This window comes from Echiichthys vipera (assembly GCF_963691815.1).
Source record: "Echiichthys vipera genome assembly, chromosome: 5".
Lineage (NCBI taxonomy): Eukaryota > Metazoa > Chordata > Actinopteri > Perciformes > Trachinidae > Echiichthys > Echiichthys vipera.
In genome coordinates, this window is record NC_139830.1 from 29261313 (window position 1) to 29333401 (window position 72089).

The 72089-nt window shown below is 40.7% G+C and overlaps 2 protein-coding genes and 1 long non-coding RNA gene across 5 annotated transcripts in view; 2 read left to right on the forward strand and 1 right to left on the reverse strand.

Moving 5' to 3' along the window:
• Nucleotides 1–1373: 1373 nt before the first annotated feature.
• LOC310946824 (ATP-binding cassette sub-family G member 4-like) lies at nucleotides 1374–33900 on the forward strand (the record flags this gene model as incomplete). Its single annotated transcript, XM_083913382.1, has 14 exons — nucleotides 1374–1611; nucleotides 20596–20713; nucleotides 22298–22430; nucleotides 23162–23212; nucleotides 23895–24040; nucleotides 26068–26191; nucleotides 26361–26475; nucleotides 26583–26725; nucleotides 28009–28107; nucleotides 28232–28400; nucleotides 28548–28648; nucleotides 31061–31219; nucleotides 31301–31419; nucleotides 33675–33900. 14 exons carry the CDS (start codon nucleotides 1374–1376, stop codon nucleotides 33898–33900), a joined length of 1941 nt encoding a protein of 646 aa, XP_083769508.1.
• A 13008-nt stretch (nucleotides 33901–46908) lies between these two features.
• nf1a (neurofibromin 1a) overlaps nucleotides 46909–72089 on the reverse strand; it is a 117228-nt gene continuing 92047 nt past the window's right edge. For all 3 annotated transcript variants that reach the window (XM_083914444.1, XM_083914443.1, XM_083914442.1), the window contains exons 38-56: nucleotides 70284–70477; nucleotides 70064–70204; nucleotides 65257–65536; nucleotides 64906–65120; nucleotides 61570–61631; nucleotides 61340–61481; nucleotides 60279–60380; nucleotides 59748–59888; nucleotides 57127–57253; nucleotides 56677–56808; nucleotides 56311–56446; nucleotides 55716–55876; nucleotides 55485–55607; nucleotides 55277–55395; nucleotides 55061–55161; nucleotides 53920–54062; nucleotides 50349–50395; nucleotides 49112–49328; nucleotides 46909–47155 (exon numbers count right to left, since the gene is read on the reverse strand). In XM_083914444.1, the coding sequence (XP_083770570.1) occupies nucleotides 47013–47155; nucleotides 49112–49328; nucleotides 50349–50395; nucleotides 53920–54062; nucleotides 55061–55161; nucleotides 55277–55395; nucleotides 55485–55607; nucleotides 55716–55876; nucleotides 56311–56446; nucleotides 56677–56808; nucleotides 57127–57253; nucleotides 59748–59888; nucleotides 60279–60380; nucleotides 61340–61481; nucleotides 61570–61631; nucleotides 64906–65120; nucleotides 65257–65536; nucleotides 70064–70204; nucleotides 70284–70477 (2726 nt within the window). In that variant the 3' untranslated portion in view covers nucleotides 46909–47012. The remainder of the gene's footprint in view (nucleotides 47156–49111; nucleotides 49329–50348; nucleotides 50396–53919; nucleotides 54063–55060; nucleotides 55162–55276; nucleotides 55396–55484; nucleotides 55608–55715; nucleotides 55877–56310; nucleotides 56447–56676; nucleotides 56809–57126; nucleotides 57254–59747; nucleotides 59889–60278; nucleotides 60381–61339; nucleotides 61482–61569; nucleotides 61632–64905; nucleotides 65121–65256; nucleotides 65537–70063; nucleotides 70205–70283; nucleotides 70478–72089) is intronic.
• Nucleotides 68293–72089, forward strand: part of LOC310947595 — a 7546-nt gene continuing 3749 nt past the window's right edge. Inside the window, exon 1 of the long non-coding RNA XR_014593218.1 lies at nucleotides 68293–68391. This is a non-coding gene — a long non-coding RNA (uncharacterized lncRNA). The remainder of the gene's footprint in view (nucleotides 68392–72089) is intronic.

Consider the following 72089-nt stretch of genomic DNA (forward strand, 5'->3'; position numbering starts at 1 on the left):
TCACCACCACTAAAGCAGTGACATATGAAAAACCACCATTTTCTCTTTGTTTTGGCCTCAGTGTTCCATGCCAAAATGGAGTAAGAATACCAGCCTTTCACTGTAGTGTTGATAGGGCAGCTGAGCTTTATGAAAAAAGGTCAACATTATTGAGAATACAAACATAAAGGTCTTAGATGTAGCTATGATTGCTTTGGCATCTCTCCCAGTGGATATTCTTTGGAGACCTTGTATTTGTGTATTGCCTTCAAAAGCAGTTCCACTTCAAGCATCTGTCACACACACTCGGGATCTGTAGACCTACACATGCTGGGTTAGAAACAATGTTTGAAAAGGGTAAAATTGGCAGGAAATCATTTTTCTTCTCTTCTTTTTTAGTTTTTATGCCCTGCACCAACCACAACCGATGCCCAGGGGCATTAAGTTTTCAGGTTTCCTTACTAAAAGGAAAGCACACTACAAAATAATTTTATTAAACTTAAGTTCAAGTTAGTAATTTAGTAGTATGTATACTAATAAGAATGTACCAGTATACTTATACTGTAAGTATACTATTTCAATACCGCTTGGGGCTAAATTGGCCCACTTTTAGTTTCTAAAAGTATACATTTAAGTGAACTTTGAGTACACAGTAGTTTATGAAAATATACTTTGTAGTATACTACAAATTAACTTATAGGTATGCTGTTATATACTGGCTATGTTATACTCGTTATATACTTCCAGCCCACTTCTTAGTTTATGAAAGTATACTTTGGAGTATACTACAAGTTAACTTAGGTATACTTTTCCTAAGTAGCCTATATATACTGTATATATACTGTATATCTCAGGAACATGTGGAGGGAATGTCTTCAAATATGGTGCAAGGATAACCCGATTCGATTTTGAAAGGTCAAAGGTCACTGTGACCTAACAAACATGTCCATAACTCAATCATTCACATTTCACATAAATGTCTAATTGGATAAAATGATGAAGTGAAAGAGACATTTGGTCAGATACCGAATTGTTGACACTAATGTTGAAACTGTGGTGATTTTTCTCCTTTGCTACCAGGCAGATGTGTGTGAAGCATCCACATTTCACCAAGAAATACACTTAATAACATTTTTATTAATGTCTTCACTGCATATATTATGTAACTCTGAACATACATGGATATAAACTGCAACTTTACTTGACTTGGCAACTTGACTGTTAGCGGAGACTGAGAGACTTCATCAAGCCCAGACTTACAGGTGTAAAATCAGAAATGTCGACAGACAATGAAGCATAAATGAACCCTGTTCTTTTTCTGATTTTGCCCTTCTTACCTCTACTACCATTCATCCTTCTCTTGTATTTCCTTCTCTCACAGACCGTGAGCCGGTATGGACAATAAGGCATTGGAACTTGAGTGTGTGAGTATCCCCGTGGAGGAGGCCATCATGTGTAATGGAGGCAGCCAGCAGCAGCAGGACGCATCCATACTGACCCACCTGAAGAAGGTTGAGAACCAGATAACTGAAGCACAGCGTTTCTCCCACCTTCCCAAACGCTCAGCTGTGGACCTGGAGTTCAGTGACCTTTCCTACACCATCCAGGAGGGACCATGCTGGAGGAGGAGAGGTAAGACACACCTATCCATTCTTCAGTTTGTAAAAGAGTGATGAAATATAGGCTGTAGGAAGGCACCAGGTATCATTTATTTGTTACCAAGACAAGGAAGATGACAATGTAGGTACAAGATCGAGCATGCACCAAGCTTTCATGCAATTCTCCAAGTGTGTGGAACTCTACTGAAGGGATGAATGGCATTCTTCCAAAAGAAATGGCAGAATGTATATTTGCTGTTTCTCTACAACCTGTCTGTATGTCTGAGTATCAAATACTCACCAGGGGTAGGCTTGAAGAGCTGTGTCAGCCGGGATTTACGATGAATTCCAATAACAGCCCAGTAAAGCAATCCTAGCTTAAAGGCCACAATCTGTACTGCTGCTCACATGACCAGCAGTGGCTCAAAAAGACTTTTACCAATACACAATCATTGTGAATATGAATATGAATACTTTTTTTGTCTTTTGTCTTTGGTTTCACCTTGTCATGAAACACAATACACCACATAAAAACAATAGGCTCAATGGACACATTCATGAAAAATACAACACATCTTTAAAATAAACAAATATAAAATACATACTTTAAAACTGCAACAGTTCAAATTCATCATGCAGTGGGTGAGAGGGGTTAAAAGCCCTTAAAAGTTCATCATACAGAATGCTTAGTTGTTTTTGAGTTGTTGAGGCCATGTTTACAATTTTCTGCAGCTTTTTCCTCCACTCACAATTCAGGTTACTGTACCATATGGTCATATTAAAAGATAAAATACTGTAATTCCTAAATTTTGACCGGTTAATTTTTTTTATTAGGGCAGGCCTTTGTTTTAAATTCCCTCATTTTGAGAATTGGTCATGTTTTAGTATGAAGCCTCCTTTTGATCTGCTCCCGTTTGCCCTATTAAAGGTACTATATTATGCTGTTAATACAAACTCTTGTTGTATCTGTTTCAAATTTAAAAACACTTTGGAACACTTCAGAACAGCAAGGTGTTAAAAATGTCATGATTATATTCTTTCATTTATTTAATCAATGCAATTGGAATATATATCTTGTGCATAGTTTGCATGGGCATATTATGACAGCCAGCAGGAGTTTATTCACCCTTGTTTTTCCCCAGTCTTTATTTAAGAACATGCTTTATGGAAGTAAAGATGTGTCATCGGATTTTGATATTAAAAAGCCATTGAATTCCTAGCACTGAATATTTATGCATTGAAATTATATATATGAATGTTTTGACTCAGAATTTAACTCTTTACTTTTCAATGTTCACAAATTCAAGGTAAAGAATTCAATGTAAAAAAATCAACGTTAAAAATGTCACTGCACCAAATACAGATTCAAAATACAATGTATACAATTGAATGTTAAAAATCGTTAAAAAATTCAACAGGCCAATTAATCTGCAATGTATAACATCCGGGAACCCAAGGAAAAGCAATCGATCCTAGATTTTAGATCGTCCTTGTAATTAGATGCTATGTGAAACTGTGGGTGACAACTTCACATGATAGGGCTTCCATGAGTATCATGTCATAAAAACTTCACATTTCTGAGGAGTTTCTGGTTCAAAGTTAAGTTTTAAGGTCCAAATCATTCAGACTGAAACTCTGCCTCCAGCAGCAGGTGACTGTCAGCTCCCAATGGTGGGGCAGCTGGGAGCATCTATCGCTGCTGTCGGGTTCGGTGCTCTACACATAAGCAGGACAGGAGAAGCAAAGCAGTTAGCTGCGAAGGTCCAGCAGCCTCCTGGAGACGTGACGGCAGTTTAAGGTGGTGGTGTGTTTTCCTTCTCCACCGGCGAGAGACCCTCCTGTAGCATCTCGCTGCCCCTGTCCCACTGATGAGTAGGAGCCAACACTGACAGTCTGCTGCTTAGCCAACTAGCAGCCACTCTTGTCACAGCTCTCCTTGCTCAAACACACACACTGGATCTAGATCAAATGCTTTTCCTTGGTTCCCCTGATATCAACACTGAATTTTATACATTAAATTTGCAGCTGAATTTGACCTGTTGAATCTTTTAACATTGAATTTTTAACTTAGAATATTTTTAACATTGAATTGTATACATTGTATGTTTGCATCTGAGCTTGGTAAATTAAAATTTGTAATTTTGAAAATATAGAGTTAAATTCAGAGGCAAAACACTCAGATACATAATTTTACTGACTGATGCCTCCAGCAGTGAGGGCTGATCCGATACTTACAGTTACTGTGGCAAACTCATCTTTATTGATTTTTCCTGTCGAGATAATTTCCTTACATGGAGATGGAGCAAGACTGATTGTTCTTGACACACTGCCTTCCTCAGCATCCGCCAGTGTCCATGGAATTCACACAGAGGATCAATAGACACTGCACAGTGGAGCCATTGACAGTGTCAAATGCAGAAGCCACTCACAGGCTGCCATTGAGTGTGTTTATTATTTGTTTTAACTCTTATTTTTTTAACCCCTGTATCTTCTGTTCACTACTTGAAAAACAGAATAGCATGCGTACCGTCCAACTACATTCATAAAACCACTGACTCTTCAAACATTGCTTTTAGATCACACACACAGCCAGTCAGCATACAAACATTACTGTGCATTCAACACACTACATCAGAAAATGGAAAACAGTGTTGTATGCTGCTACAGAAACAAATTTCTATTGTGTTTGTTTAACATATAAAAAATGTACTTGGAACTTAGTACAGGACATATAAGCTCACTGCAGACCAGGGATTCATTCTGCCGCAGCATCACGTCTTTTTGCAGGCCAAGGGACTAAGGAGGAAGGAGGATTATCACCAGGTGCAGATTAACACCAATAACTGGGAGGGATCTGAAAGTGTTCTCTAATTCTGCTCACTGCTTTTTTCACAAAATAAAGGTTTTTGTTTAAGTGCCTTGGTTATTTAAAAAAATATGCTAGCACAGCAGTGGTATAGCTGCATTGCCATTCCATACACAAGAACATGTACCACTGTTGCTTGAATTTCTTCTAAAGTTGCTGTTCTTGTTCTTTCTCTCATCCAGCACCTCTTTCACTTATAGTTTTCCTCCTCTGCTTCTTAGACTCCCATCCATTGTAGGTTCTAAAGTAAAACTAAGTCTTACACATCTCTTAGAAAGCTATTCATCCAAAGCAAATAGTAACTGTTATGCCCCCAAAGCAATTTCAGTCAAAATCAACTGGACTTGGTTATTTGTCTAGGAAGACGTTTCTCCCCTATCCAAGAGGCTTCATCAGTTCATGTACGCATCTGACCAGGCTGGGACTGGTCCAACTATCTGGTGTGGAGATCCAGGTATTTAACCTCTCACAAGGCCGATGATGTCACCAGAACCCGTTTGTGCTAACAAAAGTGCCAACGACCGTCGTTAGAGTGGCAGTCGTTGGTGGGAAGTTGGTTTTGACTTCGTAAGTGCTATATCAAGTCTTAACGACAGTCGCTGGAGTCACAGCAGGACATTTGTGAACAGTTGTTCTTTGAGGTTAGATTGTTGAATCTCCTGGGAAGGGATGAAAGGGCAGCATTGTAAATTGGAGATAAGTGTTGTCTCAGACCTCCTCCTCTGTTTAGCGAGGGTTTATAGATATTTGCATTCCTCGTTGCATTGGATAGCATAAACCAGCTTGCTTTTGTGGTTGTCTGGTGTTCTGTACTTGGGATGAACTAGTCTCTGTGTGAGTGTGTTACTGGGTTTGAAATACACAGGGATGCAGTGTTTGTTGAAGATCCTCCTGAGTTTCTCTGATTATCCAGCCACATACGGAATGACTATGTTGTTTCTCTTGTTTTCTTTTTCTTTCTCAACCACTTTGGTGTTCTTTCTGGAGGCAGCTGTCGTCTTCACAAAGGTCAAGCTGGGGTAACCACAGGTTGTGAGGGCGCCTCTCAGGTGCTTGCGTTCTTCCCCTTGGGCCTGTGAGCTGGTGGGTACGTTATCAGCTCTATGTTGCAGTGTTCTGTTAACTCCAAGCTTGTGTTCCGGGGGGAGTCAAACAGTAGATATTGATCTGTGTGAATCTTCGGATTTAATCTTAACCCATATGTTGTCCACATATCTGAACCAATGGCTTGATGTTAATCCTTTGAAGGATTCAAAGCCTTGTCCTCTACCTCCTCCATGTATATATTTGCCACAATAGGGGATACTGGTGAACCCATGGCACAGCCGTGTTTTTGTCTGTAAAAAAAGTGCCATTAAACTGGAAATATGTGGTTTGAGATTTGTTCGGTTGTGTAAGGAGTTGTCCTGTGTGAGCCGTTCTCTTACTGTGGCCAAAGCCTCCATGGTTGGAATACCGCAGAACAAGGAAATCACGTCGTAGGATACCATGGTTTCATCTGGATCCATTTTTAAGTCTCGGACTTTGTTTCACAAAGTCTATGGAGTTTCTGATGTGGTGTGGGGTGTTGCCCACCAGTGGTGCCAGGATATTGGCTATGTGTTTATGCTGCTGACAATGGGCCTGAGTGGGGCCCCTTCTTTATGGATTCTTGGGAGTCCATATAAGCAGGAGGTTGAGGGGGGTAAAGCCTGTAATATTGTGATTTACTAATGACTCCATCTTTTGTAGTTGCTGTAGACACTCTATAACCTTCTTTTTGTAACCGCTGGTAGGGTCTCGTTTCAGAGTTTCGTAAGTGTTAGAATCACTGAGTAGTGCAGAGATCTTTGCCTGGTAATCAGTTGTATTTAGAACAACTGTGCATCTACCCTTGTCTGCTGGAAGGATTGTGATGCTGTGTTCTTTGCTCAGTGCTGTTACTGATTTTCTCTCCTCAATGGTGAGGTTGGATGGTGGGACCTTAGCTTGGGACAACGTTGCTGACCCTTTTGACCTTAGCTGCTCAGCCTCACTTCCAGTAAGGTTGTTTTTCTTTATAGCGGATTCTGTAGCTGTAATCAACTCCACTATGGGTAACTCTTTTGGTGTCATGTCAAAGTTCAGGCCCTTGGCTAAGACCTCCTTCTTTGTGTGGGTAAGATCTCTGTGCAACAAATTCTTTACCTATCTGTGTTTCTGTCTGTGCTGGAGAGTCAGTTTTTTTGCCTCCAAGTGAGTATTTCTGTGTTTTGTCAATATTCCGGGATTGTAAATTGTGAAATTTCTTTGTTTGTCTTTCTTTGCTCTTGTTGTGTTGAGATAGTTGGGCTTTCTGTTAAATACCTGGATCTCCACACTAGTTAGTTGGACCAGTCCCAGCCTGGTCAGATGCGTACATTAACTGATGAAACGTCTTCCTAGACAAATAACCAAGTCCAGTTGATTTTGACTGAAAATGCTTTTGGGATAACAATGACCTGGACTAATGAGAATATTCACAGGCTAACTCTTATGTCATAATATGTGAGCAGTGTAACGTTTACCACTTTTCCCTCATATATAATATACAATACATGTCATTGTATATTACCACTCTACTGAGTCTCCTTCCATTCACTATATAATAATGTAACTTATACTATACAGGTCTATCTTTTTTTCTCTTCTCCACTCATCTTTTTTAAACTTAAAAGGAGGAGAGGTCAAGCGAGGTAGGGTGGAAAGGACGAGAGGTAGAGTGGCAGGGAGTGGAGGCGAAGAGAGGTAGGGTGAAAAGTGTGTGCCAGCGTACATAAATCTTAATTCCTTTCGGCCTTTAAAACTGCAAGTAAACATGTACTGTAGATGAATAACAAATAGATTTCACTTTTGATTGATACGCTGTTCAATTTGAGTCTTTGTCTTCTTTCCATATGTTTGAACTTGTTTGAAGTGTATCTCTAACAGTCTCAGTTCTTTTAAAACCTCTTTGAACGTGTGTTTGCACAGCCACAGTGCAGAATGGCTCACAGCAGTGTGTAAATGAAGCACCCAATGAGGTTCTCAGTATTTTACAATGGTGCTCTGGCTGTGGTTTTGAAGGGTTCTGACTCCCATCATCAATCAATATATCCAATTTATGAAATAAATATATACCAGCAGCAGCTGAGAAAGTGAGTCAGATAATATGTTTCACCATTATGCTATATTATTTTCCATAAATATTATTTACAGTATGTGTTCATTCATGATACATGTTAATACCAGATGACATCTGTTGTAGTTTGTCCCACATAATAGCATTTCTGGTTAAACTAGACATATACGTTATTTAAGAAAATCATCAGAACATGCTCAGCAGCATTAACAGTGCTGTCATTTCTTGAAAAATTGACAAATATTATTAGTGTGAATTTTCTTTCTCACACAAATTACATCATACATAGAAATACAGTATGTGGTAACTCTAACAAGTCTATACAAATCAGTAGTTATGTATTTATTATCCAGCCAACTGTTAAGAGATGTGAGATGACAGCAGAAAGTGCATCTCTTGCAGCTAGAATTACTGTATATGACATGATGAGTGTATATGAGTATACATATAATTTTTATGTGCAAAAGCAGCTATGAAGTAAAATACATTTAAACCTGTTTTTAACTTTTATTCTATTCTATTGTAATATGGTGTGTGCTGCTGCTGGAAGTGCAGATTAATAAGATTCCTACCTTCAATGAGCTACAGTCAGGGTAGAGCCAATATTATGCTCAGTGCAGTGATGCTGAATTTGTAGGCATATATGATGAAAATTAGCCTGTATGGCTAAATCTGGCACATTTACATGTTACATATGTACATGGTCCCTCCTTAATATAAATATATATATATATCCCACCTTTTGCCACGGCCGCTCAGGGACTGTGGTCTGGATCAGTGGCTCTCTGTACTGTGTTCTGTGTCTTTGGCAGATTTAACATTTGTCCACCGTCTCTCTTATCTGGGCAGAGATACCCGGCCACCATATTGATTCTTGTGCTCTGGAGCGGCACTTGGAGAATCCCTGATGACCTTCATGTAGTTTATTGCCTCTCCCCTGTCATAAGAAATTCTCCTGCAAGATGCAGCTCTGTGCTGACCTGCCAGTAGGGTGCCATCTCTAGTCTCAGTCCACGTTTCTCTGGCCATTCTGTTAGACAGTAGTATGCCACTGCTTTGAATGTTTCATCCGTTGTTGCTTTTGTTTGTTTTCCTCCAACCGCATATCTGTAACAGGGAGTAAAGACACAACAGCATCCACAAATACCTGGAATTCTTTCTCCAGTAGTAGGTCGTCAGAGGACGTCATGTCTCTCAGTGGAGCTCTCGACAATGTGTCTACAGTGATGAGGCTTTTACCTGGGACATGGACAATGTCATAGAACCTTAGAACCCTTTGTGACAGATCATCCAAACCTCTGGTGCTCAACAGTGGAACCAGGGGTTTATGGTCTGTTAGCAGTGTGAAGTGCAGACCCTGTATATAAGAGGTTAGTTCTCTGTGTCTGTCAGCCCTCTTGAGATGTACGGAACAGGCTGCCAGGAGTTATCAGTCTGTTTTTGTCTGAGAACAGCCCCTATGCCGTAAGCTGATGCATCTACTGCTACCTTTGTTTCTGCTGTGTTTGAATATTGAGCAAGTGCTGTTTGTAAGGTCAGCTCTTCTTTCAGCTTTTTAAAAGCTCTCTGTTGAGGTTCACCCCAGACCCAATCATTTTTCTCTCTTAGTAGGTCTTTAAGGGCGCACTCACACTGTCCTTCCGTACCGGGCCAAAACAGGTTTTACGGGTAAAGCCTAGTTCGTTTGACCAGTGTGAGTGCAACCGCTCCGTGCCTAGCTGCGGCCAGCTGGCCGCCAACGGCCCCTTTGAGAGAGGTGGGCTTTTGTAAAGCGTGTTTGCACGAGGCCTCGGCGGCTCTGATGTCATTTTATGTGCGCCTGTTCGGTACATCTCAAGAGGGCTGACGGACACAGAGAACTAACCTCTTATATACAGATATATACTATAGATAGTTCAGACCATGCGCGGACATTTAACAACAACAACAATGGTGGCAAAAGGTTCACGTTGGTGTGATGCGGAGGTGGAGTGTTTACTGCAGATTTGGGCGGATGAAAATATTTAAAAACAGTTGGACAAGACGCACAAAAACTCTGGAAAGATTTGTAAACAAAGCAACGCATCGCGATGACGTCATTTTATGTGCGCCTGTTCAGACATAGAAAAAAGAAGGACAAACCATGCGCGGACATTTAAAACAATGGCGGCGAAGGTTCACGTTGGTGTGATGCGGAGGTGGAGTGTTTACTGCAGATTTGGTCGGATGACAATATTCAAAAACAGTCGGACAAGACGCACAAAAACTCCAAGGTCTATGGAAAGATTTGTAAACAAAGCGACGCATCGTGATGACGTCATTAATGCGTGTGACGTGTTACGGCGTGATGACGTATGGACAGGCAAGAAGCATTTGCGCGAGGCCCAGGCAGTGTGAGTAAAAACGGGCTGGCCAGCAGGGGGAGTGGGAGGGGGGGACACGTACCCTAAAGCCCGGTGCACGGTACGGGCGGACAGTGTGAGTGCGCCCTAAGTGGCATGGTGAAGGTGGCCAACTGTGGCACAAACTTGGCCTGATAGTTTGCAATGCCCATTAGGCGCTGCATATCATCCACACATGTTGGCTATGGCATCTGTAGAATTAACTTTGTTTGGATCAGGTTCAATGCCTTTTCCTTTTATTTTATGACCGACAAAAATGATGTGCTCTTTAGCGAACTCGCACTTCTCATTAAGAGTGAGGCCTTCATCCTGCATCTTCTGGAGCACACGATGTAGTCTTTTGTCATGTTCCTGTCTGTTCCATCTATATGCCAACACGTCCTCTGCATGACATACCACGCCCTCAAAACTCTCAAACATCTGCGACATCCGTCTTTGAAAATGTTCCGTAGCCGATGTGATGCCAGGTAATTCCTCACATACTTTTTCTCTCACGGAAGGGGAACCCATCTGGGTGTAGAGAGGTCATAGGGTGTAGCCCCCTGTTCCAGTTTAATGTGATATGGCTCGTTTAGCTTACCAAGCCCTTGAAACACAGCTGGATAAGCTGCCTTGAAGTCAGACTCAGTCTGTGTCACCGTCACTTCATCAACCTTGTGTATCAGTCCCATTGCCACTATTGCTGCCACAACATACACATCTAAAACCCGGGAAGCTTGTTACAATGCATCATGGGTACTGTAGTCTCTACCGTTAAAAAGATGGACTGGCAGACAGTTGATGTAAATTCCTTAAGTAATTTTAGGCTGATCAGTATTTTCCCAACAGCATCCAAAATTGCTTAAAAATGGGCAGCCGAGCAAGTTATTTTCCATCTTGATAACAGCTCCACCTCTCTCCTCATGCTACCCCATGCAGATTAGCTTTAGAGCCAAACATTCAACAGAGACAGCCACATGTCTTTTGTTTGAGAAAATAACATTTCTCTCTTGAGGTGGTGTTCTAGGTGCAGTATTTCTTGATCTAAGGAAGGCTTTTGATACTGTCAGTCATAAAGTGCTTCTTACTGAGATATCGAAATTGAATTTCTGCAATAGTGCAATGAAATGGGTGGAATCATATTTAACAATCTCATTCAGTTTCCATAAATAATAATAGATTAAAGTCACTGCAGTTGCCCAACAGTGTGCTGCAAGGATCCATTCTTGGTCCACTCTTGTTCAGTATTTATATTCATGACCTTGCATGACCTTGTGTGTCCTGAGGTTGAAACTGTTAGGTATGCAGATGATACTGTTTTATTTCTACACGACAGTTGTTGTAGATAGGCTTACTAGATCCATGGCTCAGGTTACAACGTGGCTGAGAGAGTGTTACCTGCAATGCATTGTCTGTCAGTCAGCATGTTCTTTTGTAAAAACACTAAACTCAATATTGACCTCCCACTACTGTAATTGTAGCAGGAGAAAAAATACAGTTTGTGATACCTGCAAAACTACCAAATCAATATCTCAAATTTTCTTCCATCGGAAATGACATGTCTACAGAGGCACCTCATATTTTTTTACACTTTACACACCAACTTGTGCACATTAAAAACAACTTGAATCGCAACACAAACAAGCAATACAAATTCTACATAAAAAAACAAAACTCTTCCATCACTGTTCGATTTTTAAAAAAGTACCAGTTTTTAAGCTGGGAGGACCTCAAAAAATATTTTTAGTGTATGCTTGGTTTTTAAGGTCACTCACAACCTAGCTCCACATCCACTTGCTGCTTACGTCAATAGAAGAACAGGTACTGATCATATCACAAGGGGATCATCTAGGGGGGAACTAAACACATACAAATTTTACTACTTTTACTAAGCAGTTAAGACAATGGATGATCCATACATATACATGTCAGCACTAAAATAACTTGTTGTGACTCTGGTCTATTGGTGAGCAGGCTCAACATACTATGTATTTATTTTATTTATTTTTTTCACTGGTGCTTTGTATTTTGTGCTCTGTTATTTTACCTAGCTGCCTGTTCTGTTTGTTGTGTGATGTGCTGTGGAGTTCCGTCCTGCTTATGCTCGTTATTTGTATTTTAGAAAGTCTTTTTTAATATCATGCCAGGGACTACAGATGAAAAATAGCCTTTTGGCTAATTCTGGCAAATTTTACCCATGTATTATAATGTGTTTCATTAATTTGCACTATCCCCCTTCTTTAATAAACTTAATGTTATTGACAAGTTATAGTCACTGTGTCTGTGTCTGTGTCTGTGGCACCTAACAAACCTGAAACCTCTGTATGTGACGAGTAGAGAGAACGCGTCGGTGTCAGCCGTCCGTCGGCAGCTCCTGGAAAACCTGCCTTCATCAGCTGACTGACTGACATTTACTAAACCAAAGTAGTTTTCAAAGGTTTTAAACCAGATTTGGGTAAGTGCTGACTTTGAAGAAAAACAATTGATTTGTATGGACAGCAATTTTCTGTGTAGTAAAATATTAGGAAGGTGGATAACCAAAGCCAAATGAGGTGTCCGGGGGGGCTCAGCTGTTTGTCTAGGAATCAGATTAATTCTGCAAGCTCATGTTTTTTTCGCTCTGGCAGAAGTGTCTGTTGCCCCTCTGCTTTGGACAGATTTCCAGGCCGATGGAATGTCAGGGCGTTGGCAACAGTTTATCTGATATGTTTGAGATGATGATTGTAGTGAGGAGTGCCGTTGAGGCATTTTTCAAAACAACCAAAATGGCTGTCACCTGATGTTGAAGTGTCTGTTCACAAAGGGAGGTAACTCAAACCAGAGACAGAGGGGTAACTCTAGCCTGTTTCACAAAGAGAGGTAACTTAACCTCTCGGTCAGTTACAATGGTAAAATGCTCTCTGAAACTACCCTGGTCGGGACCAGGTTTTTCTCAGAAAACCTTGAGTTTCTCTCTGTCTCCGCCCTCTTTCAGCCACACACGGTGTTTGATTTCCTCATTCATTCAGTCAGCACGCGAGTTTTGGCGTAGTATAGTTCCGTCTGTTTTTTCAGAAAATCATTGCAAAAATCAGTCATTAGAAGTTATATTAGGTGGCAACTATTTCACTACCATGGCATGTCCTTTTGATAACGATCCCATGGATGAAGGTGCAGAATTACTGCGCAGAGAATTAAATATTCGTCAGGAGATGATTATCAGACTATTGATTATAGATGTTCTTGCATTTCCAGGCAATTCTCTTTTTGAGCGGTACCGTTTCATATCACAGCAGATATTGTGTGTTGCGCTGCGTTTTTTTTGCAAAAGGGAGTTTTTTTATACAACGTATAAAAATCATTCAGTATGCCTATATAGAAGTTATATTAAGTGGTGACTATTTCCACTACCATGGCATGTCCTTTTGATAACGATCCCGTGGATGAAGGTGACGCATTACCGCAAAGACAATTAAATATTCGTCGGGAGATGATTATCAGTCCTTAATATACTGCAGCCATAATTACAAAATGAATGAAATGGATCTTTTGAGCAAGTTGAATGTATTTGACTTAGCGTTTCCTAAATATAATCCCAGCTTTTCTTGCAATTCATAGGTTCAAAAGTGTGTGCTTTTAATTGGGTTACCGGTATATTAACTACTCCTATAGGTGGAAACAACAGCCTTCTGATCCAGAATATCACCTATAATGCGAGGGGGTCCATTTCACGGCAGGGAAACACCGTTTCATGTCACAGTCCATCTCATCCCTCCTTCGTTTCCAACATTAACAACCAGTAATGCTCTTATATCACAGCAGATATTCTGTGTTGCGCTGCGTTTTTTTGCAAATGGGAGTTTTTTACACAACATATAGAACAGCCACTTATGGTAATATTTACTTTACCATGTAAAACATGCTCAAAATGAGGCGTCACCATCAGCGCCGTCGTATAGGGGGGAAAGGTGATGACAATTCTAAGGGCCCACAGCCAGCCAGGGCCCACACACTGCTCCAGTAGCCTCTGTGACAAAATGATTATGCACTGAACTAATATATATTCATACGAATGAATCCGAATTAAAACAAAGCCACAAGTTGTACAATACTCTATATATATGTTTATTCTATTCAATAACCCCCCTGGCCCCTTCTTAGAAAATGGTTTGGTCCACACCGCGGCTCTTTCTTCCCGGGGTTCTTCCTCATCGGAATTAAGTGCTAGCCGGTAGAGAAGCTAACTGCAGCAGAGTCAGTATGCCCCCCAAAAAACACAAGTCTGGACACCAGAAAAGAGTTGAGAAAGAGGTCAGGTGTAGGAACAGCAGAGCAGGGGCCCAAGACATCAAAACTTTTTTTTTTAAGAATGGTGAGAGTAAACTACCGAGGGCGGCTTAAACAATTAGCCTGCTTGTTCATTCATTTAATGTCTGTAATATTACCTTTGACGGGGCGCAGGCTGGAGCCTACGCTAGCAGTCATCGGGCCCCGCTCTGGACAGGTCGCCAGTTCATTAAAAAAAAATCGCCAGGTCATTGTAGAGCGACGGTTCCTAGAGTAGCTATAACTGAACGTTACTAATTTAGGGGCTACCACCGTGACTGTGTGTTTCGCACATAACACTGTCGGACAGTGCTCCAGTAAGCGCCCATTCAGAGGCTGCATTCAATTGTATTATGACCCATTCAATTTCTACTCAGTAATTATGAGCATCTGACGAAGGTCAGTTACGTTTTCATGATGTGTTCAATGTGGTCTTGTAAAATGTGACATTAGTGGGACATTTGAATAGTCTAAATACAAAAAAAGTTAATTGTTCAAAGATTTGTCGTTGTTGTTCTGTTTTTTTGACAACAACAAAGTAAAAAAAAGACTATTTAGAATTTTGGACAGTTTACACTGACTTTTGAATGGTTTAAAAATATTTTATCCATATCAGGACTTGAACCAGTCACCTTCTGGTTCCCAAGCCAAGTCCCAACGGACTGAGCTACTGACCCCCACCACTATTGTATACAATATATATAATTTAATTTATAATTTTGCTCCAGAATCAGCAGTGCCTGCTTCATCTGAGTTTGACCCCACAGCAGATGCTCACCCCCAGCAGTCCAATGATGCCTTTGATGGTGAGTGAGTAAACACCTTGGGGAGCTAGATGAGGAGCTCTGGGTCAGCATAAGATCCTTCCTTGGTGTACAAGAACACAGATACTTTTTTTTCTGTTTAATTTTTTCTGTGCAGTATGCAGAAGGTTACTTCATTATGAATGCCAAATTACTTATGTATGCACAGTGTGCATCTACCATAGTGTCAGTATGGCTGTTGTTTGGTTTTTGTTTGTTTTGTTTTGTTGGCTTGTCTTGTTTTTATCTGTGATGCTTTTGTTGTTGTCACGTGACTGTTATTGTTGATTGTGTGTCTATTGTTGTTCATCTTTATCATTTGTGAAAATAAAATAGAAATATGGGAAAAAAAAACACCTTGGCTATTTCAATTATATAATAGCAAAATATAGGCTACATTTTTTTATAACTCAATTTATGTCACTTTTGCTGTTGACAGAGCCAGGTCCAAGCTCCCAAAGCAAGGCTACTTCAGATAGTGAAGGGAATTGTGAAGCAAATCAAAGCTGTTGCAGTCATGAAACTGCTGAAGACAGTCAGAGCACAGGAAGTACAGAAAGACAGGAAAGAGAGAACAAGGAGGAAGAATATTTAAAATGTGACCCAGGATTATGGCCAGAGAAGCTCACAGACCACGATCGTGAGATAATAGTTAAAAAGCTAACCACAGCTACTCAAAGAGATCTGACCTTGATCATGCCAAAGGATTCAGATGGAAGGAAATTTCCAGAGTATTTAGAGTTTACAAAGTCAACAAATGGACGGGAAAAACAGAAGAGAGACTGGTTAATGTACAGTGAAAGTGCAAAGGCAATATACTGTGTACCATGCATGTTATTTTCCTCTGACGGCCTAAAAAAACCATCAGCCAGTGCACTTAACACCAAAGAAGGGTACAAAATATCAGATCTCAAATGGCGGAGAATGTACAACAAATTCCCTGACCATGAAGTCTGCAAGGCGCACAAAACCTGCTACCTCAAGTGGAAAAATCTGAGATATTCTTTGATAGAAGCAAAGGGGATAGACAGCCATCTGCAACAAGAGATCCAACTGGAAGTTGACAGAAACAAAGCTATTCTTGAGAGAATATTAGATGTTACTCTTTTTCTGGCCTCAAGAAATTTGCCATTCAGAGGGAGCACAGAAACGCTTGGTGATGTACGGAATGGTAACTTCCTTGGCACTGTAGAGCTTGTAGCCAAGTACGATCCTCTGTTGAATGATCATCTGAGAAAAGTTAAGGAGAAAAGACCAAGCACCAGAGTGACCCATTACCTTAGCCCAGAGTCTCAAAATGAGTTCATAGAACTCTGTGGAGATAGGGTTTTGAAAGAAATACTGAAGGAAAGGGAGTGTGCCATTTTTTACTCATTAATATGTGATGCAACTCCTGATGTCTCCCACAAGGAACAGAATGTAATTCTGTTGCGATATGTTGTTCAGAAGGAGAATGATCAGTGGGATGTAACTGAACGTTTCTTGCAGTTTGAAGAATTCAGTGGCAAGACTGGCCATGAAATATCAGAGATGTTACTGAAGACACTACAGGAGCACCACATTGACATTGCAGATTGCAGAGGCCAGGGCTTTGACAATGGCTCGAACATGTCAGGAAAAGTTAAAGGGGTCCAGGCTGAAATAAGGAAAATAAATCCACTTGCTACATATTCACCATGTGCCTCACATACTTTAAATCTTGTTGGAGTACATGCTGCAGAGTCATGTACCGACGTTTCAACATTTTTCGGGAGTTTGAATCGCTTGTACAATATCTTCAGTGCCAGCCCAGAGAGATGGGCCATTCTCAAAGAAAAGACTGGCTGCTCCCTTCACCGCATGTCTGATACCCGTTGGAGTGCCCGCATAGCGGCTGTTAAACCAGTTGCAAATAACTTACCATCACTCCTAGAGGCCCTGGATAGCATCCTTGCTAGATGCAGCTTGACTAATGAAGTCAAATCAGAGGTCACTGGTCTCAGGAGTTATTTTACATCTTTTAAAGCCATTGTTCTCCTGACTGTCTGGAAAAAAATACTGCAGTCCATTGAAGACAGAAACATAATTCTGCAGTCAGGAAAAATTACACTAGATGTAGAAGCAGCCAATATAGAGGCATTGAAGGAAGAAATGCAGGTCTTTCGTGACTCATGGGACAACTTCCTTGCAGAGGCTTCCCTCATCGCAGAAGCTATGGATGTTCCCATTGGATTTCCAGTCAGCCACAAGCGAAAGAGAAAGCGTTTTGCAGATGAGAGCCAGAGGTCAGAAGAAGAGGGAAACCAACAGGAGACAGAATCAAATCTGTTTCGCAACAGTGTTTTCTATGTGGCATTAGATAACATCCTCTGTGCCTTGGACACCCGCTTTCAATCCATTGCAAGTATTTGTGAGGAATTTGCTGCAATACTGAAAATCAAAGATTTAAAAGATGATCAGATTCACTCAGTTTGCCATTCATTAACAAGCAAATACAAACAGGATCTTAGTGCTAATTTTGAAACTGAAGTGCAACATTTGAGGTCTGTTTATAGTGCCACATTTTCAGACTGCCACTCTCCCCTTGAACTGCTGAATTCCATCCATAAACTTCAGCTACAGAGCATTTTTGGTGAAGTATGTGTTGCCATCCGAATCTTCTGTACATTACCTGTGACTGTTGCAGGTGGAGAGAGGGCGTTTAGCAAACTGAAAATAGTCAAGAACTATCTCAGATCCACAGCAAGCCAAGAGAGGCTAAATAGCCTTGCTAGACTTTCAATTGAAAGTCAGCTAAGCCGACAATTGGACTTTAAAGACCTCATCAGCGAATTTGCCAACAAAAAGGCCCGGCGTTGGGCTTTCTGATGAGACTTACAGCGAACAAACTATTATTTACTACAATTTAAACTTTCAGTGGGATTAGATGAGGATTGTTGTTGTTTTTGATATTTGTTTTACAACGTATTCTATGTTCTCGTTGTTTTACTTGCACATTTAAGTTAATTGTTACATATTTACCTGTGGACTACCTTGAGCCAGGACACTGTTTTTCCTTTTATATCAAATTATTTCATAAGCATATCAGTGCTTGATTGTTGAATACAATAAAATACCCACTACCTATTTGTTGAGTGGTTAATTGAAAATATATTTGCAATCAGAAGTGTAATAACATGTTTCAAATCAATAAAATGAGAATAAGACAACTAATAATACATAATTTACATAATAATACTCTGACTTGTTAAGTTGTTAATCTTAAAAAAGGAAACAAATTGGGTGTATTACACCAGGCACCGTCAAGAACACTGAAAAACAATACAATTGAAGGTGGCAAGGAATAGGGTAGAGGGGCCCACACCGATATTCTTTCAGGGGGCCCAGAATTCCTAGCAACTGCCCTGGTCACCATGAGATTGTGCCGATGTTTTACCTGTTTGAACAATGTTTTTATTTTTCATCTTAAGCTGCTGCAAAGTGCGCTTCTCCCCCGCGGGGTTGCACTTAAATGAAATAAACTAATAGGCTCCCACTCAAGCAGTTCCCGCCCTCTCTTTTGCTGCAGCAGCGGTGTAAACCTGCTCAAACTCACCGTATGAGCGCATTCATATTTCCAATTCCAGTTGTAGCTTAGCCCTTCGCTTCCCCTTGCCATGGTGACATGTCGAATCAGGGCTCCAGTGATGCTGTCTTTTTTTACTTGTGGTGCACGCGCTTAACTCCAGGTCAAACTACTCTGAGTGGATCAACCTAACGCAAATCTGCTGTTCTGGAGCCAAAAACTCAGAGTTTCCTATCTCAGAGTAGATCAACTCAGAGTTCAGGGTTAAACTCAGAGTTTTCTGAACCTGCTTTGTGAAACAGGCCCCTGGACTTCACGTTTCTACAACATAAAATCTAGTTTTTGTTTTCTTTGTGTTCTCTGTGGCATAGTACAGACACTACTGCTCTCAGAGGTTGTAAACAATATGTTGTTGAAAGCTGATTCAGGTGAGTGCTCAGTGTTAATGCTGTTAGACTTAAGTGCAATATTTGATACTGGACAGCATAGTATCCACACTCACAGACCAAAGCAGTGCACCAGGGGCTGATCCTTTTCCTGTTTGACTAGGAGGATGTTTTTTTACTATCTGTAGCTGGATTTTTCACACATTTCTGATATTGTTGTCCTTTGACGGCTATTTTCACAGAGATATAATAACAGGCACATATTGGGCCTTCAGGAGAGCAGCTATGATACACCATAACAGTATAAAGTTGATTTTTAAAGTTGAGATGTAAATTTGCACAAGTTAAGACTGAATTATAGGTACAGTTACTAAAGTCATATTAGGTGTTTTAGGGTGCCTGGATGATGCAGCAGAAATATGGCCTTATCATACAGAGTCAGTAGTGTTAGTGGATGTCTCCCAAAGTGCAGAAAGAATTGGGAAGTTGACCAGATTACCTTTTACAGCTGTTATATCAACGCGTTCTCACCCGAACTCATCAAATATGGCAGCCTGATCAGTGGCCTACAGCGTCAAATATGATGCTCCATGTAACCCTCTAGGGTCAGTTTTGTACATGCAGAGCTGCCTCTAGTGGTTGTAGTAATAATAAGGAGGATGTCAGGTGTGATAGTATAACCCTGACCCTAACTCAGGACATTGACCGTTCTCGTAGTCTGGCTAGATGTTCAGTGATGGAATAAAGCTTTACATGTACCCCCTATCAGAATGATAAGCCGCTGTAGACAGACCAGTACTTACAGAGCACCGTGGAGATAGGTCTGGCAATGCGGGACTACTTTAGGTGAAAACCAGAAGTCAACATTCCCCTGTTTTAACTAACATCCTCAATTTAAGTACCTTACTAAAGTTAAACCTGAACCAAAGTACGATGTTTTAATTCACAGCATTAGCCATGTGTTGAAGTGTATTTGAGTACCCTGCACGTTGAAAGTGTGGCTCTGTCTACATCCTGTTACTGTCCATTGAAGCTATAGTCTAAGCAAATAGTTATTATGTGCTTCAATAACAACTCCGTAATCCACCTTCTTCATTTTTTACCCTTTACTAAAGGTGTTCTCCTGATGTCAAACAAATTGGCAACAAAACATTTACATGGAAAAATGAATCAGCAGACGTTAAAAAAACGAGTGTGCTTTCCAGGCTCCATAGTTTCAACTAAAAACAATAGCATGTGCACAGGTAGCCTGATTCACTTAACCAATAGGAAGCCGGGCCTGGCTGCAGCCACATTTGGTTCTGATTAAGCACACTGTAGTTATACTAGTTATGTAGTTATACTACTATACTAGATGCTCATCTTTAGCAAATCAAGTACACAAAATGTTAATTCCACAGTTATCTCCAAATGGTTCTTACACTCATTAAAATGATTGATCATGAAACCCATTACAGGTTTATTTTAAAAAGCACTATACAAAACAAAGGTTTTTCTAATTGTTTTTATCCTTTTAAGATTTTTGAAATGTTGTGTGTTTGTTCATCATTCTGAATAATATAAGCAATATTTACTCTTTTAAACATGTATGTTTCCATCTGCAAATTTGTATATTAACACATCGTGTTGTTCCCAGGTTTCAAAGCCTTACTGAAGTGCCTGTCTGGAAGGTTCTGCAGTCGGGAGCTGATAGGAATCATGGGGCCCTCTGGGGCCGGGAAGTCCACCTTAATGAACATTCTGGCAGGATACAGGTGAGAGTGCAAAAAGAATTCCATTCCACTTTACAGTTGAGGTGAAAAGGATGTGATCTGGTCCCCAAATTTATGAGAAGTTTTTTTATATCTAGAAAAGCTGGTAAAAGCAGCACAATACTGCGAATTTAGCTTTCATGACTGCATAGGCGGGACATATGGGGAAGCTACTGGACAAAAAAAAGAAATCAACCTTTAACCTCAGGCAGATACATAGGTCTATATTATTGCTGATGTTCATCAAACTGAGATGTCGCGGCAGAAGAATTCCATTAATTCTCTACTCATTTTGCTGTTGTAGCCCAGAAGTAATTAATCAATTAATGATCTTACCTTAATGAAGCAACAGTCGCCGCAGGGCCTTTGTCTGGTATTTGTCAACAATTTGCTCAGGTTTAATTTTCTTAGTAATGTCACTCTCGATGTAGAGAAGCCAAAGAGAGGACAGTCTCTGCTGGGCCATAGCTGTCCTCATCCAGTTGTGGACCCAGCGCGTCACTGAGAATGAATCTCATACGTCGCATCCCAACTGGAAGACACAACGGCAATTTAAGCACTTGTGAGGTTTGGGTAATTCAGTCAAGGCAGTGGCTCTGAGATTTTCCACAGTGACATCACGCAAACTAATTTTCACCATGACCATTTCGGCGTTGGCAAGATCAGCATTGATGGAGAGAGTTGAAGCTTTATCAGTACGGCAGCTCCGTCAGCATCACATTTCAACACAGCATCTACACTTTTGGCTATTTTTTGCTTCCTCTAAGAAGCGTTTGTTACAGGCTCCAACAAGTGTGTCAAAGACAGGATATAAGAGATGTTTAGCCCATTTTTCCTTGGGGCTCTTTGATACGGAGGCCGGTGTCTCAAAGGAGGCACCTGTGGGTGTCTGGACCGAGGCCGGTGTCCGGGGAAAGGTGGCAGTTTTTCCATTGAAAAAATGTCTAATGTTGCTTTTCGCGGGCTGCCTTCTCCCCATTCTGTACGTGAATAGCTAGCTACTAGCGAGGCGAAACCGTTGACCGCTGTCTCTCTGTTAGCTTCTATGCTACGTAGGCTACGTACGGAATGACGCAGGTAGCCTGCGCCTACCAAATAACAACCTTCATATATTCATTTAAAAAGATAAATAAATAATACCTTGAAAGTCTGTGTGTTTATGTTTAGTCTCATCTTAAAATATAAAATGTGAAACGTAAAAAAAATCATGATTTTGTTTGGGGATTTATTTTCCAACAATTTTTGGACAATTTTGGGGAAGCTAAGCTCCCCTATCCTCTTAATAACACCGCCTATGCATGACAGGCATTGATCACATACATGCTTCAATACAGAAACTGGTGTAGAAACCAGAGTTTTTGTATCACGTACATTCAGTCTGTTCTTTCCACTGTAATCTGTCAATCTCATTCAACTGTCCAGTGTGTGTGTGTGTGTGTGTGTGTGTGTGTGTGTGTGTGTGTGTGTGTGTGTGTGTGTGTGTGTGTGTGTGTGTGTGTGTGTGTGTGTGTGTGTGTGTGTGTGTGTGTGTGTGTGTGTGTGTGTGTGTGTGTGTGTGTGTGTGTGTGTCTCCTTCCTGCCTCCCAGGGAAACAGGGATGAAGGGTCAGATCCTGGTAAATGGGAAACCCAGGGACCTGAGGAAATTCAGGAAAATGTCCTGCTACATCATGCAGGAAGACATGCTGCTGCCACACCTCACTGCACGAGAGGCCATGATGGTGAGCTGTTACTGACCTTACTCATAGCACAGCCAGGAACATCATCCTCAAAGTGTGTTTTTATTTTAGAAGCCTTGTGGTAATGATGCTATGATCGTTTGCCTCGTTACCATCCTGATCCTCGCCATCTCCATTGTATTTTACACGCAGATCAGTCTGGTAACGTGCGATGAATGGCGGGTTTAAGTGTGACCCAAAGAGAAGCGACTGTTCAGTGTAAACAACCTGGCGGCTTCCACGGATGAGATGAGCGCAGCTATGGAGCAAGTTTAATCAGAATTAGAGAGTATTCCTTCTCTGAAAGAAGAGCAAAAAACGGCAGTGGAGGCTTTTCTCTGAGGAAAAGATGCTAATTTCCTTTACCGACATGTTGTTTACTTTACTTTTTACGTCATATGCTTCGTTGATCTGATTGGTTGATTTGGCCCGTCTATCACCAAAATAGGTGGTGATAGACGGTGGTGGTTTATCCAATCAGCACCCAGTATTTTCACCCCTTCCCAAAAGATCTCCAAATGAGAGTTCCCAGACGGATATGCAGAGCAAATGCGAATCAATCCATCTGGCGGAGTCAGGTTAACTATCGTTTAAAAATGCTCTCTAAACCCATAATACAAAGGTTTGATTATTATTGTGCCAGCATCCAGCAGGGATGGGCTTCTGACCTGAGACTGCCGCAGTAGCTGTTGTCTTTACATGATTATGATACATGCTGTTCCTCTTTGCTGCAGGTTTCAGCCAACTTAAAGCTGGATGAAACTATGGATGTGAAGAAAAAACTGGTGAGCTAAACAAAAACTAGTTTAACATACACAGCAACAGGTCAAAATAAAGATTCCTCTTGAATACTCAAACCTGACCTTAAACATATTGAGAATTCATTTCTAAAGTTAACCAGACTTGAGGAATGCCCACGTTCAGGTGGCATGCTCAACCCTGTTGAAACACCTATTACCCAGTTAGGATATATAGAGAAAAAAACAAGTATTTTTTAAATTAAATCTGTAAATCAAGAGCTGATAGGACATGTTGACCTTAAATTCTGACATGCAAACGAAAGCTTTCACCAGTTAACACAAAATTACACAACTGACTTTATTAAGGACGTTTTTGTAGTGGATTTATCAGAGGGAAAAATGGCAAATATATAATAGTGTTGCTAGGAACCTCTTCCCTATAATGATTACCATTTAAACTTAATGACATTTACATTTAAAATAGATCAGTGTTGTGTTTCCACTCACCCCCACATGGCCAAAAAATCAACTAAAGCACCTATAAACTGTGCAGTTGGTAGTGAAGTTCTTGATGGAGATTTATGGTATTTATTTTTCTGATATGGCCAAATGGCCATAATATATTTGTGTTGATGTATTATGTTGTTCACTATCAATGACACTGTCAGTTCTAGCTTTCCATTTGCAGACTGACAGGCTGTGAATCTCTCTGACTTTCTCTGTCCAGGTGAATGAGATTCTGACTGCATTAGGGCTCCTTGACTGCGCTCACACTCGAACCAGTTTACTGTCTGGTGGTCAGTGTAAACGGCTGGCTATCGCCCTCGAACTGGTCAACAACCCTCCAGTCATGTTCTTTGATGAGCCCACCAGGTGAGACACACAAATGCTGATGAGCTTATGATGGTTATATGTAGAAAAAATATTTAGAGTGTATGACATTTTAAGTCAATAGGGACTGTGTACGGAAGAGTATTAGGGCAAGGCCTTAAAAAAAATTGAGCAGAAGTGGACATTTCGAGAATGAAGTCGAGAATAAAGAGGAAATGTCGAGAAAAAGTCCAACCTCTGGCTTTTACACATCTATAAAATGCCTGGTGTAAATTAATTGAATTATACTTCAAAATCGATTTTAATAACAGGGAAATGATTTACCTTTTAGCGCGTAAACACAGTGTGATAATAAGTACTAGGACTCTGAAGAGATTGTGCCGAAAATTGGATCGGAATACAATATAAAACGTGTGTGTGTGTGTGTGTGTTTGTGTGTGTGTGTGTGTGTGTGTGTGTGTGTGTGTGTGTGTGTGTGTGTGTGTGTGTGTGTGTGTGTGTGTGTGTGTGTGTGTGTGTGTGTGTATGCGCCCGTGTGTGTATGTGTGTGTGTGTGTGTGTTTGTGGTTGGGTTTTTTTTGTTGCTGTATGTATAGACAATATACTTTGCCAATTACCTGGTAAATGGGCAAATTGTCAATGTGAACATTGGCACTGGATATTTGTATATTTTTGTTCCAGAAAAGCCAAAATGTTGGCTCCCAAAGGCAGTTTCAGTTGATCCACAGCACATCTGGCTGCATATTTATAATGAGTCTTGTGACAGGGGCATATGGTGTGGGAATGACTTTTGAAACCCCAACAATTATACTCTTAATTACAGTGTTACCATCTGGGAAGTAGGAGTAGTTGGCCACTCTGGGACTTTAGCTTTCTTACAAATTAACTCTTGCAGAGAAGAATGAATAAGGCCATCCAAGTTTCTTCCTGACTTAAGTTGTCCTTGACAAGATGGTGCCCTCACTGGTTAGAGATAAAAGGATAATTAAAAATAAACTTGGCTCATATTTGCATTGAATAAGTCAACCTCACCAGCAGCCAGCAGATCAGACAGGGTTTTTTTTGTTTGTTTTTTTACAAATCCTGGTTAACCAAACTTATTTGAGAGAAAAAGCAAAGGTGAATAGCACAGCTATAACCCAAACTATCTGCTCAAACTTTTATCAAACCAACGTCCTTGTTCAGCTTTGACCTACCATACTACACATATGTATTTTGTCCACATTTACCAATGCTACTAGAGATTATTGTTAATGTTACAGTACACAAATGTATTTACTTGATCCAATTAAAATAATAATGTGGCTGAAACTTTGGCCTGTTTATAACCTGTGTTCATCTTAGCTTTGAACTTACAGGCTCACGTACAGGGTCTCAGCGGCTGTCAACACCTGGGAATGTGTTCCCAAAACATCTTAAGGCTAAAAGAAGCTCCGAACTGGCTGATTTAGGAGTGCCCATGTTTTTTTAAATTTCAGCCCTAGTTAGAGGATTATTACATTTTTTTTCTAAGAGTAGTTCACTAAGTGTTTAAGTGCTGAAGGCAGCTCCTAAATCTGTGAAAAGTTCGAAGTAGTCAAAAGGACTCTTAAGTCAAGCAAATCACAAAGAACCCTAAAATGGCTGCTGCAGCAATCTGCCTCATGACCGAGTCAGGATTTTAGAAACCTAATGATCGTGGGAAGGCCACATTTATTTGCAGGCATATGTTTTTCCACTCTTCCTTGTGTTTGTTTTCTGAAGTCCTGTCACTAAATTTTCTTCAATAATGTCAATGTCGTGCACAAGTTGGGCAACAAGTAAAAACTGTTGTTTGCATCATCATGGTTATCGAAGTTTGATCAATCCGAGGCTTCTTCCATGGATACCTGCTAATTGTTAACGAGCTGCCAGACATGGAAGAGGCTGACAGTTAGCTGCACATATACATACATATACTGTATATACCGTGTATATATATATATATATAATGAATCAATAAATAATAGTAGCTTGATCCTTACTCATTTACGTCCAAGATGACTTCCCAGCTGCTCATTAATGTCCGTCCTGTGTGTCTCTCTGTTCAGCGGCTTAGACAGTGTGTCATGCTACCAGGTGGTCTCACTAATGCGCTCTCTGGCGCTGGGAGGACGGACCATCATCTGCACCATTCACCAACCCAGTGCCAAACTGTTTGAGATGTTTGACAAGGTACAAGCCAGTCAATCCATGAGTAAATGGACATTCTAGTTTCAATTTATTTCATGAGAAACTGTGGTACATGCCAATACTGTAGCATTTTACACACATTTGACTCTGTCATTTAAAACTTTATGAATGCTCATTCACTTATAACCTTGAATAATTTTTTCCTCCACAGCTTTACATCCTCAGCCAGGGACAGTGTATCTACAAAGGCTCCGTCCCGTACCTCATCCCCTATCTGAAGACCCTGGGCCTTTATTGTCCTACCTACCACAACCCTGCAGACTTCAGTATGTGCACTTGGCAATTACTCATATATTTACTACACTTTGCTGAGAATGACCTGAAACATTTGGAATTCCTTCATTCTCTTTGTGTCTCTCTGCCTCTCGTTCAGTCATTGAAGTGGCATCAGGAGAATATGGAGACTTGAACCCAGTGCTGTTTGAGGCAGTCCAAGGTGGAATGTGTGCATTAGAGGAGAAGAAGAACCAGTGTGATAGCAATGGCCAATCAGTCTGTGCAACAAAGTGCCCAATGGTGTGTAGTGGATGATGTGCTGCTGTACTGCAGTCAAGGCTGGATTACCATCTGGGCAAAGCGGGCAGCTGTCCAGGGGCCTCAGGGCGTTGGTATAGAGCCCTTGCAGGTTCACTGTGTGGCAGTTATTTTGTGCTAAATTGATCATTGCAAACATGTTTGGTATTACTACTAGAACACTATATAAACTGAAAAGATTACTGCCTAAGGAGATGATGATTATTACGTTAATTTTGTCAAATGCAGTTTTTATCCTTTTTTCATTTTTAGCTGATATTATAAACAGAATACATGTTCATTAAAAAATAGTTTAACATTAGGAGGTATGCTCATTCACTTTCTTTCCGAACAGTTAGACTACCCCGCTCATGTCTGCATGCTATATATATATATATATATATATATATATATATATATATATATATATATATATATATATATATGAATCTAGAGCCAACTGCTGGTTAGCTTAGCTTCGTATAATGACTGAGGGAAACAGCTAGCCTGGCTCTGTATGAAGGTTCAACAATACCCACGTACCAGCACCTTTAAAGTGAACTAGTTAGTATGTATTATCTTGTTTGTTTAATGCGTACAAGAACTGAAGTATAAAAAAGGACTTCAGGTGTAGCGCTCTTGGTTAAATCATCAGTACAAAAGATGAATAACTTAATTAAAAAATATCTGGCTCTGTTATGGTGGTTGAAATCTAAAGATGACATTAAAGACAGTACAATCCTCAGCTGAAATGGATTCATCTTTGTAGCTGCTGCCACGTGATCACACTCAGATAAGCGGCTGAAGATGTCAATGTATTTTGTAAAGTCACATTGAGGTTATTGTTAAATATGATTTTTTTAATTGGGAGTACAGAATGGTGAAAACACACACTATGCCAGCGACTTGTCTCACTTCACAACTCTAAACAGGTGCTTGTTGGTGGATTATGTTACCTTTGGACAAAGCCAAGCACGTTTTTCCACCATTTATGGTCTTTGTGCTGAGCTAAGATAACTGTCTCCTGTAGCTTATCACAGTACACACATTAGAGTGCTATCTTGTTATCAGTCAAGAAGTAGTCAATAAGCGTTATTTCCCAAAATGTCAATTTATTTCTTTGAAATAAATGTATTTTTACAAATTATTAGCTGCTTTCTGGGGCAACATTTTGGCCCACCAGTCTGTTAATCCGGCCCTGACAGCAGAAAGTTGTGTTGTGCTGCACTTTTGTGATTACAGTCCTTTTTCAATGTTATGGGATCATCTGCTTCCATCTTCCCCAGGATGCTGGACACATAGAGAGCCATACATTTGCCACAAGCACACTCACACAGTTCTGTATCCTCTTCAAGAGAACCTTCATTACCATATGTCGAGACCAGGTGGGTGACAACATTTTTCAATATTATAGCTGTGCACTGGTTCTTAACACATAAAAAAGTCCTGCCCTATCTACTAGATTAAGTCCCTCAGACATTATTTTTTCTGCTTCTGTTCTGTTCTCAGGTTTTGACCCACCTCCGACTGATCTCCCACATTGCCATAGGTGTGTTAATAGGCTTGCTCTATCTGAACATCGGCAACGATGCCAGCAAGGTCTTTAACAACACCGGGTTCCTTTTCTTCTCTATGCTCTTCCTCATGTTTGGAGCGCTCATGCCAACCGTGTTAACCTGTGAGTGTGAGAGGGCAGGGAACTGCTTATATGTATACTCTATTTTATATTCATAATGGGCCATAAAGGTCCATTCTCAAAAATTCAAAAAAGTTGGGAATTGACATTGACGGATGAATGTGAATGTTTCCGTGCACCTCCTGTTAGTTCCCCTGGAGATGTCTGTGTTCCTAAGAGAGCATCTTAACTACTGGTACAGCCTGAAAGCCTACTACCTGGCCAAGACCGTGGCTGATATCCCATTCCAGGTGAGCTGACAGTACATAGCACACTGCTGCACTCTCGTGTTAGTTAAAAGTACAATGTGGTTGTAGTGAATTGCAATCTGCAAGCATTTGCAGGGTTTGACCGCTGTTGACTGACAGTTAATTGAGGAGTTCATGCTTAGTTTTTCTGTAAAAAGTGGGAAAGCTTTCTACATTGTTCAGAGGCTGGCTCCAGTAAGACTAAACACATTTTTACCACAAATATACTAATATAATATTGTGTTTCGTGTTCCCTCTGCTCAAGCAAATACGTTTGATTGTGTTTGTTCTATACTTCTTGAAAGGAGTATTTGACATTGATGGAAAATAAAATACATTTACTCATGTACTGTACTTATGTACAACTTTATGGTATTTTTACTTGAGGAATTCTAGTTTATACTACTTTACACTTCTACTCCACAACATTTCAGAATACATTTCATGTATTTGGTCACTTTAGTTACTAGTTACTAATTATAATCCAAGAATATAATATTCTGAAACAGGCTGTTCTGCATAATGAGTACTTTTTCTTTTAGTGCTTTCAATACATTTCGATGCTGAGTATTTTGGCCCTGAGTACTTCTTCCACCACTTTTCTTGTTGCTACACTTAAAGGAACAGTTAGTCCCAACATTATCTAACTCAACAATCATTACTATCAATATGAAGTATGAAAATCTAGATTATTTTACTAGCTCAGTGGCTTCCAAAGGGGGTGCCTCAGCACTCTGGAGTGATTTGAGGGCTGGCCAAGGGTGTTGCAAGATTCATCATGTCATTGTTGCACTTTTAGTTACTTATCACCACATTCACACTATCTGCATTTCATGTTATGTTTTCAAACATCAAAACCAAAGAAAAAAGAAAAAAAATGTCAAAATCACCATACTGTCATCTCACGGTTGTTATAGTTACAGAGCACGCTTTCTGGGTCAAAGGTTTTTCTGGAACTCAGCAGACAGAATAATAGTGACTGTCAGAGCAGCATTGGAAAGATTTGACACAGTAAACTGAGCTGCTGGTACATCGCACCCCTCAGCACAGTATGACCCTGCTGACCTTACACCACACAGGTTTTAGGAGCCTGTGGAAGACTGTGGAATCCATCATTGTGTGATAGTGCTTCCACTGTCGTATTGAGCATTAACAGGTCATTCTCATTCCTAGGGTGTCTAATAATGTGCCAGTAGCCCCAGGCTTTCAACTGTTAATCCGTCCGTGGTGAAATGAGATGTTCGGAAGCAAGGATGTCCAATGCTTCCTGTGCATCACAGTAGTTACTTTATAACTCACTTCTTGTAACCCAAACCCACGGTGATTTCCTAACCTTAACCAAGTGGTTTTGCTGTCTAATCCTAACTATGTAGCTTTATGTGAGTTCACAGCATAAACAACGTGTTCCCCGTGTTTGAAACGGCGACCAGGAGCCTGAGTAGGGCAATGCCAAGTGGTGCCAAAGGATCCTGCCAAAACGTCAGTATCTGACGAGTTGGGATGAGAACGGGTGGTGATCATGTGTGATCTGGCTCTCTCAATTCTGGTATACATGAAGAGGAGACATTTTTTTGGGTTTTAGTTTGTTTGTCATAAAGAAAGAGCCCTGTTGTGCACTGTTCTGCATTAGTGGTAGCCAATAAGAGGGCAGACTCTGTGCAAATTAAGAGAAAAAAGGGAAAAAATGTGTGACAGGGATGTAATAGACAGGTAGCTTGGTAGAGGATTGCCCAGACAATTTGTATTTCTGGTGAGTTTTTATATATTTTGATTTAGTAGTAGCATTGTTGTACCGTCGTAGCAATGACAACTAGCTAGTTGCTAGCAATACATATCTTATCCATGATGCACAATATGACATGTGCAAACACTGTATGCAACTAATGAACAGCTTTTTAAGTGGCACAGAGTGTGATTGGAGTGATTGGCCAGATAGAAAGTGATAGAAACGTATCAACACCACCAAATTCAATTTAGTTCAATTCAATTAAATTCAGTTTTATTTATAGTGCCAAATCATAACAGAAGTTATCTCAGGACACTTTACAGAGTAGGTATAGACCACACTCTATAACTTATTTATGATTTACATAGACCAATGAAAACCTTCCCTATAAGCGGTCAGAACGTCGGACAGAGCCAGTCCACAGGAAATTGTGAGCAGAAATTGTGAGCAAAACCTGTTCACCGTCAGCACCTTGTTGTGGTGACCAAATGCCGCATGGAACTACTGCACATCACAGATATAATGGAGTTGCAGCTGAAAAAGACTTTCTGTGAAAACCCAGCACAACTCTGTGTGTATGTTTGTGTTTGGTGTGTGGTTCAGTTTTCACACGGATATTAGATAAAAATGTTCATTTTTGGGTGAACTGTTCCCTCACTAAATAAAGGTTAATGAAGGTGTTATTTTAGGTGATCTGCCCCATCATGTACTGCAGCATAGTGTACTGGATGACAGAGCAGCCTCCTGAGGCCACCCGCTACCTACTCTTCATAGCCCTGTCCACCTGCACAGCCCTGGTAGCCCAGTCTCTCGGCCTTCTGGTTGGGGCGGCCTCCACCTCACTACAGGTACTGCATGTCTGCATTGTTAAAAGTAGGATTTCTTGGCTCATGCTATACATCTAATATGTCCTCTGCGTATTTATACAGGTAGCCACGTTTGTTGGACCTGTCACAGCTATCCCAGTGCTGCTCTTCTCTGGTTTCTTTGTGAACTTCGACACAATCCCCAAGTATCTGCAGTGGAGCTCCTATGTGTCTTATGTCAGGTGTGTACCAGAATCAGTATTTTTTTTGTTAGCAGTGGGGCATTAGGATGCCTATGTTGGTCGGTTGATCTGGCCAGAGCAGGATATCACATAGAATTCCTATTGATTACAACCTGCGTCTTATTTCCTGTGTACTTGGCCATTCTTTCCATTGTCAGTAATTATTCTACTGTAGATCTGGAAACGCAGCAACTTCACTAGCAATTACTTCTCTCTCAGGATAGCCTGACATATTCAGACTTTTTTCTGGGAAAATGAAGCTCAGTGGTAAAACTAATACTTAAACAGTCCATTGACCAAGTGTGACCTACCGTACCTACTGTAGCAATTTTCCTGTGCAACAAGGGACTACACTCTGAGGACTGGTAGTTCTCAGTTTTACAAACAGGTATACACTTGGAATTATCTTTGCAAATGGGGAAAATATCCAACATTGTTCAAGGGAAGGCTAGAGCAAACTAAATACACACTAGACCAAAATATACCACCAAAAGTTTCAAGTCAGATTCATCCAACCCTCTTAACTGCACAAACCTGTTGTCAATTGCTCGTTTCAGCCTGATGTATGCCACCTGTTTATGCAGAGGTGTGAATTCTTCTTTGCTCATTACTATAATCAGGGCCTCAACATTGCTATATGGCTGAGTTTAGATCTCTAAACTGATATTCAACACAGCACCATGCCCATAGATGGTAAAACACCGACCCTCACGGCCTGAATCCTCCCTGTGCTCCAGATTAGCATCTAGTGTATGTCTCATAGATAGTAGGCTGTACTGCAAGTCATGGTGCAAGTGCTGCTATTTAATTATTTGGTACAGTCGAAGAGCAAACGATCTTGATGGTAACACCACCACACGAAGACCGAGGTCGAGATGACAGAGTTAGCATGCTAATCTAGCCTCCGAGGAGAAGTGAGGTCCAGAGGCTAGCTGTCACTCAAGAGGCCGCGGCCCTAATTATTCATAAACTTTAACCTTTGATTAAATAAAAACTAGCCTGCTGCAAAAGAATTCACCCCCCTCAGTGTTGTCATGGAGATATGACTTACACATACAGACTAGAATGCTTTTTTGTACCTTAAATAGGTTTAATGATGCTGTGAAAACGGCCTGTTTAACATGGGTCTATGAGAAACTGCTCTATTGGGGAAACTGCTCCTAGTGGACACTCGGAGAACTGCATATTTTGGCACTTCCTGATTGGATCAACCAGGAAGTCGCTGTGGTGGGGGCCTTGCAGAAAGGCGGCCTCTGTGCCTCCTAATTAAAAACATAAGGAGTCTGTTGCATGGGAGGTTTATCTTTTTTTTTGAGGCACAGAGTTCTACAGCCTGTTCCACACATTCTGTGAATAAGTGTTGACAGGGAGTGTCAATGCGACACGACAGTCTGGCGCTCACGTAGTTTCACGGTAGACAGGATGGTTTCATTTTCATTTTCTGATGAGACATACTCGTCACTGACTGTAGCTCGCTATGATTGGTTGATCAGCATGTCATTAGCGTGATGCATGTGGCAGACTAGCCAATTGCATTACTTGGCTGAGGAAAAAAAACAACCCTGATGTGTCTGTGCAGAGCATAGAACAGCAGTGGATAGAATGTGCCCTACAGACGATACTACGATATCTCTGTTTTGGCAGATCATCAACACGTTCGGATCCTTCACCATCTAATATCCTCATATCGCCCACCCCTAAGCACAATGATTGGAGATAGAAACAATATCCAAAGATACTCAGATAAGTAGCTTGTAATACTCCTGATATTGTTCTTTTGTATGGATATCGATGATCATGATGACCACAGCAACGCTTGTTACCATGGACGTCACTTTGTTTTGAAAAGTGATGAGAACCCTTTTTCTACATAAAAAACATCACTTCCTGACAAGAAGTAACGTTAGCCTACCTTATGTGATGAGTAAATATTTCACCATGTTGCTGTCCTGTCTCCCTGTAACATTGTTGAATCAGTCATCCAACCATATAATCCATACTTATTTCCTGGTTGTGGGTTTTGTTCTCCAGATAAGTTACGCGATATGTTTTTCCGCACGCTTTGTCCTGTGTCTGGTTCCAAGTTATATTTTGGACCTCATTTCTGATCAGGCTCAAATGTTCATATTGTTGACTCCTTGAACATTGTAGCCTATACAGTAGGAGCTATTAGTCAAGATTAAGAATTGGTAGTTCAAGTTTTGAGCTATTTTGAGATGATATAGTATTTGCAATTATGAATTTGTCTCCCACAGGTATGGCTTTGAAGGAGTTATCCTGTCCATCTACGGGATGAACCGTTCAGAGCTGGAGTGTCCAGGGAAGGTGTGTAAGTTCCAAAAGCCTGAAGAGGTTTTGCAGTTATTGGATGTGGAAGATGCAAAGCTCTACATAGATTTCATTGTCCTGGGCATTTTCTTCATCATTCTACGACTGGCTACCTACTTTGTCCTCCGCTACAAGGTCAAGTCTGAGCGATAGGTTTCACTTGGCTCATCTTCCAAATCTCCCAGACCTGATCTCCTTTTCTGTGCACAGAACACAACCTCTCATCCGGGAATTTGTTGCATTTCATTGTACGCATTGCTGCTAAAAGGACAGAACATAAATTCTGATCTGTTCTACTGCTTACTGCACGGTTTTTGCGCAGTGACTGACGATGCAGAGCACTGAAGAGTCATCTTATAAATCACCATATGCCTGTTTTACCTCAGAGATCAGGACTTCATGCCTGTGCACAAAGCCAGATCAGCAGTGAGGAGGGCAAAGAGACTGAGCCACATTCAGCAGCACATTCTGTACGTGTCATAATTCTGCAAGACAGAAATGTTTTGAGAAAAAGGCGGATATGATCCAGGAGCACTTATTGGAGTGGGCGTGCATGTTTATTCCACACTATCTGCTGCCATTTTGTCAGAACTTTGGTTCACAAGACTACCCCCTTTAAAAAAAAGCAAATACAGAGTATTTACACTGCTTTATTAGTCAAACATTGATTGTGCCTGAAAGAACGAACACTGGAAGAAAGTTTGTTTGAGCTAGTTTTTGTTGTTTGTTTTTTTTGTTGTTGTCATATGACAGAACTTAGGTGGCAGTATGGAGTCCCAAAACATTTCATTCCTGTGTATTAAAATAAAATCGATGTTTGAGCTAGGTTGTTTTTTAACATGTTGATAGTTGTAAATTAAGCTTTATCATGATTGTCTATCGAAATTTGGTATTTTTTGTACTTCCATAATATAAATGAAATCTTTCTAATCTCAGTTAAAATAAGAAGTGTTCAGCCTTAATCATTTTATACTGTATCGTAGTATCTGTAGTATTATTATTATGCATATGCAATTATATAGACCTATTTTAAGTTGTACTCCGGAAGATTTCCATCCATTTAATTGTCTTTTAAGTTCCTATCTATCAAAGAGTGAGTTAAAACAATGGTGATTGATCACATGACCCACTAATGAAAGCACTTGTTGCCTCTTTGCTAAGTATTTCAATATCTGTGTCTGTGGAGACATTCCCTCTCTAGATGTAAATAAGCCGCCATGTTAGTGATGCTGCTGACAGAGAGTCTCTAACTCCTGAGTCAGGCTTGTAGTAAGGACAGAAGTGTAATAGGAACATGTGTGTGTATGAATTTAAGAGGGGAACATATAGGGGATGGACTAGATGTAGAGAGGTGAATGTGTTTCAATAAAGTTTACAAAAGAGCAATCAAAAAATGTCAACACATGACCGTGAACCTGACAAGATGGAGGGTCTGAAAGAACAGGCTCGCCTTCAGTTACATCTTACCACCAAAGAGGGCGCTAGAAACAAGGGATCTCAAATCTTACAGAGTACAACTTTATGCTAAATAGATGAATTACTGTATTCTTTTGTGTCCACGCTACATCCAGTAATGTCATAAGGACACAACATACACATGCAATCATGTCTGGTGCTATGTGAAGTTTTGTGTTTAGTTTGAATGACATGTAAATAAAATGATGCATCTAGACTGCACATTACAAAGATACAGAGCAATTGGAGAACAACCAAAGAAAACATAATGTGATTGGAAGTATGCTCACATTTTATTTACAATGTATTGACAATCTTTCTGTTCTCTTTTGAAACACATTATAGAGAACTTTTCAACTGTACAGCTATATGAAGTGTCTGATATTCCAATAAACAGTTATCTAACTAGTTGATTTAATATCTCAGCTTATTAATGTTCAGTGAATATGCTGTACGACCTGTGGTCAGGAGGTGATTTGTTCTTTTTTTCCCCAAAAATGTCTTATTTGGTTTTTGCAAACAGCTTAACCAATAAGCACAAGAAAAAGTACAATATTTGTACAGTGCATCTGCCTTAAGGTGAAAAAAAAAGACAGACAAGAACAGAAAAACCCAGACATGGATCCCACTATCCCACCCAACAACCCACGTCAGACACGGTCACAATAACCAACCAAGCAGATAGGTAAAGTAAAAAAAAAAAACTACAACTAATAGCAAAAAAATAAATAAGGCAATTTAAGATGGAGAAAACAACAAAAATAAATAAATAAAGAGTGGGTCCCAGGTTTTGTGGAATGCCTCCAAAGATCCCCTCTGTGAAAACCTTAACCTCTCCAACCGGAGACATTATAAAATTTGTCTCCGACAAATAGTTGTCGGTTTCTCAACCGACAACTATTAAGAGTCGGTTGAGAAACATGTTTCCATTTAAGGAGAATGTTACATCTGGCAAACAGGGTGGTAAAGGCCGCGACACGTTGTGTAGTAATTGGAGTAAATTGGAGTAAATATGAGATAACTTTATGTACAATTATTCTAACATGAGCTCTCCAGCTCGCAACTAACAGCTAAACTGAAACTTCCGGGGTATCCTCCCTTAACTAACAGTGTTCGACCTCTTAAGTCACCACAAGAAAGGAGAAAAAATAATGAACTAAAAAGATATACCATATATTCCAGAGCGAACTGTGTAAAGTAAATTAAATTAGCCAGCAGAGGGCGCCAACATGCCTAAATGCAGGCAGACCATGAGAAAGACATGAAAAAAAAAAGTGGGAATTCATTGGGTCAGCACCACACAAACCCACAGTTATCCAGACAACATGACAGTGGCTCTTCTGTGGTGAAATCAACAACCCTCCACAGTCATCAGGTCTCTTCTGTGCGGGAGGATGTTATGAAGGCTTTTGCCTCGGTGACCTTCCTGCCTCCGTCCTTCATCATGATAACCAGCCTGGCAGGGAACAGCAACGCAGGTCTGAAGCACAGGTTATAAAGTTCCTACATCACCTCCAGTTTATACCAGTTTATTACAGCTGATTTTATGGATGTTCTTGATCATTGTTAATCAATTCCATTGCAATTTAGCGGAAATAAGGTGAGAGAAACTGCTTTATGAATGGTTAGGGCAGTGTGCCCATTTAGTTTTCAAAGACAAAAACACCACGTTTTGGGGGTTTTTACGCTTCTGAACCAAAAATGTTCCCAGATTTTGTCTCAGAAATCTGGTCACCTTATCCAAGAAGCTCCAAGTCTCCAGGTGAGATCGGGTTTTTACTTGTATAGAGACTATCCTGCATTCCTGTAGTCACTCTGCATGGGGATGAGAGACGTTTTTGACACGCTTCACAACCAACTGTCCATGCGCCGGTCCATGTTTGGGTGACTTCCCCATTTAATAAACAAAAAGGTGACAACAAAAGCCATGACTTAATTAATGCAAAAAGAAACCACTAAAGTGATGCTACGGGAAAATAAACGAGTGCATGATCCTCCACCCAATGTGTCACCTGATTACGTACACTCGTGATAATAAAGAGAACGTTACACTGCCACCAGACAAAAACCCAGGAGACAGACAGATGAACAGATGTGGCTCCTACAGATATTTAAATGATAATCTATGATCCACCAAGCTTTTGTGCTACACTGGTTAGTTTCTGATTCCAAGTGAAGTTTAAAGTCAGAGTCAGTCAACCTGAACAATCAGGTCTCCATCGATTACACACCACCTTAAACATTTTTTTAAAGTAAAAAAAAACCTTATTGTTTTATTATTAGTTGTATATAACATAAGAAAATGGGAAAAAATGGGCATTTTGTCAAATTCCAAAAATATTTTCTGTCATATCTCATTTTCTTATGATAAGGGAGACATTGAAAATAACAATAGGAAATGAAGCAGGCATATTTTTAATAGAAATGCTTTTTTTTAACTTAAAAACATGAAATCAAACTTGGTCAATGTACGTTTTGACCGTTTGTTTTTTCATTTAAACCATGAACGCGAAAACAGAAATACCATGTTTTGTTTGTTATTTAGTTTTGAACAGTTTTGAACATTTTTTTTATACTGGGCTAGTTTTTATTTTATTGGAGGTTCAAGTTTATGAATAATTAGGGGCGGGCCTCTTGAGTGACAGCTAGTATCTGGGCCTCAATTCTCCTCGGAGGCTAGTTGTCAGGATTAGCATCATTAGCATGCTAACTCAGACATCTTGATCTGGACTGCGATCATTCGTGTGGTGGTGTTACTATAAGTGACAAGATGGTTTGCTCTTCGATCGACTGTACAAACAGATGGTTTAAGAACACAACTTAACTCTCTTGTTTTGTCACAAAAAAAAAAGTCTGACAAGATGGCCACTCCCGGAGGAGAGTACGATTGGATCAAGTGGAGAGAACGGACCTTGACAGAGAGGCTATGTCGGCGCCCATAGCTCAGTCCATAGGTGACTCGGCTGGGAACCGAAGGGTCGCCGGTTGAAGTCCCTGTGTGGACCATGAATGGAGTGTCGACTGGTGGCTGGATAGGTGTCAGTTCATATCTTGGGTACTGCCAAGGTGCTGTTGAGCAAGGCACCAAACCCCCAACTGCTCGGGGCGCTGATCCATTGGCAGCCCCCTCGCTCTGACATCTCTCCATTAATTGCATGTATATAGGTCCTGTTTGTGTGTATTCCGGGTCTGTGTCTGTGTAACATGTATAATAACAGAGTGAAAAAAAAATTGTTGAAAAAAAATTGAATTTCCCCTTGCGGGATTAATAAAGTAATTCTTCTTCTTCTTCTTCTTTTATACAGTCTATGCTTTTAACACTAAAATTGTCTTCAGGTGACAGGGCTTTATGCCTACATTTTATTTACTCCGTCTGATATTGAGCAATAGCATGCTTAAATCTGGGCACTGCAACTAAAAACAAGTTGGATCAGCTGTAGAGTGGGTGCCCCAAATACTGAGGCTAAAAGTCAAGACACCCACCTGCAGCCCTTTGCTGCATGTCATTCACGCACCATCTCTCTCTCCCCATTTCCTGTTGATCTTCAGCTGTACTAACTAATAAAGGTAAAAAGGCCCAAACAACAATCTTTGAAAAATAAATAAAAACCACAGAAGTTAAGAGCGTCGTCTAACTTAAAGCACGTCATTACATCAACAGCCGCACTATATTCACTACTGTTATACTGTATACTGTTATATATTTAAATGAAACATTGTTATATATGACTTAAACCGTAAATAAACAAGGCAACACATTTTAATGTATCACATCCATCCCCTTGAGCCAAAAACATCATAACATAAGGGACATAATTTAACCCGTAGTGTGTATTCAGCATATTTATCATTTCTTCTGACTGGCTGACTTCTGGCTAACATACAGTGAAGATCCAAATTAGAGAACAAAGTATTAAGTCTTGATTTGTTCTGAAATACTGTTTGAATGTCCTGAATGTGATAGAATATCAGCTGTGGCTATAGCCTACTACTACTGTCCTAGCATGTTTTTTAAATAACAAAAACCTTTATTTTGTGAACAAAATTAGAGAACACTTTCAGAGCCCTCCCAGTTATTGGTGTTAATCTGACACCTGGTGACAATTGACTTCATTGTTGGACACGCCCTATTTATCTGCAGCTCTCCTGGCTACTTTGTAAGATGGCAGCTGCTCTAAGGAGAACCCTGAGACAGCAGGTTGTCCGGATGAAGGCCAGAGGGATGACCCTCTCAGCCATCAGAGAGAGGTTGGGCGTTCAGTCTATGATTTCAAGAAGATTGAAACTTTACAAGGACACAGATTAATTTAAGTCCCTCAAAAAGGCCGGCCGTCCACGTAAAACACGTGCACAAGAGCACAGGATGATGAGAAGACTCTTAATGGGGAGTCAGTTCAACAATGCAGCTGGAGTTGGTCTCCAGTTCTTTGCTGAACAGGTCAAGGATCTGTCTCTGCACACTGTGACTCGTCATTTGAGACAATTTGGACTGAAAGCCCACTCTGCAGTGACCAAACCTCTCATCAGCAGAAAGAATAAAATGGCTAGACTTGCCTTTGCTGAGGAGCATGTTGTGTGGACAGAGGAGAACTGATCCAGAGTGACTTCAGTGATGAGAGTAAGTTCAGTTTATTTGTGTCAGATGGAAAATTTATGTTGGGTGTAGGACTGGGGAAAGACTGAACCCAAAGTGTCTAAAGGAGTCAGTTAAATTTGGAGGAGGAAGTGTCATGGTTTGGGGGATGATATTCAGGAGGCAGACACTGTCCCCATATTTAAGAGGTAACTTAAAACTTTCCTCTTTGATAAAGCTTACAGCTCGGGCTTACGAGCCCTTAGCAATGTTGTTATTGGCATTCAATTTCTCTTAGAGCCTGCATGTATGGGGCTGATTTTGTTCTGCTTAACTATGCTGCTATAGGCCTAGTCTGCCGGGGGATAATACTTTTACAGATTCTCTGAGCTCTGTCTGTATCATTCATGTCTCATCAATGCATGTTACTAATTCAACTTCTTCCCTGGAGTTGTTTGCGTTTTGTCGTCTCTCAGGTCTCTGCTGATCGTGGTGGTGCCTGTTGCTGTGGTCCTGCATGACGCTTCCTGCTGCTATTATTACTATTACTCATATATACTATCACTAGTCTTATAAATTATAATATTTGTAGCCATAAAACATAACATCATACTGGAGTCTTACTTCTCATTGCTCTTAGCTGTGCTTGTTTCTACTATTCTGCTATATTAACTGCCATAACATATAAGTCATATTCACATTACTATAGATATTATTATAGTTGCTGTTACTTTTGTGGTTGATTACATCTCTGGAAGTGTGTCTGTCTCTCTGTCTTCGTGTCTGTCCATGTCACTTTCTGTCTGTCTGTCTTTTCTCTCTTTCTCTCTCCTTTTCTTCCTCCCCAACCGGTGCAGACAGATGTCCGTCCTCCACAGGGCTGGGTCTTTTCCACGTTCCTGCCTGTTAAAGGGTTTTCAACGCCACTGTGTGCACAACGGGGGAATTGAATCATAAATAAGTCATAAATTGTGGTCTTTACCTACTCCATATATAAAGTGTCCTGAGATAACTTTTGTTATGATTTGGCACTGTAAATAAAATTGAATTGAACCGGATGTTTTCTGCAGCAGGATTTGGGCCTCTTGGACAGCTACATGGCAGGGTGAATGCAAATGTTTATGGTGTTTAGATCATAAATGATGGCTGCCTGCACTTTACTCCCCGAGCTGGTGTGTTTCCGCTAGAGACAGAGTGCCGTGTCAGTCTCTACCCTCTAAAAAATCCTGATCCCGTTCCAAAATTTAAAAAAACAACAACTCCCATTCCCTCTCGGTCCCGGAAAAAATCTCAACACTGACTCCCACTCCTCTTTATCAAGTAACTAGTTCTGTTAGCCTAGCTCCCGGGCAGTGGTGTTAATGTTGCTAATTCATTATACGTCAGCAAGATGGACGTATCTCCCTCCCCCCAATGTCAAATACATGTCCTTTTTTGGTAAGATAAAAGGAGGAGGAGTCAAAGTCTGAGAAGATGGCGGCTCCCAGAGGCGAATACGATAGAAGAGAGTAACCTTACGTTACATAAAAGGTCGCGCCCCCTCACCGGTGAAAACAAAGGAGAAGACCTCAGCGTTCTATAGGCGCTAATGGGAAAACAGGAGTGAGTTCTCAGTTTATAATAATACATTTGATCACATCTGAGGAAATACATTTCCATATTTATTGATAGAATGATGGCAGAAAAATGACAGTGAGTGAGTGTCAGAGAGAGACAGAACATTTTCACCCTCATTTAACCTCAGGTGGACAAAGCCTCGGCTGTTTGTTTGGTTTCACAGAGCTGAACTAAAACAGTATATTAACGACAGAGATAGGGATGGTTGTCATAGTTCTGCATTACCTGCTGATTCAGTGAGGTAGAATAAATGTGTGGATAGGTCACCTCCTTTACCCACTTCTCCTACAGTAAACTGGACAAACATTTACTAACTCTTTCATTTTAGAACGCCGACCATCACTCAGCAACAGCATAATATATCTGTCTGCCTGACTAATGTTAGCCATTGCAGGAGGTTTCCAGGCCGGTTAACGTAAAATAAGTGAAATCAGGACAGATTATGACAGGATTTGTATTTACCACCAGTCTAAGCCAGCAGTTTGTTTTCACCGTAATGGGGGCGTGACCTCATATGTGGCTCTCTTCCATGTGCAAACAAATACACCATCCGATGTTTCATTTTCATTGGTGGGTGGGTCTTCAGTGCATGCTTGCTTCTGATTGGCTGTACTTTTCAAATTATAGGTACTACTTTGCCTTCAGAATGCAGCGTCAACACATTATGATAAATAGATGGATGGATAGACAGACCACTGAGCATTCTTGTACAACTGTTAGCCATGATGATGTTTAGCATATTCAATAATAAACTATTATGCTCTTGTTCTTATGTCCCACATAACTATTGTATGACCTACAATGAAAATGTTTATCCCATCAGATGAATGCCCTGTCTTATCTCCTTCAAACAGCTTTTCACATTTTAGACAATAAATGGTTTATGGATAAGTAATGAACTGACTAAAGTTTGCACAGAATCGGTTTGAGTTTCAAATTGCACACTCTCCTCCTTCAGGAGAGGAATGTGAAAACACCTCTCCAGTGACAAGAGACCTGTTCGATGACAGAGACAGAGGGGACTTTAAATTTCATCACAAAAGGTCTTGCATCAGGTGAATGTTCATCTTTAAATTTTGATGCGGGGTACCCCGAAAGTTTATTTTTTCTCTGCTTGAAAGATTGGCTGATGCCAGGGGTTGACCAGATGCCGTCACCATCATGCTTCAGTGTGTGCTGACACAGGAAGTTACGCTTCTGTGACAGCTGCTGTTTTCCGCCATGGTCTTGAGCCAGCCACGACACTTGCATTAATAATATACTATTATTTTATGCAAGAAAAATGGAAAAGAATAAAGTAGGTGAATGTTAAATTGTGGAACAATACTTACTCTGATGAAACCTATCGTTCCAAAATCTCCTTACTATCAACACCTTAAAAATATTAAACATGTGAAGAGCAAAACATTTTATTACTAACACTGGAATAGTTCAATTTGTATATTATTATACAGAAACTAACTGCTTTACAAAAACAAATGATATATATCACATGTATGTACAGTGTAGTAAATATACCATTTCAAATTGTACACAAAGTATTTACAATTATAACACAATAAAACAAAACTCAGACTCTACTCTACAGACATTAGATTTTGCATAACATCAAATAAAACATGCCACATTTTGGGTTTTTCAACTTTACAAACCCATGACTGTTTTTAAATTAGTGCAAGTCAACCACTTGTTTAAGAGGTTATGGATACATAATCCTTAATATTTCCATTCACAAACAAGTTCAACTAAAACATGGGAACAACGGCAATCTGCAAGTCCAACTTACTGAAAGTGCAGATTCCCTTCATACGAGCCAATCTGTTAGTGAGGGTGTCAGTGGTGAGGGGCATCGAGAAAATGAGGTTCCTGGTGAAGCCATTCATCTGCTGAACTCTGCTTCCACAGCTGAAGAATCGAGTTCTTAATCATTACTTTCAGCCTCTAGTCTTAATGTTTATGTCATTCTTTGAGACTGAATTACAAAATAATGGTTCTAAGGGCCTTTTCATGGAATTTATCTAATGCTCGTGTGTTTACTGACTGAGCTGCATGGACAGAAGGAAATAACACATCCCCTCAGTCAAAAATCAACAGTGAGCTGATCCACAAATGTATCCATAAAGGGGCGTCCACACCGCTTCATCCTAGCACCTTGAAGCTCTGCTCGTGGCTTTTGTTTCTGTGACAAAGGCATTTAAGTTAGCTAGGTGGCTACAAAGCTAACAACAAGCTAACAACAAGCTAACAACAAGTTTACGATGTGTACGGTGATAAAAGTACAACAACCAGTGCCCGCTCGATCTGCTCCCACAAAAGGGCTTTTCTGTCTTTGTTGTGATAGTTAGATGACACCAGAGAAAAAAAATGTTCAACTAGAAGCCATCAGAGCGTACACACAAAAAGCCAGAAGACTCCGAAAAAAGATGCTTGGTCTAGAAAACCTCTATGGACACAGGCCTGAAGGTAACAAACACATGTCAGACTCGGAGCAGACGTGTGGTGACGCTGCCCGAAGAAAGTCAGAGGTTCACAGCAATATTCAACTCTCGCCGTGCATAGATGTTAAGCCAAGACAGAAACACTGTTGATTAACTGAAACTGTGTGGACAGAGGTTCTGTGTGGAGCATGGAGTAGTGGTGATGTCCAAATGAAGTTTAATGAACCTTTTTCACTATTTTCTGAGTCCCCTAGATGGAGCTCTCTGTTCTACAAAGGGTTGAAAACACTGAATCACCATTCATTAAGCCCTTTTCTTTTCACCAAGAGCTCCAGTTAGTGGACTCAACAAATACAAGTAATGCTTCATGAAGCTTCATTTGGACGTCACTAGAAGCCCAATTAGAATCTACACCTGCTTAACCAAACAATCCAAACTATCCCATGTGCACACCTCCTGTCACAGTAGGTTTTACAGACCCAGACCAGATGGTCTATATGTTTAAACCCATTTACTCTAAACCATGAGACCATTCTGTTTGATATGTGCCTTTCTACCCATCAGGCAGCTACTGGTTTCCATTTACAATGACCTTCACGACTGCTTTTATTGTCCAAGGGGCGATATTGTCACTTATACAGATTCACTTACCAATACATTGGATTTGCAAGACTAAGACCAATAGCAATGTTTGAGAGGTAAACACTGCACAGACATTATGATTCACTGTGATTGATTGGCTTCCCGAAGCTAGTTTCAGCTCTGAAAGTTAACTTTGTAAAACATTGTAAAACAAATGGAAACCAACAGTTGCCTGGATGGTTAGATACACACACTACAGCATGCTTTGGAAAACAGTCAGCAGGAATGTAGAGTCCATGCTTTTTGTAGCAAATTAGTTGAAGCGGAATCCTTGAAGAGCAGAAGAAAATATTTTTTAAGCGATGTCTCCTATAGTGAGGAGCAGGCATTTGGTGCAGATCTGCTGCTCCCAGATCTGCTCTGAGGGAACATACATGTAGGGTTAAAACCACAAAGGCCTCTGTATCGAGACCTGAATTATTAATACTAAAGCTCTTAAAAGGAAAGATCCATCATCTTACAGTGATGGATGGACGCGCTTCAGTCTAGGTCAGCTTGATCAGTGGTGTGTTAGCCTCTGTCCTGTGTGATGGTGCAACATAGGGGCTCTGGAATGAGTGTTTGAGTTTGGGGGACTTAGACCGAAGCACGATTTTAACTGTAAATGTTTAGTTCTGTGAAATGAAAATTGTCATTATTTCCCCACATTGTACAAATGCTGAAAACCCTTCAACCATACACTGTTGTTTTGGAACAGGAAAATGTGACAAACAATAGAGCAGAATATGGATCTAAATTATTTCTGAGTACCGCCTGAACTGGGTCTGTAGCTACAAGTACACAACACTGTTTCCAAAAGTTCAAGTCCAAATTTGTCAAATGCAAGAGAACATCTAACAGTTTATTAGGGCAACAGGTTAGTAACATGATTGGGTATAAAAAGAGTCTTTCTGAAGTAAAGATAAGGAGTAAACTGAATGACTGTGCTGGCAAATAGAGCTCCAATTTAAGCGTAATGTTTCTCAACGTACAATCGCAAAGAATTGGGGGATTTCATCGTCTTCAGTCCATAATATCATTAAAAGATTCAGATAATCTGAAGAAATCCAAAAAGCCAACATTGGATGGTCATGATCTCCCTCACAGAACACAGTGAACACAGTTTGTCGCTGCATCCACAAACACAAGCTTAAAAAACGATGTTAAAGAGAAGAGTGGTGAATATGACTGTCACCATTTCTCTGAATCCTGTTACTGGCATCAAATTCTAAATGAGGATATAAAATAAATATTCAGTTTTCTGTTTCACCATTTGCAAATCAATGCATTTTATTTTTATGTCTATTTTAGCGTGCAAACATTTTTGGAAACAGTGTTGTAGTAAAAGATCAAGTACTGACAGTTGGCAGAAGATGTTTCGTGAGGTCATTAGTCTGGTTAACTATTTTGATCATCAAAGGATGACTGTGCTCAGTCAAACAGCAATGTTTCCCTGTCCAGTGCATCTTTTGTATTCATTGGAGTTAGAGATAAATCTGTTAACACGAAATTCAGGAGTTGGCATCAGATTTCACCAAGCTGACATACTGATGTGTTCCGCTGTACAAATAAAATGTGTGGTTGACAAAGGAGTTTAAGATTTAAGGATTATTGCCTATTACACACTTTTCCTTGTCACGGCGTAAACAAATTAAAATGCTATGCTGCTAAAATTACAGATCATACTAAAAATAACATGACATAAAAGCAAAACGCACAAAAAAACAAACAAAAGAAAGACTTGAAGCTATTTACACTGTTACATTTTCCCTAGTGTTTTGCAATCTTCCTGTTGATACATTGAAAGTGTTTGTAAAGAAGATTTTTGGAAAGAGTGTGAAAAGAAAACATTTGTGTAGCACTATCTAGCTGTACAGGATAAATACTTTCAGGCAACAGGGTATATGGATGATTGTATATTTGACGATCACTAGAGGCCTGTCGTGTGAACTCGTGGTGATATGTACGGCTTGCCTCCATAATTAGTACCTGTTCTTTGTCCCCAGCAAGGTTTGACTTTTACTTTACAAATTGTACACATTGAAAAACCCTGACAAAGGCACACCATGGAGAAAATGTCAACATCTAAATTAGCACTAAGGACTAGTTATACATAATCTATGTAAAATATATACAGGACTAAGGGAGGTGAGCTGAGATGTCCAAGCAGGTCCAGAAGGAAGGACCTTGGTGTGTGGACTGGATTCCCTTCGGACTCAGAGGGAGAGTTTTTCCCCCAATAGTTTCTCACTTCAGTCACCGCAGGAGACTCAAACGGCTGCTGAACATCTGTGAAGAGCTTAAACATCCGCTCCAGGTGAGAACAGATGCTATTGAACAGAAACCGCTCCTCCACAGTGCATTTCAAATCAACATTTAAAAGCAGCACAAAATTCAAGTTTGCCCTTGCTAATGTTCCTTCCCAATGCGAAACAGAAAATCACTTGTTGGAGGAGGAGGAAATAAAAAAAGTAAAAAGTGTAGTGCAGCATGAGGCCTGGCAGGTTTGGGGAGGGGTGGAGAAGAGGGGGAGGATGGTGGTGGGAGTTTTCTCTGGGGGATCACACAATCTTCTTGATGCTGGGTCTCTTGAAGCTGCCGGCGCTGCGCTGCTTTTGGACCTGACTTGCTGAGCCGTGGCGAGTGCGACCCCCGCTGGATAGAGCCGAGCTGGGGGACAGCTGGACATTCTCCTTATCCACACCTGGAAGAGCACAGGGAGGAGAGTTTTAAACATCCAGTTTATGTGTATCATTTTCTCAAAGGAGAGTGAGGCCACTATCTACCATCTATACCACGGTCTGGGTAAATACTCAATTCTGATTGGCTGCAGGGTGTCCATTAAAACTTGATATAGGACATCTATTAGGTACTTCTGGAGAAACTGTCTGTACCCGGTTCGAAATGAATGCACTAAATTAAATGGGGAAACAAATCCAATTATGTTATTTACATCACTTAGTGTGGTCCTTTAGTAACCTGACTCCACCAGAGGGATTGATTCTCATTCGCTCAGCATATCCATCTGGGAACTCTCGGTTGGAGATCTTTTGGGAAGGGGTGAAAATACTAGTTGCTGATTGGATAAATCATACGTCTATCACTACCTATGTTGGTGAGAGACAGGCCAAATCAACCAATCAGATCAACGAAGCGTATGACGTACTAACATTTTGGTAAAGGATATTTGCCGTTTGTGTAACGTGAATTTAGGGATAAAAGGCACAATTTCAGGAGCCCGGTCCATATTCCAACAGGATCCAAGAGAAAAACGCATTAGTGAGCTGTTTGTTCTATAGCTGCTCATCTCATCCGTGGAAGCCTCCATGTTTACTCTGAACAGTCTCTTCTCGTTGCGTCACACTTAAATCCGCCTCAAAACCAACGCTGATTGGTTTGGACGCTTGGGCAAACTTCTCCAAATTTTCTCCACCGCACATTACCAGACTGATCTGAGAGTAAAATACACTGGAGCTCAGAGATCAGGATGGACTCATGAGGCTAGTCCTTTAGTGCCTCATCCTTTGAACACCGCAGCCAAGTCCTATCTAAGGTGCGTCCTATTTACTGGAGCAGTGAACAATAAGAACCTTATGGGATGGAGGCCAGAACCATTGGATGCACACTGAAATAATTTGATTGTTTACTGATGTGCAATAAGACAAAATATACTGTATAATTATATAATTGAAAAAGTTTTAAGTATAGCATCTGATATGAAATGTATCAAACAACAGGGGTCGCTGCAGCAGAAGCAGGTGCTTTACTTCCTGACTGACTGCAGTTCTGCAACTCAGATTACCCTTTAGATATTTGGAGTCACGCTCTGCTGGGGCTCAGAGAGAGAGAGAATAAAAGACAAAAGTATAAGTGAGAGAGAGAGAGCGAGAGAGAGAGGGGGGAGGGAGAGAAGGAGAGAGAGGGGGGAGAGAGAGAGAGGGAGAGAGAGAGAGAGAGGGAGAGAAGGAGAGAGAGGGGGGGGGGGGGAGCGCTGCTGTGGAGACAGAAAGACACTCCCTTATGCACTGTCTAACATTTTCTTCCCCCTATTGGGCAAAAAACATCCACATTTTTATAACTTATCTGAAAATGAAATTCTCAAAATAGTCATTGGAGAAAAAAAGGAAAGTTCGTCTTCACCTGCCACAACATAAGAGTAGTTACCGTTCTACACCAGGCCTCAACCTACACCTTTATTTATTTTTTACAACTTCTCTTAATCCATTTTATGTCCTATGATTTATTTATTGTCCGTGTTTAATTAAACGTCAACTTTTGTACTGTTATTTTTTGTTAATATCACCTTATTAAGTTATTTTACTTTATTTGCATTACATATTTGTATTTTATTGTATCAGCATTTGTACAATTTGTAATGTATGTATTTGTATTCTTGGACATTGTTCACACTCACATTCAATGAAATTATCAGAATTGTTTAATATAATTAATATTGAACTGAACGCTTTTGCAACACTTTTGCAATATGGTCATGCTAATGCAGCTAATCTGAACTGAATTGAGAGAGAGAGAGAGAGAGAAAAAGAGAGAGAGAGAGAGAGAGAGAGAGAGAGAGAGAGAGAGAGAGAGAGAGAGAGAGAGAGAGAGAGAGAGAGAGAGAGAGAGAGAGAGAGAGAGAGAGAGAGAGAGAGAGAGAGACCTGGTGAGTGCTGCGAGGTGGCCAGTGAGGTCATGGAATTGGACAGGTTGAGGTTGGCAGTAATGCTGAGCTGGCTCTGACTTGTGGGGGGATAGGGGGAGGTGGGCGTCCTCAGCTGCTCCTCTCCTCGCTCCTCGTCAGCTGCTGGCAGGTAGCTGTCAATCAACGCCTCCAGGAACTTGACGATCAGCTCGGCGTAGTCCGGTATCTGTGTTTGCTGTGGGGTTAGCAGGTGTGTGTGTGTTTGTGTGTGTGTGTGTGTGTGTGTGTGTGTGTGTGTGTGTGTGTGTGTGTGTGTGTGTGTGTGGCAGAGAGGAAGAACAATGTCAGACTGATGGGTGTTTAATAAAACGTGAGAACAAGGTGGATTGGGTGAACACTGCATGGCGGTGATCAAATGCAGGGCTCAAAATACTGTTTTCTGTGTGCATGCATTCGTTCACCAAAAAATGTTATCCGTACCAGAGGTTTTTACTTCTTTACTACTATGAATATTCATTATTTATTTATAGAAATAAAATAACTGAATATTGAAGTTGGTACATATCAATTTAACGTATCATTATTACAACAGCTTTCAATGCTGCTTGGGAATATATGAATGAAGTTATTGGAAAAATCACAATTCTTTCTTTATGATTATGGCGCGATTCCATTCGAGTCCATTATTGACCGAATTATAGTTTATCACACATATGCTAGGTTTTAAAAGTATCGGTAGTCACATACTGACACACAAAATAAATCATGTATAGAAACGAAAAATTTGGATGCATGAAGATGGACTGCTAATTGCTTTAACAACGCATCATAGCCCTCTGAATTGGACTAGAGATTCCCACCCAATCTGAGCAATGTGATGAAAAGTATGGCTTCAACTTATCATGCAATCAAATGTGCCACACATGTTTGCATATCTAGTACAATGGGCTTTAGATTTGTAAGTTTACATTCCAGTGAGAGGACTTTTCTCCCATATTGGCTCGCCTCCAATGGCTGCCTGTACATTTTAAGGATTTAGGGTTTAGGTAAGTTTTTATTGTTTACTTACAAATCCGCAATGGGCTAAATGGCAGTTTTGAAATCCCACCTTAAAACACTTATTCTTTGCCCTTTGACTCACTACGAGAGTTTCCCGTCTCAATTATTTTCTTTTTGTCTTCTAAAGTGTTTGTTGTACTGTAATTGCCAACTCAGAGACAATTCAAAAGTGTCGTGAGGAAAGACTCATTCATACCTTAGAAAAGGGTCCGGCAAACCTCCAAAGTCCATTAAAGCCAAAGCCTGTGAAATGACAGGGACAGAGAGAAGGGACAGAGAGAGTTGGCATGGAAGGCTGGTTGAACATGTAAACTTACAAAAGGCACACAGCTGTTATCCATTTCAATGAACTGTCACAGTTTTAGGAAACTTTCTATTTAGAATCCAAGATGGCGGTGTGCACAGATGCAGGTGCTGTCTGTCATACATACAGCGGTGCTATGGTCTTCCTCACTAAAAGACCACGACATTTTATACTGAGCAACCACAACCCTCACGCTGACCACAGGTGCACTCCAGGGCTACGTGCTCCGTAATCCAAATTTAGGTGCTGGTTGCTGGGTTTTTCTCCAGAGAAGTTACTTGATAAGTTTTTCTGAAGTAGCACGTCCTTCTATCCTTTTGTTTTTTTCCTCTACCATGTACAAGCTAACTTTAACATCTGTGTCCTTTCATACTGGCGCTATCCAATTCCCATAGTCATGTGACCATGAGAACATAAGTAATGCACATCACCTCTCATCAATAAATCATCAATTGTCATCATTGACACACACTATGTTTCAGAACATTTTTTATCAAATTATACAGTGCCTTGCGAAAGTATTCGGCCCCCTTGAACCTTTCAACATTTCGCCACATTTCAGGCTTCAAACATAAAGATATAAAAGTGTAATTTTTTGTCAAGAATCAACAACAAGTAGGACACAATCGTGAAGTGGAACGAAATTTATTGGATACTTTAAACTTTTTTAACAAATAAAAAACTGAAAAGTGGGGCGTGCAATATTATTCGGCCCCCTTGCGCTAATACTTTGTAGCGCCACCTTTTGCTGCAATTACAGCTGCAAGTCGCTTGGGGTATGTCTATCAGTTTTGCACATCGAGAGACTGGAATTCTTGCCCATTCTTCCTTGCAAAACAGCTCGAGCTCAGTGAGGTTGGATGGAGAGCGTTTGTGAACAGCAGTCTTCAGCTCTTTCCACAGATTCTCGATTGGATTCAGGTCTGGACTTTGACTTGGCCATTCTAACACCTGGATATGTCTATTTGTGAACCATTCCATTGTAGATTTGGCTTTATGTTTTGGATCATTGTCCTGTTGGAAGATAAATCTCCGTCCCAGTCTCAGGTCTTTTGCAGACTCCAACAGGTTTTCTTCCAGAATGGTCCTGTATTTGGCTCCATCCATCTTCCCATCAATTGTAGCCATCTTCCCTGTCTGTGCTGAAGAAAAGCAGGCCCAAACCATGATGCTGCCACCACCATGTTTGACAGTGGGGATGGTGTGTTCAGGGTGATGAGCTGTGTTGCTTTTACGCCAAACATATCGTTTTGCATTGTGGCAAAAAAGTTCGACTTTGGTTTCATCTGACCAGAGCACCTTCTTCCACATGTTTGGTGTGTGTCCCAGGTGGCTTGTGGCAAACTTTAAACGAGACTTTTTATGGATATCTTTGAGAAATGGCTTTCTTCTTGCCACTCTTCCATAAAGGACAGATTTGTGCAGTGCACGACTGATTGTTGTCCTATGGACAGACTCTCCCACCTCAGCTGTAGTTATCTGCAGTTCATCCAGAGTGATCATGGGCCTCTTGGCTGCATCTCTAATCAGTCTTCTCCTTGTTTGAGATGAAAGTTTGGAGGGACGGCCGGGTCTTGGTAGATTTGCAGTGGTCTGATACTCCTTCCATTTCAATATAATTGCTTGCACAGTGCTCCTAGAGATGTTTAAAGCTTGGGAAATCTTTTTGTATCCAAATCCGGTTTTAAACTTCTCCACAACAGTATCTCGGACCTGCCTGGTGTGTTCCTTTGTCTTCATGGTTCTCTCTGCGCTTTAAACAGAACCCTGAGACTATCAAAGAGCAGGTGCATTTATACGGAGACTTGATTACACACAGGTGCATTCTATTTATCATCATCAGTCATTTAGGACAACATTGGATCATTCAAAGATCCTCACTGAACTTCTGGAGTGAGTTTGCTGCACTGAAAGTAAAGGGGCCGAATAATATTGCACGCCCCACTTTTCAGTTTTTTATTTGTTAAAAAAGTATCCAATAAATTTCGTTCCACTTCACGATTGTGTCCTACTTGTTGTTGATTCTTGACAAAAAATTAAACTTTTATATCTTTATGTTTGAAGCCGGAAATGTGGCGAAATGTTGAAAGGTTCAAGGGGGCCGAATACTTTCGCAAGGCACTGTACTTTGAAGAAGTGGAGGGGCATGTCCGCAGCGTAAATGATGCCTATGCTGTACACCTCTAGACCTGGACAACACAAAAACGAAGGAGATCAGTCAGTGAGTTACATGCAGTTGAAAAACCAGATTATATTCGGATTAAGGCAGTACTCCATGTAAACACCATACTCGGGTTAAAATCAGAGTTTTCATACCCCGATTAACAGACCTAGATAACTCCTTCAGAAGGAGAACATATTTCTCCTGTATTAGCTTCTTTGCACTGGCTACCTGTAAAATCTAGAATAGAATTTAAAATCCTTCTTCTTACCTACAAAGCTCTTATTGGTCAGGCTCCGTCGTATCTTAAAGAGCTCATAGTACCGACTCCCAAGAGCTCACCCGGAGTAATATTGGGTCACGCGTTTACATGCTCCATGGGTTATAACTTCACCTCCCCACTCTGCAGTAGTGGCTTATGACCCAGAAATAGAATAACTCAGGAAGCAGTGGTGCCAAAACTTCACCACAACGTGGTAGAGTGTCAGTGACATCAAATCCCTGGGATTTACACATAACAAAAGATCTACCCTGGTACCTTGATACCTCCCACCTGGTGAAGAACGCTCAGAGGATTTTGCTCTTAAGAAAACTGAAACAGTCTATGGAGTTTCACCGTTAAAACTGTTAATGTAACCCCCCATCCCCCAGCTGCTGCTAATGCATTCCAACACTTAATTACACAGTTAAAGGTAATTAAAGGTAACTAAAAGGTATCTCAAATACAAGCAGCTTGGGGATGGAGGATAAAATTAACAGTGAAAATCCGTGGACTGTTGGGAGTCCAAAAGATTATAACTAATAAAAGATAACAAAACGGTATTGCACACAGCTTTTAGTTTCCTTTTATTAGTTATAATATTTTTATTTTTTACCTGGCTCTATATTATAGTTGCATTACACTCAAAGTTAAACCTGTGGTAGGCAGTTTATTTTTGGCGATGTTGGGCAAAAAATCCAGTGTTCTGAGAGAAAACTAGACTTCTGCACCTCCTCTGTTCCCCATGTATTTTTTTTTAGCTATTATGTGTTATTTTAGGCAACACATTGAGTTCAAAATGTACAACTCTTGAAGCAATAATCTTGGCCTCGGAGAGTCCTGGTCACAGGCCCATGCCACATTACTGCAGCATACCGGGTTCATTTACACCCCTGGGATCTTTGTTGCATGTCGTACCCCTTTCTAATTCCCCATTTCCTGTATGCCATCGCACAGTCAAATAAAGGAAAGAAATGCCAAATGACCAAATCTTTTTAACATGCTTGTCCTGTACAGAGTGTGAAAATGTCAGCATGTATTACTTTGTAAATAAGAGGGCTGGTACTGGGGGGGCGACTCCTCGTGGTACACCACACTCTGAACGATGCCGTGGACAGGATTCAGGAGGTTGATGTCCTGGCACATGGACAGCACAGTGTTGATCTTGGAGTCCAGCAGGTTGTGTCTGAGGATAAGACAAACACATATACACCTACTGTTAAGTCTACAAATGGTGCTATACTGTACATGTGCATGACAAAATTGGATTTCTACCCATTACGACAGCACAAGTATTTTTATATTTTGAAATTGCGGCCTCCTGATGAGAGGAGCAAGTCCATGTAAAACAAAACTCAACTTTTAAAATCACACAAAAGACATGATTCTGAGGGGCTCCCAGGACAATCAGCCATGAGGTGTGTTTTAGACTTTGACTATTAGTTATCAATACATACTTTATGGAGAGAACGTGTCTCATGATGATTTGTAAATGGATGTACCGTGTTCCACAAACATTCCAAGATTTACACGGTTTTCTTTTATCCACAAACTTGTAACTTGACATTTAATCAAAATCCCAGTGGTGGAAGCCAAGTTTCTGCAGACACTGGAGGATGCAATAGAGAAGGGACGGCTTCCAGGTGAAGCTGAGGCAGCTCTGGAAGCTAGGAGTCATCGGAAAACAGTGTAATCGCATCTCACAAATGTTGTCTTGGTGTATCCTTATGACTTCCCACATGGTTGAATATGTCAGATTTTACTGTGTTTGACCGGTCTCCCCCAATACTCCTGGGCAGATGATCGTTTCCCCCCCTGGTGAGCAAAGTTTACCTTGCGGAGTGACGCCCTGTCGCCTGCGTACTCATCCCTGCGGCTCCCCCACTGAAAGCAGGGACTCTACATCATTCAAAATGTCATTGGTAAATGCTTGTTCCATAGCCAATTCAATTTCTGTGCTAAATGAAAGATTTTGTGGTTGAGCGTTTTCGGGCCACTAACCAAATCTTGTTTAGGGCCACTAAAATCCTAGGGCCGGCCCTGCTTGTCACTGGATAGTCTGCGCCTAAAACATTAACGCTCCACTGCAGTTACTGTTCAAAACAAGGGGAAGACGTGGCTAATGTTGCAAAAGCAAACAGAACAGGTACAGGTCGTTTTACTGTGAAAATGTTGGCTACTTACACAACTGGAAAAACCTTTGGGAAGACAACACTTGCTTCGGCCAAGTACTCGTAGAGAATCCGTTGGTCAAAGTCATCAGTGGTGTATTTGACCTGGGTGGCCTGCAAAATCAGTGTGTTTAACAGAGTCAGTGACTAAGAAATGAAAAGTCCCAGCATTTGATTACTACTCATCACGTTCCACTAGTTTCAACTTTGCAAAAAACGGCTTCCTCACCAGCACAGTAAGCAGCAGTGCCTGGATCTTTGGGTCAGTCAGCACCTCCTCATCCAGCAGAACGTTGGATTCTGATACAGACACCTTGCGAAGGTGAGAGTTTGCAATTCTTTGCGTCTCTGTATTTATAACATGAATAAGTTCCATTAAATATCTCCTTAAACAAACCGTATCACTTTAGGGGGAAATGGCAGGATTGCTCTCTCACCTATCTCATAGTCATTCTCTGCTACACGCCTCATCTTGGGAGGGGTGGTCATGCCCGACTCCATCTCTGGTCTCTTTGGTGCTTTAGAATCTGATATGAGATGATCAAAGCTCTTCCTGGTACCTGGCAAACAAACGCAACAGATACATTTGCAATAGAGTACAACTGGAGTTATAACATATGGATTTAGAAGATCAACGTGTACTGTGCAGAGCAGAGGGAAGATCATACCCAACAGCTTCTTTGTGTTGGCCTGTGAGGGCTGACCCATGTCCAGGCTCATGGACTTGCGGGTTCGTGGGCTGATCTGGCCCACTGTGGGGTAATGATGGGCGGAAAGGTAGCGCTCTGAAACCTGAGGTGACGTCCATGGCTGAGTCTCTCGCAGAGTTCTGAGGTGAACGGATCAAAGGTATCAGGTACCAGAAGACGACTTGATAAGTCATTTAAAATCTAAAATCTGCACAATTGACAATGCAAACCAACCTATGACACCAGACCTGCAACTTCGGAAGGGGTTTAAAAAAATGTGACAATCCCTGCAGGGAGGTCTGGAGGATCTAGGGGCATCATCATCACCCAAATATATCTGTCAACTTTAAATGATCCGCCAGAGCTGGAGTTTCGGTTTAAAACAAAGACCCCAGAGCGCTTGCTGACCAGAAAATACTAGGTTATTAGAAATTAGTAGTGATGTCCAAATGAAGCTCCATGAACAGTTTTCATTATTTTCTGAGTCCCCTAGATGCAGCTCTCTGTTCAACAAAGGGTGGAAAACACACTGAATTACACTGAAATGGTTTAGTCAGGTGGGCAGTGGACTCACCTGCAGCTTGGCTCAGTGATGTGACTGGAATATGTGTCCATGGGTACTGGGTCCATGGAGAGGTCGGAAATCAGTAATGACTTCCTGTGTTTGAGGCTGCAGCGACTTCGCACTTCCTCAGATACAGTGAGCAGTGCTGCAGAAAACAACGAGGACGAGCAAGGTAAGAACCAAACCAACTAAACCACCATGACCGAGAACATACATTTCCTATGAGTTCAACTTTTTTATATTTTCCTATACATAATATGAGGTATATGATATAGATTTTGAAAATCATATATATTTCACGAGAGAAAGCTCATGTTAGTGCTGAAAGTATAAGCAACGATGTGTATGGAAAATGCCAGAGACTGTGTTACGTACCAGCCAGATAAGCCACGCTCTGAGTGTTGACCTCAAACTTGTCACATTTTAGATGCTTGCTGATGAGTGCCAACAGTGTGTGCAGGATTCTCACTGTCCTCGCTACTGTGGTGGTTGATGGATGTCTGTAGCCTAGAGATACAGGTTAGATACATAAAGACAGTCAGGGATAAGACACTGATTGAAATGTCTTGCACATACTTTTGCATTAAACCAATCAGAAATAGCCCACACACTAAAGTGCTCAGCACCTGCTACATGTATACTTACAAAATGTATTGCTAAGTCACACAGACAGCTGATTCCTCTGTGTTTTTACTTTTCATCACATTTCTTCTATCTATGTGATTGATATGAACATGTACAGTACGACCAATTATTCAACGAAGACCAGACAGTATTGAACACTGAATGACTGTGAAAGCTCATCTCTGTCAATGGCAGCTTTACCTTTAAGTAGGTGGCCCACCAGTGCAAAGTTGAAGTTGGCACTAAAGTTGAGGCCCACAAAGTGATCCATCTGCTTACAGTGCCATTCTAAAGGACGCCTGATCTCCATGAATACTTCTTCTGGACTCTGGAGGAGCACATTAGGAGGAGACAAGGGGAGTGAGGAAGCTGTATGGAGTCATGTTGTCATTTTAAAACATGCACTGTCAGAGGCCCACTACAATACACTTTTTGCACATAGTAGCAGGTCTCTTCATGTACTTAATGAGTCAAAAAATCAGTCAGTGCTTCTAAAGTTACTTTTAAATGTTATGACTTTGTGTTCAGTGTTTTCTTTTATTAAAAATTCCTGGGAATCAACTGATTACTATCTGCTGGAAAGGGAGTTTCAGCTGACCACCAAGCCCTGAAATGGATGCCCTCATGAACGTCAGAATGCCTGGATCCTGCAGTGGTTTCTAGCCCTCCAGTTCACCACTGAGAATTGCCTGGGTAAGAAAAACTGACTATTTGTCAAGGTTACCTGAGATGTGTGAGCCAAAAAGGAGAGGGGTTGAGAAATGTCAGGGAGCCTTTTATTATTGGCCTAAGAAATCAACACCTGCATGGCAGTCCATCCTTCCCACTCACACTACTAACCATGCTCAAGTGCACCATGATTAATAAAGTGGACCCACTGTAGGGCGTGCATGCACACCGTTATACAGATAATCAGAATTCTTTTGTGTGTAGGCACTTTCTGTGTTTTCTCAAGTGTTTTGACATGAATCCTATGGACAGTTTTCAAATGAGGCCCCTGTACCTCCCCCAGTGAAATGCAAGCTTTTACATTTGATTCAATGTCAGTGATCCATAAATGTGTTTTTTTGAGCAGCACAGGGGGTCTTTGTGTCCTTCAAACACTTATAATTTAATTTTATAATTTCAATTATTTATTTCAATCAATTTATGGTGGAAATGTCTATGAATGAAGAGTGAAAGGTGGTCGCTGACGATTAAGTTGTGTTAGGTTAATTGGCGTCCTGTCCAGGGTGTACACGCCTCATGCCCGATGTCAGCTGGGATCAGCTCCAGCCCCCCACAACCCCGTTAGGGACAAGCGGTTGAAGTTGGATGGATGATGGTAATAAAAATATAATGCAAGCTCACAGGCATTCTGTATTGCTTTCAATTGTTTATGTTATCTCATATAGGCATGATATAGTCTTCCGTGCTTTTCTGTCTTGTTTGGGAGGTTTTGAAGTAACCTCTCAAAATGTGCATGTAAATGGTGAATAGACTTCTAGCGCTTTTTTACATTTTTAAAAATTTAATTGAATTTGTTTCACCTGTTTATTCAGGTGGAGTACACAGAGTAATGCTCTCTTTTTCAGGAACGCCCAATCACAGTCACACATTCATGACTGGTAGTTTCCACTTACAACCACAGTCTGATCTACTGACCACTGAGCAGCTCCACTGGAGCAATTGGGGTTAAGGACCTTGTTCAAGGACGCCTCAGTGGTTGTAATGAGGGAGGGGCAAGCCCCTTTTATTCACTTTCCTCACTTCTCATCGTCACTGATATGCTCATGCATTTTAATCTGCAACAGGTCAATCTCCCATCTGTAGGCGGACTCATCCCCACCAGAAACGAGTCCAATGAGTGTAGAGTTGTGTGCGAACTTCCGGAGCTTGACAGACTGGTGACTTGAGGTGCAGCTGTTTGTGTACAGGGAGAAGAGCAGAGGGAAAAGAACGCAGCCTTGAGGGGAACCGGTGCTGGTGGTCCGGGGACCTGAGACGCGTTTCCCCAGCTTTAAGTGCTGGCTCCAGTGCGGACCCTGCCTTCTACTGCCTGCCTAAACCATACCTAAGATCTAAAAGAAATAAACCAATAACAGCATTTAGACAGGAATCCTACAGTGAAATAATATCTTAAGACCTCATTGCCACTTTGAATGTGGTCATCTGTTTTGGGGATTTTATTGGCTTGATTAAGACTCTTGTCAAACATTAGTACAAACTTTAAACTTTCTTTAAAGTAAGGGGCTTAATCGAATTTTCTATGTACCCAGTTTTTTCTTTAACTCAGGGGATCTTCTTGGCTATTCTCAAATCTGGGAACATAGCTTGAAAAATAACACTGCAATGATTAAATTCAAGCAAACTTTTGCATACAAAGTCTTTTGACAAATATACATATTGAGAACAAGTTATAAAATCTAATGTCTTAAAAAATGCATTATAGACGTCTTAACAGCAAAACACAGTTACGACTTTCACCCTGAGCTGAAATGAAATGAGTGTGCATTAATTAGGAAAATAACAAAAACAAAATATTTAGTTTCTTTCAGCTGTGGCTGGCTGCCCCCAAGGCAATGGTAGGGTAATCACTGAAACGGGACAATAACCAAATGATAGTACGAGAATGTGATTGTACATATGGATTTAGGGGTGAAGTTCATTTTCAAAATACACTGTCAAGTGTGTTTTGTTGAACAAGACCCAGCGTAAATGAGGGTCTGTATTATGAGAACTGTGTTGGCTCTTATTCAAACAACATCAAACAGTTGGGATGTGTGAACAGAAGAGACCTTGTGTCTTCAGGGGTGTATAGTGTGCATTTGTATGTGTTTTACCTTGTCGTTGAAGACACGCATTGTGTCCAGAGTGTGGAGGTTCTGTTCCAGCAGGGCGGTTCCAGCAGCATACAGGTTGACTTCATCCAGCTGCAGTACAGCTACTGCGACCCAGAACAGAGCTTTGTGCATCGGAGACTCCTGAAAACACACACAGGGTGGGCTTGCTTTGACAGTGACTGATACACAGAGATACGGGTCGAACACAGCAACTCCTCTCCTTCCTGCTCACAAACTAAACATGTACTTTGCTAAATTGCTACAGAAAGTGGAAAACGGATAATTGAAACTACTACAAAGCATGTCTAATTAACAATTTTTTCAAACCGCCTGGAGTGGCAGCTAGAGACACAGAAAGCATACAAATAGTTTAAAATTAGAAACAATTTAACTTTAAAACTGAGAAACATCAATGAAGTAGAGAAAGACTACCATTCTACCTCAAATTATCAGCTGAAGGTACGGTAAAAAAGTACAAGTTAAAATAGATGGCTTGGCTCAGAGTAGTGGCTTTTTGCTGTGGTGTGTTACCTTGCTGAGTAGAGGCTGCAGCTTTGTCAGAGCAATGACTGTGGCCTCTATTAATACTTGGCTGTTGTAATTGTCCGGCCCCTTCAGACAGCTCTCCAGACCCTGGGATTTAGTGAGAGAAGGAGAAAGTGGGAGGAGGAGAGGGACACAGATTTAATAAACAACAAAAATAATTATTCATCAGTGAAAATGAGCTTTTTGCGCATGAGCTCTACTGATTAGCTGTTACAAATACCAATCCAAGTAATACTATAAGAACATTCATTAAAATCACATGAAGAAAGCTTTTCATCCAAATGTGACCTGATCATTGTGACTCTTTGTTACCAACCATGATAGCATATTTTTTTCAATTTCAGCATAAATTATAATGATGTTTGTATCCTACAGATTTGAGAAACAAATACCTCAGTGAAAAGGTGTACAGTGCTTCCTAAACCTGCATTGGTCAATATTTTTTTAAGTAACATTCAATTAGATGGGCGACTGTGGCTCAGTTGGTAGAGCGAGTCGGCCAATGTCTGAAGGGTCGGCGATTTGATCCCCGCCCTGCCCTACTTGTGTCATGGTTGTTGTGTCCTTGGGCAAGACACTTCACCCACCTTGACTCTTGTGAATGTGTATGACTGCTGTATGTTTGAGGAGGTGGTTGGAGGGGCCGTAGGCGCTGATTAGCAGCAACGCTTCTGTCAGTCTGCCCCAGGGCAGCTGTGACTACCATCATAGTTTACCACAACCATGTATGTCTGTGTGAATGAATGAAACCTGGACTCTGTAAAGCGCCTTGTGCACCGAGAAAGGCGCTATATAAATCAAAGCCATAATAATAATAATAGATGTCTCTGTATGAAGGGAAATGGGTCATATATAGTTATGTCTGAACACAATGGTGATTATTACACAGCTTGACTGGTACTCTATCTTCACAATGAAGAAAGCCTCTATTTCTGACACTGTCCTTTGGGAGAAGTATGATTTTTAATGAACTGAAACACGTTTATGGGCAAGAGGTGGTCAGAGGTTTGACAGAGAGGGTCACATGAGTGAATGTGCACTCTTACCCGGTCTATGCTGAGCAGAGGGCTGGCCTTGCTGAGGATTCGGATGATTTGCTTGATCTGGCCGTGGCTCACCCTCTTACTGATGCAGCCAAACACCACCAGCGCTCTGGGCTGGAGTGAGGGATTGTACTGGAATGCAAACCTGGAATCCAAACACACACATATGTTGCACACTGCCCATTTATGTTCTTAATATTGATGCATTAAAATAAGATGGAGGATGTTCATACTTCTGTGCAAGTTCTGTCCACTGGTCTAACCACTTGCAGGCTGGGATGTCCCTCATACAAGCCTGAAGGAAAGAAAGCAAAGATCAAACTGACTGAAAACAGGTGAAAGATTTGGCAAATCACTCTGAGAATGCAGGTGTACCCAGTGTGAGCTTCAATGTAAGTTGTGAGACAGAATTTCGTTTTTGAAAGATTTGGCAGATCTATGAAAAATTAGTCGCCAACCGGTGGAAAAAATTGGACTCTCAAACCTTAACAGGTCAAGGACAGAAAACATATATTTAGCTAGTAACTTACCACACAAAGAATATGCGCAAATCAACTATCTAAATTCCAGGAAACGGTTTGATATTTATAATAATTTTCAGGAATTGATTGTTTAACTTATTTCATTGTTTAGATCCACAATAAAATAAGCATTTACCAAACTGAATATACAGTATTGTAACAAAAATATTATCCCAGGATATAGACATGGGTATTAGTGCAGGATGATGATAATAAAAAAATGAATGAATATATTTTAAAAAACAACTAAATCCACTCCAAAAACTGCTCCAGCTGACCCCTTGGCCAGCCAATGGAATTGAATGATAGAATCCTCAACTACGACGGGCTTGTGTGGGCTCAAAGAGGAGCAGCAACAGCCTCAACCCCTAAATACAATTTATTAATTTTGAATTATCTTAGAGCCCCGGAGATCTGCATCGGTTTAATTCAAGAGACAAGACACCAAAAGAACTTGCATTGAGACTTGCAATTGAAATGTACATATGCCATGATTAATTAACTACCTGTCAAGTATCGAAAGGGTTTATCCAATAACCTTTTCACATTCCGTTGAAAAGATGAGAAATATGTGATTCAAAAATGAACAGGAAGTGTAGAGGCCACAGCTTTGAATGACTTCAGCACATCTGCGCCCACAGGACATCACTAGTTTCTCACACTGCTCTGGTTTGATCTGCGTCCATTATGACTCAGTCTCTTACACAGTTCACTAACTGGAGTGGGTTTCTTAGACATTACTTTGTTTCCAAGGATTTTCCAGAGATTCTCTATGGGGTTTAGATCTGGACTCTGGCCATTTCATTGTTTCAATATTCTTAGCTTCAAGGAACTGCTTCACCTGTTTTGCATTGTGACAGGAGGCATTGTCTTGGATGAAAATTGCAGCTGATTGAAGACATTTGCAGTGGAGGTATTCAATGTTGCTGAAGGAGGTTCACATAAACATTTGCATTCACCCTGCCATGTAGCTGAACAAGAGGCCCAACTCCTGCTGCAGAAAACATCCCCAAACCATGACACTTCCTCCTCCAAGTTTAACTGACTTCTTTACACACTCTGGGTTCAGTCTCTCCCCAGTCCTGCGCCCAACATAATGTTTCCATCAGACACAAATAAACTGAACTTACTCTCATCCCTGAAGTCACTCTGGACCAGTTCTCCTCTGTTCACACAACATGCTCCTCAGCAAAGACAAGTCTAGCCTTTTTATTCTTTCTGCTGATGAGAGGTTTAGTCACTGCAGAGTCGGCTTTCAGTCCAAAAAGTCTTAAACAGAGAGACACTGTGTGAAGAGACAGATCCTTGTCCTGTTCAGCACTGAACTGATGACCAACTCCAGCTGCAGAGTTGAACTGATTCCCCATTGAGAGTCTTCTCATAACCCTGTCCTCTCGTGCACAAAGTTTCAATCTTCTTGAAATCACAGACTGTGAACGCCCAACCTCTCTCTGATGGCTGAGAGGGTCATCCCTTTGGCCTTCATCTGGACAACCTGCTGTCTAAGGGTTTCAGTCTCCTTAGAGCAGCTGCCATCTTACAAAGTAGCCAGGAGAGCTGCAGATAAATAGGGTTTGTCCAACAATGAAGTCAATTGTCACCAGGTGCAGATTAACACCAATAACTGGGAGGGATCTGAAAGTGTTCTCTAATTCTGCTCACTTCTGTTTTTTTTTTCTTGTTTTTTTCTAACTTTTTTGTGCTTAAAACTGTACTTGTACAAATGTCCACTCCACAAGCTTCTCAAAGCATTGAAACAAACCATAAATTGACCAAAAGCCAATAATTGTAAATGCCTCTGCCCCAATTAGCTACGGCCCTGCATCAAATGTGCAGAGCAGCGTTCACAATCTGGATTCCACACAGCGAGTCTGCTGCGATGGCCCTACATCCCAGCCAAGAGTGGAGCAACTGAGCTGCCCCCAAGCACCTGAAGGGGAAGTCAGTTTCCCCTAGTGAAGTTTATATACACAAATGTAACCTAAAGTGTATATAAACTTTGTAAATTTGTGATAAATGTAGTGTTTGCTAAAGGTGAGTCAGCATCAGCAATCAGTGTGTCCATTCATAAGCGAAAAGAGAAGTCGCTGACTCGTGATTTATGAGAGCAGTTCGCACTTTGATTAGTTTGGATTTTAGTAAAGACAAGAACAGCTTGAAACAAATGACTATATGTAAATGTATGTCACCGTTTCGTCATTACGTCTGTCTACAACACACTACACAGTTCTAGGTAGGAGATGGATCATTTTGATCTGATTAGCTCATCAGTACTACAGTATAAAACCTCTTACTGCACACAAATAAACCACGTCACATTCTTTACTATCAAACTGGGAAAATAACCAATACAAAACCATTAAGTACTCTAAAAACAACTGTTGGGTGCGTATGATAAATATTTTCTGTTTTTATATCTGTTTTACTTATTAGCTACATGGCCCTATAATGTCATATAATACAAGAATTGCCAGAGCTTTTCATATCTTGACTCTTGCAGGCCAGAGCAGCTGGAGAGAGTAGCCGAAAAAGAAAAATGAAAAGGAATGCTAAAAGCGGGGACATATTTTTGCTTTGGAAATTCAGAGAAGTGCACAAAGCAAGAGAAGGAGGGGAATGAAGAAGATAAACTGGAGAGAGCAGAAGGGTCAGAGCAGGAGAAGGCCACAGAAGGAGATGAAGAAATAAGTGAAGGAGAAGAGGAAAAAGAAAAATTGAATGTGAGGGATTAAGAGGAGGCTGCAGATTCAAAAAGAGGGACAGAGGCAGGGGGAGACAGGAGGAGAGAAGTCTCTTCATTGTCTCTGATAGTAGAAGATGAGTCCCTCTCTCTGATGCCCATTCACAATTATGATGAAGTCATTCATTATTGTTATATACTGTATTATGGTATTAATCAATTATCAATTATTAAATAAGTTACCCGCTACATTCAATAACATTTTCTGTCACATCCTCAAACTTTGCCTTTTCTTATATTAAATAAATGCATTCAGACAGAGAAGAGTGAAAGAAAGATGTCCAGTTAGCTTAAATTTCTCAGCTGACCTCCATGATCTCCAGTAAGGCCTCAGTTACGGTCTCCAGGGAGGACAGGGCAAACGTCTCCCTCTCATAGGAGCCTGGTGAGAAGGAGCGGTCTCTGTAGCTGGAGCGAAAGGCGATGACGGCGGCTGACTTGACTTTGCTAATGCCGAACAGCAGGTAGAACTTGGGCAGGGAGAACTCAGTCAGGCTCAGCCTCAGAACCTGCTTTGTTTCCTCTGAAATTATAGAACAATTAATTAATTAATTAATTAATTAATCATTTACACCATTCCTGTGCACTGTGACTGTTGAATTTAACCCTTTAATTTAGAAGCATGCTGGCCAAACCAAATAGCTTTAGAAAGTCCTCACCACTGAAGTTGAGCTGGGAGCAGGTACAGAGGGAGTGGATAATGTTGATAACCAAACCATGGGTGGAGGCCCTAAGGGACAGTGGCCCAGTGGCTACCAGCAAGGTCACCACGTGGAACAGGTAAGGCAGGTGGGCTGCAACATCCAGGGAATTGTTAAAGGACAGCATGAGCATGTAGCGGGCCAAGATGGCGATGTCGTCCCACATCAGGTGCTGCTCCAGTGTGGGCGTTGGCGAAAGACACGTCTTGTCTATGATCTTACACATCCGGCCAATAACCTGCCAAGAAGAATAAGGAAAAAAAAACATTTAAACACTACAGATAAAAGCCAAACATATCATTCTCAAAATGGTGACGGCTGATGGTAAAATAAAACACTCTGCCAAAAGTTGAGCTTTCCTTGATATAAATCAAATCTATGCAGGCAGCTATCATGAGGAATCCCATACAGTATCATTACAATACTAATGATACTGTATAATAATCCACAGTAAGTTGCAATAACTGTCCATACTTAAGGCCCAAATCCATCATAAATCTCCCCTATGATAAATCGCATCTCAACAAGCAGCAGTGTTCAGGAGTCAGTTGCTTGATCCTTTATGAAATATTGGTTTATAAGAATAAATATGGATAGTTAGCCAATATTGGAAGTACTGTGTTTGCTCCAGTGGTAAAAGAAAGCCAGCCAAATCAGAACAGAGCATGTCTTGTGGCTGCCCTTCTTTCATTATATTACTGGATAGAGTGTAACAGTTATGCCATTTCCACTTAATCAAGAAACAATTTTTAAACATTTAAAAATATAGAGCATATGAGGGCATTCATAGGGAAATATAATTCATTTATTATCCTTTAACAATCATAACACATTATAGATGTGACTTATAATGAAATATAAGTTCATGGATTCTCTTGGTTAGTTATAAACTAGAGGTTGCCTGATTATAATACATAATGGCTCCCTGTATACACCTCCACCATCAGCTGTAGTAAGGACTCACAATATACTGTAATTCCTTTTGGATTGCATTTGGTAATCAACTTGAATGAACTTTACTATGAGAGGAGGGCCAGTAGGTAAGTCTTTAAAACACTCTTTTAATAAACTCTGGGTTCACTAACTACGTTGTTGGTGCTTGGTTTTCTGTGTCAGGACTCTTCTCATGCTACTGCAGAGGTTTGCTGTTATTTCGAGCAGTATTAGTGGTTAAAAAAGACGTTTGAATGCCTTCACCGTACTGCAGACAGCTAATTTAGCACCACCTGCTGATGTCTGGTTATTAGGGACTCTCCGGGATTTCTCCAGCAATAGTTTATACAAGAAGAAAGTACAAGGGCCGAAAAAGACCGTGGGATAATTTTGTGCCCGAATTACACTTTAACCTTTAACCATGTTCTGATCAATCTACTGCGCACAAACCAATAAGAACATGACACAGACAAATAAGACTCTGAAGCAATCAACACAGAGAGAACCCATAACCACTGTGCATGTCTTTTCAGATACATGTGAAAATAAGGCTATGGTTACAACTAGGGATGCTCGATATTGGCTTTTCTGCCGATATCCGATATTCCGATGTTGTCCAACCCTTAATTTCCGATAACGATATCACCCGATACCGATATATGCAGCCTTTTTACACCAAATCACCTATTATGGAATTAACACATTATGCCTAATCTTATTGTGATGCCCCACTGGATGCATACATAGATGCAACATGGCTTTTCAGTTGTAAACACAGTACAGTAGTCTGTACAAAATAAGTTATTGAAGAAAGTGCCATTCATTTATTTGTTTGTGTTTTTAGAGGGAATGTTTTGCCTCAAACACTACAGACAATATCCACACAAGGAAGATGCATATCTTCAGTCCAGAGTAGTAAAAAAAAAATAGTTATCTTTTTCCAGACTGAGTAAGCGGCCGTAACTTGGCAAATAATACAATCAATAAAATAGCAGTCATGCTCAACATGCTAACCTGTATTGGATCTAATGGATACAGCACCAGAAATTACCTTCTCGACGTGACTAAACAATGCTGTAAAATTCAGGTGAGCACTGGTCTGAGAAATACTTGCGCCTGGGCATGACATAACGTGGCTCGAGGAACTCCACAAGTTTGGTGAATCCGGCATCTTGAACGATAGAAAAAGGTTTTTTCTCGGTGTCGGCTGTTGCTTCTTTTCATCACTTTGCTGCACAAATGTAGCGTATAACTCCGCATGATTCTTCTTCAGGTGGGTGATCAAATTTGATGTATTATAGGAAGACGCCTTTGTTTCCTCCTCTCATAATGGACGCCTTGCAGTCGTTTCAAAGCGCACATTTACTGTTAGTAGGTGACACTTGAAATACTTCCAAACCTCGGACATCTCATGCACCTGGTGAGCAAGCTTGTTAGCCACGGTTAGCAACCTACGAGTCTAGTGTGTTGTTGTTATACGTCATCAAGCACGCGCCTGTAAACGTCCCATGTTGCATTCATGTAGACTCGGAAATGCTGAAGCCTACAGAACAAACATCGGTTGTAAAAACCCGATACGATAATTTTCCGATATTACATTTTTCACTCAATATCGGCCGATAATATCGGTGGGCCGATATTATCGGACATCCCTAGTTACAACCAATTAGAAAATAATATCTATTCAACTCTTGGGTAACAAAGAGTTCAAGAGCAACAGACAAGGCACCATTGTGCTCAGTATGCTGTCCTGCCATGACATCAGACAGTAACCCTGTGGATAACACAAGTATAAAGACTCATGATTTGAGTGTATGGTTTGACAGCTATGTACAATTCTTTAATTTGATATCCCTAAATTCAGTTTAACACTTTGGTTAAATGAGACAATATCACTGAGATGAGCAGCACTTCAACTTAAACATTGGCTGGCTAATCTTTGTCAACAATCTTCACAATGGACACTATTCAGGGCAGTGCTGGTGTCTGCCATAATAGGAGCCAGGGTCTGGCTTTTTCTATTGTGTATTTGGTGTTTGTTTATCTGAGTAGCAGACTGAATTTGGACCCTGATGGATAGTGAGTGAATGAGTTTGTCTCTTCCAATACTCTCAGTCAGGAGTGATTTTACAGCATTGGATTTATTTCTTCCATTACTAAGTAAGTGATTATTACATTTAATGCTGATTTTCTCACATCAGAACAAACTAAAACTCTAACAAAAGTCATTCATTTTGTGACAGTTTTCTATTAATCTTATGGGATACCACACATATTTTAACGAACTTTATGTACATCAGTATCATCAAGTATGTATACATTTTGACATGTATGTTAAAAATGTTGTGTCAAACCAAAATGGTAGCTGAGAAAGGTGGCATTCGTATGCAGGCCTGAGAACTCTGCATGGATGGTATTAAAATATGAGGGGCCGTCAGGGACATTATTCAGAAATTTCTCTCACATACCCAGATAAGTCATTCACATACTATACTGAAAACGAAGCACAACTGAAAAATGATACTCACATACACATTTGAATGTTTTCACACACACAACAAACAATCTCACACAAACTGAAAAATTATATGCTCACATACTAGAAAAGAGTTTCGGCCTGAAGATAAGCTACATGCCATGTATTGAGTTACAGTACCACCTGCTGATAACAGGAAGTAAGCCTTATGTGTCAGCATCATTGCATTTTGGGGGTCTTGGGATTCTCGAAAACGCTTGAAAACTGGCACACATGTCAGAAGTTACGAAAATTGCAAAGTTCTGCAATGATTGGTCACAGCGTGGCCAGTAGGCTTTATAGCACCCAAAAACACACGCCATGGTTGGGATAAAGTTTCTTTGATTTTCATGAATTTCCCAATCAATGCTGCTATAAGACAACCCCCCCAAAAGTGAATGGTTTAGTATGTGATGGCTAGAGACAGTTGCTCGCTCTTCATCCTTACTGACTGATTTTTCCCTAGTGTTTTGTTCTGCTAGTGTCCTTGTCACTACTGGTAGCGTGAAGTGGTACCTGCCAGATCTTACAGGTAGTCAAGCTCCTCCACGATGGCACATCCATATGTGCAGTCTCAAGAAGGTTTGCTGTCTTACAGCAAAGTCTCATGGAGCATGGAGGAAATAGCAGAAGACCGGCCATCACAATAGGAGAGCTTGACAGGGCTGTAAAAGGGCATCAACCCAGAAGCAGGACCGGTATCTGCTCCTTTGTCTGAGGAATAGGAGGAGCACTGCCAGGGTCCTACAAAAAACAGCAGGCTGCTGGAGGTCATGTTTCTGACCAAACTGTCAGAAACAGACTCCATGAGGGTGGCATGAGGGCCCAATGTCCTCTTCTGGGACCTGTTCTCACAGCTCAACTGGCTTTCGAGAAAGAAGACTAGAGCAGGTTCACACTGAACACATGACAGCCGTGAACAAGTCTTGAGAACCGGTGGTGAACGTTATGCTGCCTGTGAAATCATCCAGCATGAACGGTTTTGGTTGTGGGTCAGTGTTCACTGAGTCACAGTAAGTCGGATCAGCCTGTGATTTCAATTTTCCACTTTTTTCACTGGGGAATACCAGTGGGTTGATGATTTTGGTAACCACTGACCGGTGTTAGATTATTTTGATCTCAACAAATTATACAATGTACATCAGGAAAGATTTTCAACTTGATTTGTTTGATTTAAGTGTTAAGTGTTTGTGCAAAATGTCAAAATCTAATAAAAGGTTAAAAACAAAAAAACATGACTTCAATAAACAAAAATTGTCTATATGCTGTGGGTATGAGGTAACACGGCAGACAGTATTCCAGAATGTATTAGCTCACCTTGCTGGAGACGAGTTTGACATTCCCTGAAGCCAGAGCTACTGCAGTATCAGCCATGACTTCTGCTTTGATGGAGCCCAGACCTCCTGTGGCACTTGTCTTAATAAAGCTGTCCAACACCACATCCAGCAGGTCTGTTATCTGCGGGCACAGTGAGAAAGTTAGAAGTCAAATGCATACCACAATTTTACACATCCGGCTGTTGGTGTGATAGACTCACCTGGCCTAGGCTCCCCCAGATTTTGGCCTGGATAGAGGGATACATCTGCTTTTCATTGATCGTCATGGTGATGAGTTTGTCCAAAATGGCGGTTACACGCTGGCGTTTGGCGTCGTCGTTGTGCTTACAGAATCGAACCAGGTTGAGCAGCCAAGGTGTCATATACTCCAGGCAGAGATGCTTCAGCTCAATACCTCAAATAGAAAAACGACATTTATCAATACATTTCCTTTTTTTAAATTTGATTTTTTGGCAGTTTTTCAAGCCTTTAATTTTTACAGGACGGACAGGAAATGGGGTGTGAGAGAGAGGGGGAGACACAGACTTTCAGCCTCTTTACATGGGGCAGCTGCTCCAACCACTGTTCCACCGGCACCCCTACATTTTCTTTTTAATTCAAGGTACAGGCAAGTTAATTGTTTATTGTATTGTTAAAGCATCATCTTAACTTAAAGGGGCACTCACTTACTTTCCACATGAAAATCACTCAGCCTGTGAAAATGACTACAACTTTATGACATGGAAGACAGCATTGCAAACTGGAGGTGTGGAGTTTGAAAAACGCATCTACCTGGCAGGGAGTGTCTAACAAACTGATGCTATTGGTTGGCATAACAGGAAATGTAAACATCTCACCTCCAATCCAGCTGAGATGATATTATTTTAATGTAGTGATCTTTTAGTAAAATCTCCTGATGTGCCAAGAAGATATTTGCATAGACCCTGAAAATAAGGCAGTTATGTGCAAGTATGACTTTGTGCATTTTAGCAAGTAACAGAAGTTCATAAACCTGTATGAGCTATACGGCCAGAATCTTCATATCATAACTGAAATGAGAATAACTGGTCCACCTTACTGTTCAGTCCGACTCAGAGTCGAGTTGTTCCAATTCCAGTATCGGAAATGCCACCGATACTACCTAAAATTCTGGATCGAGTATCAGCGGGTACGCAAAACTATGCACTGGTCCGATATGGTGCAATTTAGCTGTTTGTGTAAAAATATTTGATGGAGCTATTACTATATCCCAACAGCATTTTGAGACAAATGATGAATGTGTGCTCCAAAATTAAGAGCAGGGAGAAAATGGAAAACAAGTGTTTGATCATTGAGTGAAGTAGTAGTAGAAGTATCAGTAGTAGGCTAGTGGTAGCAGAGACGCATGCTCTGAAACAACGTCTACTCCCGGAAAAACTGTGGGTTGTATTGTTAAAATGTCTTCACTTTCAGCATTATGAGGGTTTGGCCAACATGGAGACATGTTTTTGTGTGGAAAAAGATAAAAATGACTAAGAAATCAAAGTTTAAAAATGCTCAAGCTTTCTGTCTCTGATTGAACTTGTTGAACATAATTAACATCGGAGTGAATGAGAGCAGGAATGCCTCTCTAGGTGCTTTGAGCCACAGAATTCAAACAACTATAAGTTCTAGAGGTCAAATACGCGCATTGTCAAAGAAGACAAGAATGTCAACATTCCCATAAACAAATTATATCAGAAAAGTGAAAGTTATGGAATTTAGAGGAGTTTTATTCTGAAACTTTTGTCAAAAGAACTGAACACATCACCTAGAGTGAGGAAACATCAAAGGCTTTTTGTCCACTCTACAAGCCAATACACACTCCATGTTAACCGAAATCAGGTCTCAAAAAAACATTAAAAAAAACAACTAAACTTATTATGGAAAAACTGTTGAAGATTTGAAAAGTAAAATATATTTTTTGAATAGGCCAAAGTCTTGCAAACTGTTTAAAGCTGAAATTAAGTCTGTAGGTTGAAATATGTGGAACAAGGTGTGTTTCAAAG